The 68,826-nt window shown below is 58.5% G+C and overlaps 2 protein-coding genes and 1 long non-coding RNA gene across 3 annotated transcripts; all 3 read left to right on the top strand.

Moving 5' to 3' along the window:
* Positions 1-6,493: 6,493 nt before the first annotated feature.
* Positions 6,494-42,549, top strand: FAM20C (FAM20C golgi associated secretory pathway kinase). The gene is made up of 10 exons (XM_033841304.2): positions 6,494-8,170; positions 9,925-10,100; positions 14,393-14,471; positions 33,535-33,627; positions 34,037-34,152; positions 39,419-39,599; positions 40,138-40,247; positions 40,406-40,487; positions 41,082-41,141; positions 41,681-42,549. Exons 1-10 carry the CDS (start codon positions 7,548-7,550, stop codon positions 41,928-41,930), a joined length of 1,770 nt encoding a protein of 589 aa, XP_033697195.1. The 5' UTR covers positions 6,494-7,547; the 3' UTR covers positions 41,931-42,549.
* Positions 14,478-25,211, top strand: LOC141276436 (uncharacterized). The gene is made up of 2 exons (XR_012325922.1): positions 14,478-23,890; positions 24,505-25,211. It is a non-coding gene; the product is annotated as an uncharacterized lncRNA (long non-coding RNA).
* Positions 42,550-50,448: 7,899 nt separating the features above from the next.
* FOXL3 (forkhead box L3) lies at positions 50,449-52,212 on the top strand. Its single transcript, XM_004328865.3, has 3 exons — positions 50,449-50,555; positions 50,879-51,047; positions 51,302-52,212. Exons 1-3 carry the CDS (start codon positions 50,449-50,451, stop codon positions 51,710-51,712), a joined length of 687 nt encoding a protein of 228 aa, XP_004328913.2. The 3' UTR covers positions 51,713-52,212.
* The last annotated feature ends 16,614 nt before the right edge of the window (positions 52,213-68,826 follow it).

The raw sequence follows: 68,826 nt of genomic DNA on the forward strand, positions 1-68,826 counted from the left end.
GGGTTTTGTCTGGGTTGGACGTGAAACCCTAACTCGGGGGGTCCTCCCTGGCCAGGGCTGTGAGGCGACCCCTCTGGCCATGCCCCTCCAAGGGCAGAGCCTGGGGCTTGCCCCGCGACACCAGAGGAGACGTGGAATCTTCATGGGTTGGCAGAGGAGATGGAGTTCTCAGAAAGGGCTGATTACTGGAAGCCATCACTGTGGCAACAGGGCTGTTGGATGGGGCCACCAGGGTGGACCTGAAGCTGGGGCGCGGTCAATGGACCCCACAGCAGGCTGTTCCCCCGGGGAGAACCTGACATCCCACCATGGGGCTTGTCAGCATGAGGTTTTTGCTCCAGATCCAGAAATTTGGTAGCTCTGAATAAGAATTTCTGCTGTAATTTCTTCTCTCACTTGAATCTTGCATTTGCCTTTAAATATCAAATCTTATTTGTCTGATATCTGCATTTTCATCTCTAATCATTAAACCTGTAAATTACATCCGTGCATAATGTTTGGTGAATGCCTTTTAATTTTACAAAATGCCTCCTTCTAAAATTATTCCCCTACACCCCAGAAAAGACAAAATGGTGTCACTGGTAACTTGGAGACAAAAATATTTAGTAAGTCTTATCAGTTTTGGCTTTTGCTGTTCAGGTTAGCAGTGGACATCTATTATCCCTCAATTACTGAAAGGAAAGAGACAACTAAATTAATAACGTCTCTAATTACTGTGTCCTCATCCTGCCCAGACCCTCCCATCCTGGGGGCCATGGCCCTGGATGATTCAGGCGGTCTCAAAGCAGCACCCCAAATACTCCTGCATGCCTTTCCGTTTGGATCTGAAGGCGCCTGCGTTGTGATATTTGTGTGTTCAGAGGACAGAGTGCACTATGGTGCCAGCTGGACACCACAGCTGGGCCAATACAGCAAACAGTGCCCAGCCAGCACCCAGACCCCCAAGACCTGCACCAGGGCGCCCTCACGAGGTCCATTTCTGCCCCAGGCGCTCTGGACGCTCTGCCCGGTAACTGTCCCCTTCTTCTCAATCTGCCAGACCCCCCACCCTATGGGGCCCTCGTGGAGCTCCTCCGCCCCACCCCACCATGCTCCCCGGGCAGAGAGATCTTACACCACCAGATTCTTACCACTCCGCCTTCTCCCCTGCTTTTCCTGAGGCCAGAGACTTGCAGGACCAGAACTCACTCCTCTAGCCACACCGCCCCTTAGCTTAGAGGCCTCGTTCTCTTCTCTTTTCTCTCCATCAGCTTTCACAGCGTTTTGACTCTTCCACTGGTCTTTTCAAGGAAATGCCTTCTTGTTTTGTTTGCCGTCTCCACGGTTGTTTGTTTTCTATGGAATTTGTTTTTGGTTTCTTCTGTAGGAATCCATTCCTTCTTTATTTGGGCTTATTTTACTGTTCTTTTCCTAGTTTCTCTAACTGAAAGCTTAGTTCGCTTACTTTTAGTCATTATCATTTTTTAACAACTGCGGTTATCACTCCAAGTTTCCTCTGAGTACCCCTTTGGTGGCATCCTACAGGTTTTAATAGGTGCTGTTCTCATTTGTGTTCTTTTTTTTTTCTTTTTTTGCGGTACACGGGCCTCTCACTGTTGTGGCCTGTCTCGTTGTAGAGCAGAGGCTCAGCGGCCATGGATCACGCTTCCCGGACCGGGGCACGAACCCGCGTCCCCTGCATCGGCAGGCGGACTCTCAACCACTGCGCCACCAGGGAAGCCCTGCGTTCATTTTTAAATGGTCTAATTTGCCTTTTGGTTTCCTTCATAACCCCCAAATTATATAGAGCAGTGCTTTTATTTGTGGTATTAATTTCCAGGTAGAAATATTTTTAAAGCTTAGCTCTTTTTTATTAAACTGCACTGTGCTCAGTGAACAGACCGTAGATGATGTATGCGTAAGTATCTGTATATATGCATATGGTATATATACGTACATACTCCATGAACCCACTGTAGATTATATATGCTGATGTATCCGTATGTACATGTGTCTGTGCGCGTACACACAAGACACACACACATACTCAGTGAACAGACTGTAGATTTTCTTCCTTTGGAATTTCTTGACAATTTTCCTTGTAGTCAGTGGATGGTCAGTTTTTGGTGGCTATTCCATATATGATAGAAAATAACATATTATGTATTTGAGTGATACAAAATGCAAAGTAAAGTCAAGCTTTTTTATTGTTTAATTTGCTCATTTTTTTGGCATCTTGATCTGTCATTTTTAATTAGAACAAAGGGGCTCTATTTTCCAAAGACCCCTCAGGCTCTGTCTGTGAGGAAGAGGACAGGAGAATGAATGGGCCACAGCCTCAGCAGGAGGCACTCAGTGGGCTGGCTGGCGGGGCCAGTGGGGCCGGGTTCGTCCACAGGATGCTAACCCCACTGCGCCGCCCCTCAGAGTCCCCCCCAAGCCCAGCACAGATAACACTGGTCTTATTGTCCCGCTCTCCTACGGAGGCGTCCCGCCTGCTAGTGGTCAGTGTAAATCCCTCTCTCCAGGCCCATTACCCCAACGGCCCCAAGTCCCAGGCAGGCGGGGGAGGGCAAGAATCTTTCCATGTTTTCTAGTTCCCCCTGACAAGGGTTAAAACCCCAAACCCCGTGACACCTGAGCACACGTGGATGCCCGCACCACCCCACCCCCCCCACCCCCGCCCACTGCCCAGAGACAAACCTCCTCCACCAGCCCAGCTAGCCCAACCCCCAGCTCCCAGAATAGCCTGCGGCCAGGGCTGGCCTGTGGTAAACAGCCCAGGAGCCTCCCTGGTGGGTCTGGGATGAGTCATCCTTAGGAAAACACAGGGGTGGGACTGGGACCTGAGCTGGTGGGCGGGTCCCTCCAGGTCTCCTTCCTCCACTCCAGGCTGGACACGGGCCGGCCCGGTACAGAGGGGCTGCAGTGGGGAAGGCAGGCTTGGTGTCCCAGAAGGAGGAGGTATGGCAGCTTGCAGGCTATGCTGCTCCCCTTTCTACCCCCCCAACTCAGGAAGGAGGGTCCTGGGCCCTCCTGGAATGTTGCCCAGCCCTGCAGGACAACTGTCACCCTGCAGCTGTCGGCCCACAGGTCCTGGGACGGTCGTCCCCCTCCCGCCCCAACGCACGCTCGAACTTCACGGCGCAAGTCTCTTCCCAGCCTGTCCCAGGTTTCCAGGTGCCACTTCACAGGTGACACTGGATTAGGCTTCAGTGTGGTCCCTCACCCCTCCCATGACTCCCACAAGCGAGTGTGTACACTTCTCCCCTTCTGCACAAAGGCAGCCACTGCCCTGTTCTCCTGTCTCCAGTTGCCACCGGCAGCCCTTTCTGCTTGAAAAGACTAACAGAGCCCCCTGAGCCAGGCCCACTGGTGGCTTCCCAAACCCTGGGGAGATTGTGGGTGGAAGGAGCCCCTGGCACGTGGGAGAACCAGGGGCCCTAGACGGGGAAGAGGCAGGTGGCGTGTCCCCTGTGTCTGTCCCCAGGGACCTCACCTCTCTCTGCCTGGAACACTCCTCACTGGGAACCCCCATTTGTCCTCTGGCCCAGTCCCAGCACCTCCTGTGAGGTGCACCCACCCCTGCAGCCCCAGTGTCCACCTCCTGTCCTTGCAGGGCAGCTGCTGAGCCTCGAGCCGGGGCCTCACGTCGGATTTCCTTGCATAAGCCCAGGTGAGGTCACACAGTGGAGAAAGTGGCTCCTGTCCAGGATCCTCAACAAACACCAGGCTCGGCATCCAGGTGACCCCACTCAGGACCAGGGCCGGTCCTGCCGAGGACTCCAGCCCCACAGGCCTCCAAGTTGCTTGTTCCCTCCCATGCAGCTTTCTCGTCAAATGTCCTTTTCGCAGGGGCCGTCCCGTGTAAGTAGCAGTCCCCTCACCCAGAACATGCATTATTCCCTCTCTGTGGTACCAACTTTATTTTTCTACGTAATTCCTGGCAGCACCTGACATATTTAACACTGGTTTACTGGAGCGCCAGCCTTTGGGAGGAAAAAGCTCCCATTGCTACTACTCCTCAGCCTTGGATGCGGCCGCATCTAACCTCCTGGTGCCCTTCCGGGAGTAACCCACCTGTCCTGGCCTCTGCCCAGGGACAGTACAGCAGAGGCCTAAGGGAGCCTCGGACCCTGTGCATTTGCGGGCATGTGTGTGTACCTGTGTGTGTGTCTCTGAGTGTGTGTGTGTGTATCTGTCTGTGGCTGTGCCTCTCTGTGTGTGCATGTGTATGTGTGTGTCTGTGCACGTCTGTGTGTGTGTGTGCGTATTTCCTTGGATGAGTCCATTAAGTCAAATCAAATTACTTCTCAGAGCAAAATATAAGGAACCGTTAGGCAGAAAGACCTGGCCAAGAGTTTTCCATACTCTGACCTCCTGTGGGGAGTGCTCTGTTTTCAAAGGCTTTTTCACGTCACCTTCGCCTGTTGACACCTGACCCCAAGTTGGATGGTGGCTTGTGGTCCCTTCTTTGACACACGCACTACGTCTGAGCAGGGCACGGGTGTGAACAAGGCACTGATCTTTGTGGAGCATGTGCATTTTAGGGGATACGAACCGTAAATGAGAACAGAAGACGGTACAGTATCTTCACACGGTGATGGCGTTGCTGGGAAAATAATTAGAGTGGCGGGATGAGAGGAAGTGGGGTGAGGCTAGTGAGACAATGATTTTCCAAGGTGATAGTTGAGATAAAGCAAGAACTGTGCACGGGAGCCACTTAGGGGTGGGGTCCAAATAATATATTTCCCAAGAGAATGATGGGGGTGGGGGAGAGGTAAGCTAAGTGCACAGGGGGCCCCAGTGAGGCCCCCACTCTTAATGTCCACGGTCCATGGGATCCGCCCACCCCATGGACACTGAACATGGGAGGCCTGGGTGGGTGGGTGGGGCGCTGGAGCCCATAGAACCCCCAGGCCGAGGCAGACGCCGTGGTGACCACAGACCTAAGCTCCTTCCTGCCGGGTTCCCCCTCCCCCAGATGGGGGTTGGTGCTTCTCGACCTCCATCTCAGTTTGCACAGCATCTCCTTGGCCTCTCTGAGTAACCCTTGTCCAAAGTTACCTCTTCTGCACACAAATGGTGCTGTCAGTGTGAGAGGGAGGGAGGGAGGAGCTCTATCTCCAGGGGATGAAAATGCCCCCAAATGCTCCATTTCCAGTCAAGTCCACCTTCATTCTCTCGTCCCCCCCCCCCCCCCAGCCCTGGCCCCAACACATCCTCCAGATCCAGTTCCGGGAGGGCCCAGCCCTTCACTTACTTCAGATGGCCTCAGAAACATCTATTTCACTGACTTGCTGGCTGGGACTCCCCTCCTTCACCCCAAGTATCTAATGGGCGCCTTCTGAATGTCAGGCACTGGGCCAGGCACTGAGATTCGATGGTGAGTCTCAGGGAAAATGGACCCTGAATCCATGCAAGAGAAAACTGCAGTCCTGAGAAGGCGGTACAGTGAGTCAATGGGAGACTAGGGGTCCCACCCCGGGGCTCCCACCATAGACTGGCTCCCCTCAGTCCTGCCAGAGAGGCTTCGTCCTTGGAAACTTCAGCCCCTGAAGGGCAGGGGGCAGTGAGCCTGGTGGTAGGTGTGTTTGTGACGTCTCCTTTGGCCAGGTTCACTTACCTTCCCAACTATGACTTTAGGCCGAAATGCACATTAGTATTCCCTACTGGGGGGCTTCCCTGGTGGCACAGTGGTTAAGAATCCGCCTGCCAATGCAGGGGACACGGGTTCCAGCCCTGGTCTGCGAAGACCTCACATGCCACGGAGCAACTAAGCCCGTGAGCCACAACTCCTGAAGCACGTGCGCCTAGAGCCCGAACTCGGCAACAAAAGAAGCCACCGCAATGAGAAGCCCACGCACCACAACGAAGAGTAGCCCCCGCTCTCCGTAACTGGAGAAAGCCCGCGCGCAGCAACAAAGACCTAACGCAGTCAAAAATAAATAAATAAAATTAATTAATTTTTTTAAAAATTCCCTATTGCGGGCTGGGGGTCCAGAAGCTGTGTGGGCACAGAAGTACCACGCCCCTGGCTGTAGGTGGCCAATTCTGCGCATCTGGCGAGGCCAATTGATACACACACACACACACACACACACACACACACACACACACACACGTCCCGCCCAAAGCGAGGGAGGTGCCGCCTCCCGCACACACCGGGCACCTCTCTGTGCCAAGCGAATTCTAACTGGGGCACCGGCGCCGCCGTAGTTAAGGCGCAGGCGTGGTCCCCTCGAGGTGGGATGGGGCTCCAGCGTGCAGGAGCCTCGCCCCGGTGCGGGCCTCCCCTCCGGATTTGGGCCAACACTCCGCTCCTCTCATCGTCTCCCGCGGTGGCGACCCCAACACCCCCTCCTCCTCCCCTTCGCCGGCAGCCTAGGGCGCGGCACCCGCCCAAGGCGGGGGCGTGGGGCATAAGGTCGCCGCCCAGAGGGAGCTCATCCGGCGGCGCAGACGCCCAGCGCCTCCGGGGAGGGACTTGGCCTGGGTTCTGGCCCTCGGCTTATCGGGGAGGAGCCGAGAGGTTGCAGCTGGCGGAGGCCTGCCCCGAGTGGGCCGAGGTCCTGGGCGCGGCAGCCAGGCCGGGGAGCCCTTCTCGGCAGAACCCGCAGCGCGGGATCAGCGCCGTCTGCTTTGCTGTCTGTCTTCTCTGGGCAAACCGCGGGAAGAAAGCGCCCTCTCTTTAGCGGGCCGGGAGCTGCAGAGCATCGCGGGGCGCGGCCGAGGGGAGGAGAAAACAGAGGGAGCAGCGTAGGCCCGGGCTCGCGGGGCTGCGGCTCCGCCAATCTGCGGGCGCTGACGCGGGGGGCGGCTCCGCGGCGCTCGGATATCTGACCGCCCGGGGAGAGGCTCGGCTGTGCGGGGGCTGCGCTCCGGAGACGGCCGGTGCACCTGCCCGGGGACTTCGCCGGACGCTCCGTGCGCCACCCCCCCCCCCCGCTCCCGCCCCCTCCTCGGTCCCCGCGGCCCTGCGCCCTCATTCCCCGCCAGGTCCCCGCCTGCGGGCCGCAGCGTGAGAGAACCGAGCCCTGCCCGAAGGAGCCGCCCCTTCTCCGCCCGGCCGGCTCGGCGCCTAGCGCGGCCCACGGAGCAGCGCAAGAGACTTCGCCGAGCCTCGGATCGGATTGCGCCGCGCGGTCGCCTCCACCCCTCACCCCAGGCCGCCGCGCCTTGGCCGAGATGGGCCTAAGTGTCCGGCCCCTGCGCGCCTGATGAGCGCGGCCGCGGTCCCGGAGACCCAAGCGGGCCGCTACGTGCGCGGGGCCTCCCCGAGCTGCGCCCCCAGCTTCGCGGACGAGGGCCGCTGGGCCCGGCCGGCTGAGGGCGCGGCCGCTCCGGAGAGGCGAGAGGGAGCGGCCCCGAAATGGCCCGGCGAGCGGGCGCTTTGGCGGTGGGCGCCCTACGCGTGGGACAGCCCCGGGACGAGTAGCTGGCCGACGCCAGATGGACCTTGATCCGCGCCGCGGCACCGCGTTCGTGCCAAGCCAAGACTAGAAGGGCACGGGCGGAGAGCGCTCTGGGGGCGCCCGGAGTTCCAGGCCCCGCTCGCCCGCCGGGCCATGAAGATGATCCTGGTGCGCAGATTCCGCGTGCTCATCCTGATGGCGTTCCTGGTGGCCTGCGCGCTGCACATCGTGCTGGATCTGCTGCCCAAGCTGGAGCGGAGCGGAGCGCAGCCCTCGGGGGAACCCGGCTGCTCCTGCGCGCAGCCCGCGGCCGAGGCGGCGGCACCCGGCTGGGCCCAGGCGCGCGGACGCCCGGGGGAGCCCCCGGCAGCAGCCTCCGCCGCCGGCGACGCGGGCTGGCCCAACAAGCACACACTGCGCATCCTGCAGGACTTCAGCTCCGACCCTTCCTCCAACCTCACGTCCCACTCGCTTGAGAAACTGCCACCCGCAGCCGAACCGGTCGAGGGCGCCTTGCCGGGGCAGGATCCCGGCGCCCTGCGACCCTTAGACCCCGGTCACCGGCCGCTGCTCAGAGGCCACGGGACGCGTGGACCTGTGCCGCCCCCCGGCCCGAGCGGGGACGGCTCCCTCCTGGCCAGGCTGTTCCAGCACCCACTGTACCAGGCAGCCATTCCGCCGCTAACGGAGGACGATGTCCTCTTCAACGTGAACAGCGACATCAGGTTCAACCCCAAGGCGGCGGCGGCGGCGGCGGCGGCGGAGAACCCAGACTGGTGAGTGGGGCTGCAGCTGCTGAGGTGGGTGCTGGCAGGCCCGACACCCAAGGCAGCCAAGCGCCCCTTGAGAATAAAGATCCTTGCACATCCAAGGCGCTGTGTAAAGAGGCTCAGGGTCAGAGACTCGCAGAGGGCGTGGACCCCAAGGCAGAGGCCCCAGGAAGGGGAGCTTTGTGGGGCGGGCAGCGTGCAGGCTCTGGGCACTGCCTTTGTCTCCAGAATGACTGCCTCCCTGAGAAGGGCTGCTGGGTGCTTTGGGAGCTGTTTCCTGTGGCCACTGACCTGGAAGGCAGACATGGCAGGCAGGAGCCAGGAAGAGTGAGTTCTGCATTTACAGGAAAGCAGTGCTGGCCCGCAAGGCCCTGGTCACTGGCTCACACAGGGACTCAGGCGGTGAGTGAAGGCGCTTCCTTGGGAAGCCGCTGCCTGCAGGTGCTTTTGGCAACGCCGCTCTGCTGGGCGTGTCGGGGAGGTCTGGAGAGGCCTCATGAGTCCCTCAAGTCCTCAGGGACTTGTAAACCAGTCCCTGAGAAAACATTAGCAGAGGGGCACGCTGGCCCCCACGAGGCATAACCAAGGGGTTCTCCCCCTGCCCGGGCTGCAAGGGGGTGACAGCTTCCTAAAGGGCGAGTAGCATCCCCCAGGAGCATCTCTTTAAACTGCTTTAACCCCTCCCCGCAAGGCCCTCCTCAGCCACACAGATCAAAATAAGCAGATGCTGCTGCCCTGGGCGGTGAAACATTAACCAACAGCAAGGTCACGATAAATAAGTACCTGCAAAGGTTACACAGGCAACAGAGGGGAAAGGCCAGGTTTCCAAAACATCTCATAAAATCCTTTCTCCTTTGCAGTTGGACCAGACCCAGTGTTGTCTGTCTAAACACACCAAGGTGTTTAGTGGCCTCTGAGCTTTGTCTGCTGGCCAGGTTCACGGAAACGCTCAGAAATTTGAGAGGCAGAGCAGTGTGCTAGGCCTGGGCCTCTTTGTAGGAGAGACAGAGCCCAGAGCCAGTGGTCAGTGATGGGGCCCTTGGGCAGCTTCTCGTAACCCATCGTGTCCATTGTGGGGCAGAACTTGGGGCTGAAAAGGCCTCACTTGCAGGTGAATTAGCGCTTAGACAAGTTCCGCTTTTCCCTCCAGCGGCAAACAGGGCCTGTCCTCCCCCAGACTGGCCCTTTGGCTCAAGAGACAAGGATGGGCCACGTTGGCAGCAGGTCCTCGATTTGGGCCTCGGCTGGAGTGAGTGCCACTTTCCTCTCTCCCCACCCACGGCTGCTTCCTGAAAATCAAATTTAGCCTCTTGAGTCATTGCTGTCCCAAGGCAGAGCACCCAGCGAAGGCTTCCGCCAGACTGGGCTCATCTGCCCCCAGGAAGCCGGCAGCCCCTCGCACCCCAGGCTGACATCATGCTTGTCAGGTGTTTCAGTGACCCTGGGCCAGACGCGGCGGCGGCGGGGCTTCGCGCTGACGGTCTGGGTTTGGTCTGCTTTAGTTAGAGCTGTCTGTGGCGTCTCCCAGGGGTAAGTGAGAATTACAGGCCTTCAAATATATTATTAGCTGGTGGAACAACGGCCACAGAGAAAGTGCGGACGTCGCAGGGCCCTGTTTGAGTAGAGGCACCTCTGAGTAAATCCATGTTTGCTTGGCTCCAAAGTGAAAACCTTGGCATCGATGCCAACTCCCCCATCCATCTCGAGACCTTGCTGTTCTGTTCTTTCCCTGTTGACCTGGGTCACCTTCATTTGTGCAGGCCACACGAAGGTCCTGAGGATGAATTCCTACCCACAGGGGACACGGCCGTGGACTCCTATCCCAACTGGCTCAAATTCCACATCGGCATCAACCGCTATGAGTTGTACTCTCGACACAACCCAGCTGTGGAGGCCCTGCTGCGTGACCTCGGCGCCCAGAAGATCACCAGTGTCGGTAGGTGACCTCCCTGCCCGGCCAGCTCTCCTTGCTGGAGCCTCACCTCGCGGGCGAGTTATACTGGCAGCCTTCCCAGAGGAGGCGCCTGCAGGCCTTCGATGCTCTCAGTATTTGGGGGCAGCAGGAGGCCGTCTTCTGCTGTTGCAAGATGAGCATGGCGGGGCAATACGCCGCCCCCAGTCCTGTTGTTCTGCTGCGGGGGGTGCCCCACGGGTCCCCCCCGCGGGTTAAGAAGAGGCCCCCCTGGCAGCTGCAGGGAGACACCTTGGAGAGCTCGGCATCTTCTGGTTGTCTGGGAAGGCTCTGCCTCAGAGCCCACCTGGTGCTCCTGGGGTTCGTGTGGGCGGGGAGTGACTAGGGCTCAGCTCTACCCAGGGCAGAGCCCCATACGCGGAGTAGTTTGGAGGAGACGCCTCTGAGTTCTTTGGGATCTGCTGAATCAGAAGTTTCAGGGCATCCAGTTACTGGTTCCAGGAAAGTGTGCCGGCAGTGGTTTCTGAGCGTGGAGGTTTGACGCCATTGTTCTCAGGCCTGTAGGCGACTGTTTGTGAAGGTCCCGATGAGTCACTAATAGCTCCAAGGGCAGAGCGGGTGGGCAGAGGCCCTGGGTGGGAGGGACAGTCCCGGGAGGCGCGAAGGGTGGAGGGAGGCCCCAGGAGCATGCGTGCTGGGGGCAGGGGGTTCCAGGCACTGTCTTACTGGTGTCTGGGCCACCCTGAGGCTGAAGGGGCTCTGCCAACCTGGGCTGATGCCGGGGAGCCGGGAGTCGCCTGTGGGGCTGGCGCCCGGGTCTCCAGAGCGCTTGAGAGGCTGTGGTGCTCCGCCCGGTGCTGAGCTGCTTGGCAGCACCCTTCTCCCCGGCACATGGTCGTTCACCCTGAGAGAGAACTCGCCGGGGCACGACGGTGGTCTCCCCTCCTTCCTGCTGCCCAGGAGGAATCTGAGTGCCTCCCGGCCCCCAGCCCCGCCCAGCCCCCCTCCTGTGCTGGAAGGCAATCTGTGCGGACGAAGAGGACTGCAAGGGAGGGGCCACAGCCGGGGTGTCCCCTTCTCTCCTGAGCAGACGAGGTTGTTCGAGAAACATCCAATGCGATGACCGTTTGTCATCGTTCAGTGGATTCTCTTGAGCACCTCCTGCATCCCAGGGCCCCTTTCTGGGCCATGGGAGTTGGGGGTGAATCCAGCCTCAACAAGCTTCTGCTGCGTCCTGACCTGCACATGCCGATGGACAGATAAAGTCGAGAGTGATTACGAGGCGGCGACCTCCACCTGGGAGGACCAGGTCTTGAATGGGGCGAAGGCTTCCATGATGGAAGGCGGCAGGGAGCGTGGGCCTTTCGGGAAAATGACAACAGCATTTTAAAGTTGGGGTTTAGGGAAGTGCAGCATTCATGCTTGCAGGCTGCAGTCCGCCCCAGTCTCCCATCTGTCAAGTGGGCTCGGGCACGTTGCATCTTATTTCAAGAAGATGGACAGTGCACCCAGGCTTGTACAGTATTAACTCAGGCTTTGTGCAGGGTCTTGGTTAGAGACAGGGCTGCAAGGATCCCACATGCCAGCCAGGCTCGCCATAGCCCTCAGGGGACAGACAGCCTCCCAGCTCTCAGTGGACGTTGCCCTGTGCAGAGAGCAGAGCCCAGGAGCCCAGGGAGCCGCCGGAGGCTGAGGACAGCCCTCGGGGGCTCACAGGCAGCTTTGCCCGCCCTGGGCACCAGGAGGAGCCCCCATTCTCCCGGGGGCCTGGCCTTGGGGCACCCCCACCCCCTTTGGTCCGACTGTCCTGGGCGGTGGCGCCTAGGCTGCCTGACGTCCCGGAGTTCTGGCTTGCTCTGCGCCTGGCAGGGTGGCCTGGGGTGAGTGCCTGCCCATCTGTGTCCTGTGGGCTGTTTGAGCTGATCTCACCCGCTGGACTACCCTGGCCTAGGTGGTCCTAACCCAGCATGTTCCTTGGGGCCGTGGGCCGGTCAGAGCCCAGGCTGGCATTCACAGGTGCCTGACGAGTATGGGAAGGTTGACTTGGTGGGACCCCGGGTATCATCACCCACAGCGAACAGCAGGCCTGGTGTGTCCCGGCTCCCCCAGTCACGAGTCAGCGTGACTCTGGGCAGATGGGTTAACTTCTGTGGGCCTCCCCGTGTCTCCTGTGGGTCACAGACGTGGTCATATCCTCGACCCTGTAATCTCCAGCTTGCAAATCTGAAATCATAACCCATTTGACAGCAAAACCCGACCCAACGTGAACGGACATGGAGGCAAAGCCTAAAATGAGAGACTGTTAAACCCTTGTTTTTCTCACTTGGAGTGAATGTACCCATGGAGTGCATTTAATTCCGGGGTTCTCCCCCGACCCGCTCAGGGCTACAGGATCTGTGGGATGGATACACCACCTGCAACTCTTGTCATCTGAAGTCTTCAAAACCCTGAACACTTCTGCCCCAGAGATTTTGAAGACGAGTGTGGACCCGTGAAACCTGCCTCCCAGGGCTGTTGAGAGGTGTTGGAGAGGAAGAGGTGGGAGCAGAGGCTAGGCAGCGTCCCCGCTCGTTACCTCCGCGCGGGGCGGCCAGCACTGGGCAAGCTGGAGCCTGCTGAAGGCCTCCGCCGGACGCTCAGCCCCACTGTGTGCGGCTTTGTGCCTGGAGGTGCTCCCAGCAAGTTCACACTTGAGAGGAGGCCCCTCTTCCTGAGGAAGCAGGACATCTTCTCACCTGGAGCCCAGTGGAGCCCCCGGGAGCATGGCTGCAAGTGTCCAGGCCCAGGCTTCTGCTGGGCGGGGAGCAGGGGAGGGCTGGCCCGGCCAGGCTGCAGGCGTCCCCAGGGGTGTCTGCCCCCACATCCAGCTGGTCGTTTTTGTTGGACACCCAGCTGCTGAGACAGCAGCCTCTGACTGGGCCCTTAGCTTAGCAGAGCCACTGGGTGGGCTTGCAGACCGGGGTCCCTGGACAAGAGCTGTCTGCTGCTGGAGGCCCTGCCCCTGGCACTGCTGTGGCCTGGGGGGATGCAGCCCTCGGAGGCCCCATGGGAGCCGGGAACCTGCCTTGGGAGTCAGGGTTCAACAGCGCCGTCCGTCCTTTTGAGCTTAAAGTGGAAGAAGAGCTAGAAATCCAGCCCGTCTCCTGACCCCACCCTGCAAATCGGGGGACAGGCCTCCGGGAGGGCAGCCTTGCCCATGGTCAGCACATCTCCGCCCCCAGCTCTGGGCTGTGTCTTGACCCAGATGGTCACTTCAGTCTTGGAACGTGAGCCCAGAAGTGGTGTGGCGATGAGAACAGGTCCTGCGAGGCCCCCAATGCTTTCCCTCAGAACAGCTCCGTCAAGGCTCCCCGTTCAGAACTGCCCCATAAGGGTGAGCTGGAGGGTAGCAAATCACGGCGTCAGGCATAGTCCAGGCCGGAAGCTGTTGCTTCTCAAACATCCTGGGGCCTGTGTCATGGCCTGAAGTCTGGGCTGCACCCCCAAGTTGGGCCGAGGACCCAGGCCGGGGCACAGGCTTACATGGGGCAGGTGCCCATGGGGCTGGCCCCTCAGTGCCTGTAAATGGACACGCTCTTGCCTTTCTCCATGGCTCTGGGGTGGGCGGGGAGAACAGAGAACCCAGCGGCTCCTGGTGTCACATTCTCCAAACTTGAGCCGTCCTTGGGCCAGGCCTCACTTCTTCTGACCCTTAAATCAAGGCAGGGGCTGTGAAAACAGCTGGACCAGCGTCCTGACCGTGACCCCTAAGGACAGACATTGGTCCTACTTCACAGATGAACTGGCCGAGGCCAAGGGCACAACGTCAGTGGCCCTGCTGGCGTCCCCGTGCTCACCTGAGTCCCCTGAGGCACCGACGAGTGGGTCTCAGCCCTGCCCCCAGCCCCATGGGGGAGGCTGGGTGGGTGTGGTGAGCCCCCTTCAACAGAGGGGGCCGAGGTCGGGGCAAGCGGAGACACCGTCTAGGGCGCCAGCTGGGGCCACCGCACACCCAACCCTCCAGTGTGGCAACCTCCCGCCACCTCTGCCGTCGGCCCATTTTCCCAGGCCCCGTCCACCCTCCTCAGCACGGCTCCTCCAGCCCCTGGTTGGTGCTTCCTGACCCTGAAACATCTGCCTGCCCCGGGCCTTGGTCCCGGACCCTCCCCACTCCACCGCCACGACCCTCACATTTGCACCCATACCCTGACCTAACCCCACAGCCTCAGGCCACCGCTACCCGGGGGTCCCCCCAGAGCCTGGAGCAGTGCATCATCAAGCTCACGGGCCTGCCCCAAGGCAGCAGGTGACCCTGTATTCTTTCCCTCCTGTTGCAGCCATGAAGTCGGGGGGCACACAACTCAAGCTCATCATGACCTTCCAGAACTACGGGCAAGCACTGTTCAAACCCATGAAGTAAGTGCCGGGCCGGTGGGGGTCAGGCGCGAGGGGCTGTGGTCGGGAGTGCGCAGGCCGTGTGATCTGTGTCTCAGCCTCTCAGCTCTGCTCTCCTCGCCCGAGAGCAGCCAGACTCTATGTCTGTGAATGCGCACAGCCATGCCCGTGAAACTTTGTTTCTAAAACTAGTGGGTCAGCTGATTTGACCCCGATCCCTATTCTAGATGAAACAGAAACTGCTACCAAAATCAAAACGAACCCCTCAGTGGCCCCTGAAAACTGTGGGGCTGGTGGAGAAGGGACTACCCCGGAAATGAGCAGCTGTGGTCTGTGATGTCCACTCTGATGGTCCTGGGGCTTGCTTGTCCCGCATGGGCCCAGTTGTTTGCCATCTTTGGCTAGTTTCAAACAGGGCCTTTTTTTTTTTTTTTAACATCTTTATTGGCGTATAATTGCTTTACAATGGTGTGTTAGTTTCTGCTTTATAACAAAGTGAATCAGTTATACGTATACATATGTTCCCGTCTCTCTTCCCTCTTGCGTCTCCCTCCCTCCCACCCCTCCAGGCGATCACACAGCACCGAGCTGATCTCCCTGTGCTATGCGGCTGCTTCCCACTAGCTATCTACCTTACCAAACAGGGCCTTTTTTGCACTGTTGAGACGGTTCATTGTTTTTAAAGCATGGGTTGCACCCCCAAAAGCCCGTGAGGCCATTCAGGTCATGTGGGGCTGCTGGGCTGGGTGGGGACTGCGGCAAAGCTCCAGGGCATGGGCCCCCCCAGAAGGAGCAGCTATCCGTGACCAGGGCGAACGGCCAGCCTGGTTCACACAGGACAGAACCCCAACGTTCATGAGGGGTGATGTGGGCGAGGTGAGGCCTAGGCTGCATGTGGGCTCCTTGGGGAAGGTTCTGGAGGGGAGGGGGCTCGTCATAGAACTTTCTGGCCACCATGGGCTCCTCTGTGCCCTCTCAGATTGGAGCTTGAGTAGAGGGGCCCCTTCCAGGCCTCTTGATGTCGCAACAGTGAGTATGGAACTGTGCGGGGAGGAGGGTGTGCCAGGCGGGGTCGAGCTCAGATGTTGCATTGACGGCCAGGTGACAGGTGGGCCTGGACCCCTCCCTGGCAGGAAGCCAGGACGATAGCTGAAAACCACAATGTCTTTGTCGCCCCGTCGGCCACACAGGCCCCCCCGTCTCGGTGGTGTATTGTCCACAGTCCAGTAAGTCGTCTCCAGATGCGCCCAGAGCTATGTAAGTTGAAGATTCTGAATTAATTAGGTGGTAGTATTTTTCCTCTGAGATCTTAAAGGATGTATGCTGAGAGGGTCTAGAGAGGAACAGCCCTGAGGTGGAGGTAGAGCCTGGGGGGCCCGCAAAGTGTAATTTACGTGGTTTGTGCACGACCATTTAAAGTTGTGGGTTTTTTAAATTTATTTATTTTATTTATTTTTATTTTTGGCTGCGTTGGGTCTTCGTTGCTGTGCGCGGGCTCTAGGCGCGTGCGGGCTTCAGTAGTTGTGGCTCACGGGCTCTAGGGTGCGGGCTTCGGTAGTTGTGGTGCGCGGGCCTAGTTGTTCCGCGGCATGTGGGATCTTCCCGGGCCAGGGTTCGAACCTGTGTCCCCTGCATTGGCAGGCGGATTCTTAACCAGGGAAGCCCCACCATTTAAAGTTTAATGGGTATATATTTTTAATAGACATTGAAAAATATTTAAATAGGGCATTAGCCCATGAGTTGCTGAGTATTCTTGCTTTAGTGTTAAAGTAAGATTTTTTAACACCTTTATCAAGATGTAATTTACATATTTCATAATTCAGCCACTTAAAGTCTACAGTTCAGTAGCTTTCCGTATATTCACGGAACTGTGCATCCGTCACCACAATTCTAGAACCTTTTCGTTACTCCAGAAAAAGCCTGTCCGATGCTGCCCTCCCTCCAGGCCGGGACAGCCGCTGGGCTACCCTCTGCCTCTGTGGACTTGGCCAGCTTGGAGTTTCATGTAAACAGAATCACACACTATCTGATTCTTTGTGTCTGCGTCTCTCACTGAGCATCATGTGTTCAAGGTTCATCCACGTTGTGGCCGGTGTCAGAGCTTCCTTCCTTTCTGTGGCCGAACAACACTCCCCAGTGTGGATGGGCCACATTTTGCTTGTACTTTCATCGGTTAATGGGCGTTGGAGTTATTTCCACTTATTGGCTGTATGAATAACGCTGTATGAACATTCACGTGCAGGTTTTGGGGTGGACATGTTTTCATTTCTCCCGGCTGCATGCCTGGGAGTGGAATTGCTGGGTCACATAATAACTAAGTGTGACGGTTTGAAGAGCTGCAGACACTTTTCCTCGGCGGCTACGCATCGTGTGGTCCCACCAGCCACCTCCACATGCTGCTCGTCAGTACTTGTCTTTATCCGCCTTTTCGGTCCTCGCCATCTTGGTGGGTGTGTGACGTGGTGTCTCCTTGAGGTTCTGATTCATAGTTGTCTACTGACGAGTGGTGTCGAGTGTCTTTTCATGTCCTTGTTTGTCATTTAGATCTTCTTTGGAGAAATGTCTGTTCATATCTTTTGCTGTTGTTTAGTTCGTTGCCTTTCCATTAGTAAATTGTAAGAATTCTTTATATATTTTGGATATAAGACCCTTATCACATACGTGGTGTCCTTTGAGGCACAAGTTTCTCATTTTGAGGATGTTGGGTTTAACTGTTATGTTGTTGTAGCTCGTGCTTTTGGTGTAGTATTTAAATTGTAATATCGAAAAATGTACATGCTAGGTAATAGTGGTGCAGGTGATTGTGTGTGGCTGAAGTTCAGAAGCATTGGTGTATCCACAGAGACAACAGGCCTGGCAAGGCCGTTGTTGTGTGACCTCCAGTAAATTCATTCCCCCTTACTGGGACTCAGTTTATCCATCTGTCAACAAAGGCATTGCAGGAAGAGGTTTGAGGTCTAAACTCTGTTGGATTGGCTTAGGAGACAGGGCACCAAGTTTATAGAAGGAAGCCAGGAGGAGCTGGTATTTGGCAAGTTGGGGTGGGGCTGGGCAGATGCACCAGAGTGTACGGGCTTTGCAACAGGATTCAACCTGCTTCTTGGAAAGGAAGCGTCCAGGTGTGCCCGTAACACTAGCTGTGACCACCTGCTGGCAGAGGTACGCGTTCAGTCACCCCACGAGCACTGAGCCCGGCCTGGCCTCCTGCCAGGTGCAGGGAATGCGGGCGTGACTCAGGCCCGGCACTGCTGCTGCTTAGGGTGGGATGGAGAGCGGTGTGTCTGCTCCACTGCGCAGGGCCTGGTCCTCGGTGGGTGCCACACGTACGTCTGCAGAACGAACAAGAGAACGAGCCACTGACGGCAGACGGGAGACTGAGGGCTGGTGAGCACTTGGGAGGCAGCTGGAAGTTTCTCAGAAGTGACCTCCAGCTGAGGCCTGAGTACAAGTGCGACGCTCAGGAGGACAGCCTGGAGGAGGCAGCACAGTCCAGGACCGGGCGGCTTCTACAGTCTGGAGGACCAGTGCCGTTGTGCAGAGGAGTACATCACGGGGCCGTTTATACTGAGGTTCATTTAAGTGAGATGAAGTTACAACCTAGTCCCTCGGCACACCAGCCACACCTGAGGCGCCAGTGGCTGCACATAACTGGTGGTGCCGTGTTGGACACGCCCAGCATCACAGGAAGTTCTGTGGGACGGTTCTGTGTTTGAGCACAGAACTCGAGGGGAGACGGGTCCAGGCAGCTGGAGAGGGGCAGCGGCCAGACTCTGCAGGGCATCTGGGCCTGGATGTTGGGATTTTTTCCAGGAGTGTCAGTCAGCCACGTTATACGGGGAGGGTGGGAGGGCTAATCGGGTGTCGGATGGGAGGTGCTGGCATCTGCGCCTGAGGAGGCGTGAGGATGGGGGATGAGCGTGGCTCTTAGAGACACTTGGGAGAGGAAGACCCCCTGGGCACAGTGACGGACGTGGTCGGGGCTGAGAGAGTGAAGCCTTCCAACCTAGGTGCCAGTGGCCTGCGGGGCCGTGCGGGGTGGGGGGTGGGGGTCCAGGCAGGGAGCAGGTGCACGTGGAGGCACCTAGAAGGTGAGGCCTAGCCGCAGAGAGTATCCTTGCTGTGCGACCTTGCAACACTCCCTCCCCTCTCTGGGCCTTGGTTGCCTAACGCTGCATGAGGCTGGATTACAGGAGGCTTCGGGCCCCTGCCCTATGGGACCTCTGTATCTCCAGTAAGGAAGACGGTAAACTCAGCACCGGTGGGGCTCCCGGAGCCACTGCGGTCCCCTCCCCGAGTCAGCCCTTGCTCTCGATTGTCTGGTGTGCTGGAGTTTGCAGTTGTGACTTGCAGACGTTCGAGGGATGATGACTATTCGGTGCGCTTGAGCAGTGGCTATTTAGGGCACAGCAGCTGAATGCAGGCTGGAAACGGAGCTGCAGCCGCGCTTCTGCTCAGGTCACTTGCCAGCAGGCGACCCGACGCTCCCCGCGGCCCGGCGAGGCTGCTCTAACGGTCCGTTTTCACCAAAACAGCCGGGCCGCCTCCTGAGCGTTTGGAATCCGGAGCTACAGCGCCCTCTGTGCCGTGTGTGTTTTGGGATCCAAAGCGTGTTCAGACGCAGGGAGGGAAGGAAAGCACACCTGCCCCCGTGGTAGCTTTGAGGGGAAAATAGCTCCAACAGCAAGACGACACCTCCAGTACAGACGAGCCGGTCGCTGGTGTTCCACAGACCCGGCATCACTTGCAAAGCAGAAGAGAAAAACCCCACGGGCCAGGCTCAGTGAGTCTGAAATGGGTCGAGTCTGGCTCACTGAGCACTTGTCATGCAGGGCTGAGGAGCTGGGGCGACAGTGGAAGGCGCCCCCAAAGAAGGCACCACCCCCACAGCCTGCAGGCAGATGGGACTGAGGTCGTGGGTGCAGGAAAGGGCGCCACGCCAGACACAGTGCCTCACGGACCCAGACAGGGAGGCCACTGTTACCCCCAGACCTTGTGGACAAGGAGACCGAGGCTCAGAGTGCCCGAGGGCACCCAAGGGCACTGGCCAGCAGTAGATGTGGCTGGAGTGACCACTGCACTGTCCCTACTCAGATCTCAGAGCAGTGGTCATCATCGTCTTTGATGTCGTTAACGTGTGGGTTCATTTCTGGTTCCTTAATTTATAACAACAGCTGAGCTCTAACCCTGTGCGTCCACACCGTGTGAGTGTCCCAGGCTGCCGTCGGGCAGCATCATGACCCGGGCAGCTTAGAGAGTCAGGAAGCTCTTCTTCCTCAGTCCCGGAGGCCAGAGGCAGAAACCACAGTGTCGCAGGACCGCCTCCCCGAAGGCTTCTGGAGGGTCCTTCCTGCCTCTTCCGGCTTCTGGGCGTGGCTGTCGATCCTTGGCGTTCTGTGGCTTGTGGCCAGATCACTCCCTTTTCTGCCTCTGTTGTCGCATGGCCTCTCCTGCGGGTCTGTGTCCAAATTCCCTCTTCTTATAAGGACACCAGTCACTGGACTCAGGGCCAGCCTGATCCACTATGACCTTTTCTTAAGGAACCCCACCTGCCAAGTCCCTATTTCCACATAAGGCCACAGTCACAGGTCCCCAGGGTTAGGACTTAAACATCCCATTTTGGGGAACACAATTCAACCCTGTCCAACATCCAGGTAAGACTATATTCCGTGTATACCCGCACCTCTTCCCAGTGCCTGGGTGACGACAGGTAGGAAAGAGTTTTCATCTTCACGGCTGATGGATTCACCCGCCGCCCCGCCTGCCTGGGTCTCTTCTGTGTGTTGTATGAGGAGGGTCAGTTAGATCAAGGGCAAATATTATCAGTGCTGGTAAAATCCAATACAATTTTAGCTTTACCGACACTTGTAATTCCCCACTTTCCCACCTTCTTAAAATGCACGTTTCTGTTGAGTTGGAACGTTCATATGGAAATGCACACAGATGGTAAGCGGGTGTTTACAACACGCGCCAGTAACCAGGTGACCAGGTAACCAGCAAACCAGCACCAGGTCAGGACCAACTGACAGCGCCCAGACCCCTGTGGCCGCTGCAGTTTCCTCCTCCCAGGGTGGCTCCTGCCCGCCCCCCCCACCCCCGCAGGTTCCCAGCGAGTGAATCCCCGCCCCCCTGCCCCCACCCATGCAGCCCGCGCGTCTGAGAGATGCCTCTCCCGTGGCTCGTTCTCGTGGCCAAGTCACGTTCCATTGTGTGAAAACCTCCGGTTTCTTCATCCCTCTCCTGTTGATGGACTTGTGGGCGGTTTCAGTTAAAGAATGTTGTTAGTGGAGCTGCCCTGACCGCTCTCGTACTTCTGAGGGCTCATCTGGGGGCAGGGCGGTGCCGGGAGCGCAGTGCTGGGTGGCAGGGTCGGGCTCTGTTCAGCTTGGCTTCAGTAGAGCCGCCGTCCAGGGCAGCCATCCTGTGGTCTACACTCCAGCAGCTCATTCCAGGGCAGGGTGTGGCACCCAGGCTTGATGCCAGTGTCTGTGATGGCCGTACACGGAGCCTGGACAGGTCGCAGGCCGTGAATGCCCTGTGCCTCTGGACCAGGCCAGGCCTAACCCCACTTCTGGCCCCTGGGGCCTCACTCCCTTTGTTTGCGGGCAGCAGCTCCCCTCTGTCCTGCTCTGGGAGCCTTGGTCTGGAGGGACAGCCGCGTGTGTGGCTTTGCAGGCGGAGGGGCCTGTGTCTGCACGTCCGTCCGGGGGCTGCTGCCCGCCCTGCAGGGACACATGGCCGCCTGTGCCCACCACGCGCTCCTTGTTCGTGCCACGGCTGGTCTCCCTGAGGCTACCACGCTCGGCCACGCTGTCCACGCCAGTGAGACCCGTTCCCTCACCTTCTCAGGTCTGTTAGGGTTTGACAGCCTCCACTCTGGCCGGCGAAGCCAGTGCCCCTGTAGCTGACACGTCATGTTTAATTTTATCACCAGCCCTCCTTCAAGGAGGAGGAAATTGAGGCTCAGGGGGTTTAAACGTGAATCGGGCGTGGGAGGCCGGCCAGGGCTTGGTTCCAGTGTCTTGGACGTCAGGTCCCAGGCCTCTCAGGCACTGTCAGGCCGAGGTTCGGCCGTCCGGGGACCCTGGACCCGGGATCTCTGCTGGGGAGGCGCCCATGCTGCCCACTCCTCCCAGAGGCATCGCATGTGAAGAGGCTCTAAGTACCTGCATTACTTTTGCAAAGAACAGGGGTGTGTGTGTGTGTGTGTGTGTGTGTGTGTGTGTGTGTGTGTGTGTGCCTGCGCGCATCTCCCGGAGAAACCATCCCTGAGCAGCTCTTTGAGGCCCAAGAGCTCCTTGTAGCCGAGGTGCACACACAGAGGCAGCTGCAGAAACCCCTTCTGGCCAGCCAGCCCTTCTCACCGCAGAAACGCGAGCCGCCCCCCACCCCCAGCCTGGCCCGCGGGGGGCAGCGCGGGCCTGAGAACAGGAAGTGCTGGAGGGCAGGGCCTCCCCTGGTGACTTGCACCTCAGCCTGCTGAGCCCTGCTCAGGCCCGCGCTGGGGCCCAGGGGCGCGAGCGGGCAGCCTCACTGAACCGCCTGCCCTCCAGGCCCCGCCAGGGCCTCCCGATGACCAGCGCGTCCAGCGGGGTGCGGCGCTCAGACGGGCGCCCTCTTGGCTGTCTTCCCAGTGCTTGCACTGCCTCTGGGTTAGTGACACGGTGGTCCAGACCCACCGCCTGGCCCTGAGCAGGCCCTGCCCCTCGCTGGGGCGCCTCCTCACTAGGACCGCATCCAGCTGTCGTGAGCACAGGCCCGGGGGAGCCCACTTGCTACAACCTCGTGGGGCGAGCTTCTCTGGGGCAACACAGGGCAGGAGTCGCAAGGGGCTTGACTCTGTGAGGTCATCTGTCCCTGGAACAGTTATGTGGGAGGCGACTGGAGGGGCTGGCTCTCCCCTGACACCTCCTCCCTCCCCCCTCCCTCCGGGGCTGGCAGGCAGAGGGTCTACGGTGGCGTTCTCCGTGGTCCCCCGTGGCCACCGCGTCCGTGGACCTGGGGCTCGGTGCCTCGTTATCAAAGCATGAAACCATTGCACGCTATTTCCACTCATCACTTTTACAAGGAGAGGATTTAAAGAGGCTCCTGGCCGCCAGAGCGGGAGCCGTGGCCACGTTGTTGCTGCAGCACAGGTGCCGCTGCGGCCTTGCATGCTCGGCGGCTCTCCCAGATTAACGTGTAAAATGCAGTTTTGTTGTCCATGACCCTGCACTGCGTGTTGGTCTCTGGGACCGATTTATATATGAGTCAGACAGCGCCTCTCCTATATTTAATCTCTTGATGCTCCCGTCAGACATGCCGTATGGATCCTGTACAGCGGGGGCTGGGCTGTGAGCCACAGAGCTGCCTCCTTGGCTGAGAGAGGCAGGTGCCACCTCCTGTGGGCCCTGAGCTCCCCTGGGCCTCGGCGTCCTTGCCGGTGACAGGGGCCACGCTAGGAACACAGCAGGGCAGCCGGGCTGGCCGTTCCCTCTCTGAGCCACTGTGGGATTTAAGTACAGATGGCGTCGCCGGGTCGCTCTGGAGCTCTGCACCCCGCTGGCCTGGTCTCATCACCTCAGCTGGTTGCTGGCGCCCAGAGTCCCCTTCCTGCACTTACCTTGGGGGAGGGCCCCACCTGCGCTCCATATCCGGGGCTGCCCAGTGCCCTGCAGTTTGTCCACAACCTCAGTTGACTCCCCACTGAGCCCTGGGTGTGACCCATCTATGTCTCCAGTACGCACAGGGCCTAGTGGACTCAGGGGAGCTTCGGGCTCCAAACTCCTGCAGTTAACGTGTACAGCCCGTGTACAGGGACGCTGTGCGGGGCTCCCGCGGGCTCAGAGCAGCACCTGGTGTCCCCACGTGGCCCCTGCAGGAAGGAGCGGGACCTCTGAGGGCCATCCTGGCCTCTGCGGGTGGTGCAAACAGAAAACGTCCAGAGCTGCAGAGCCCAGTGCACCAGGCCCAGGGGGGCCTCCTCGGCCAGCACAGGCCCTGTGACGGGGGTGGGTGGACGGGTCCTGCGGTTGGCCTGTGAGGGTCTGAGCGTGCAGGGGGCTCTCCAGCAGCTATTCCAGGTCCAGTCCTTGGTCTTTGGTGCGTCTCCACGGCGCCCTCCCCGTGCCACTGGGAGTGATGAACAGACACCATGTCTCACGTGGTTGATCGCCTTACAGGCCCCCAGTTGTAGGGCACTTAGGTTGTCTCCAATTTCATGGGTTATTTTTATAGTCAGAAAGCCGTGGACTTTATTAATTGAAAAACGAGTAACAACCCATTACAGGCTTTTGAGAGACTCTCCCGAGCTTGTCAGCAGCAGAGCAGAGCTGTTGGCCCAGTGGAGGCTCGGGGCAGAGCAGCCAGGACCCCAGCTGAGCCTGCACGGCCACCCTGGGCTCTCTGCCCGACAGCACATTGGGGAGTCAGCTGTCCACCTTCGAGATCCACCATCACTGAGAGTGAGTGTCTTGAGGAAACGAGAGGGCAGGAGAAGACTCTGGGGGACAGAGGGGCTCACCTGAGACGTGGGGGGTTGTTGCCTGAGGAGCATGGTGCCGGGCCTCGGGGAAGGGTCTCTGGAGAAGGGGCTTCTCCCGCTCCAATCTTTGCTTCGCTTCCAGGGTCCACTGCAAGCCTTCTCCCCGGGGTCCAAGCGTCCCCGTGTCCCCATGTGGAGGACATGGTTGCCCCGACCAACTGAGCTCCTAGGCCCCCAGGCAGGGCTGGCCTGATGCTGCCCAGTCAGAGGCTCCCAAGGGTCCGAGGCAGCGCAGCACCACCGCCTCTCACGTGCCCTGGGCGCTGGCATGCTTGAGCGCCGGGAGGATTCATTGAGTTGGTCCCCACTGCAGCCCCGGGGGCTCGTCATCCTAGCCCGTTCAGACAGGACCCAGAGGCCCAGGGAGGGAATGGCTGCCCGCAGAGCTGCGTGGCCAAGGGGACCGCCCGCCCCAGCTTCCCGGGTGGCTCCCTGCGGCTGGCCTGGCCGTTATGCTGGGCCGCCACTGTGCATGGGCTCGAGTGGCCAGGGCACAGCCACTGAGGCTCCCCAAACACCCTGCTGTTTCACCAGCGGCCACAGCTCCCTGACTCGGGCGACCATGGCTGTTCCTGCAGCTGGGATTCCTTTGCTTGACGAAAGAAAAGAAAAAGGAAACTACTGGAGGCAGGCAGGGAAGTGGGTAAAGGTAAGAAGTTAGTACAACCTGCAGAGGGCGCAGTTCTGGCCGCTGTCGAGCAGGTGGGGGGCTGTGCCGTCTCCCGGTCCCCCCAGCCTCGTCAGGACGCCCGCCCCAGCTGACCATGACAAATGTTTCCTTGGAAGCTTCTGGAAAAGATTATCCCCTTTGCTCAAATCAATGCAAGCGAGTCATTTTTTCCGAAAACATCCTCCTGAGCGGCAGCGTGGAGATTCTCCCTGGTGTTAGGGTCTCTGGGGGCCGTCACTGGGCTATCGTGAACGGGGCAGAAGGTGAGAAGAAGGAAAGAAACTCTGGTCTTCATTCCCACGTGCCAGAGAAGAAACCGAGTCGGGCATCTCAAGAGCACTTTGGTCAGCTGGTTGTTTTCTACACCGTAAGAGGAAATTTTGCAGACCTGACATCTCCTTAAAAAGCCTCGAAAATAAGCTGGAATCGACCCTACGCTCGGGATTGACTTTGTTTTTCCTTCAGCGGGAAAAACAACATCACAGCAGTAGCCTTGGTGCTAAATATTTAATACACGGTTTAGTAGCTTTGAGCATCTTTCTTTACCTTGAATAAAAAGATGAGCAACGGAGGCTTAAGTACGGAAAGAAGAACTAGGGGCCTGTGTTCATGGTTGCCAGGGACAGAGCATATTCATTTGCACTCTAATGTCATTCCTTAGTCACGTCCCCAAATTCCAGATGAGCAGACAGAAAAGTATTTAAAACACAATAGATCTTAAACTTTCAAGCAAATCTCTTCCCCCCCCACCCCCCACCCCTCCCCGACCCTTTGCTTTGGAACGCAAGCCTGAGTCACTGCAATTATTTTTAAATGGAAACGACTTCAGACTTTCTTTGCAGTTACAGATCTTTGAATTGTTTTTTAATTGGTTTTCATGAAATTGACCATAAGAGGTTTGAGTCTCTTCTGAGTTAATTTTTCCACCCAACCATAAGTGAGCAACTTGTCCCCTGTGTCCTACTTTGAAGAGCTGTCGCCATGTCTCTTGGAGACCCAAGGGGAGGGTGTCAGCGGGTGTGAAGGCCCCTCGTGATCACCTGATCGTGGCAAATCGCTGATTGGTCCTGATGCTCTGGCTGTGGCTCACGGCGTGGCCGGTCGAGGCATGGGCAGGTCTGGGGGCGAGTAACAAGATGCTGGGGGAACCCGTCCCTGGGTGTGGTCATTATGAGGCCCATAGCCTTCAGGGAAATCCTCCCCCCAAAGAAAATAGGTTGGTAGGAGCGGACAACAGGTGCTGGAGGTTCTCAGTAGGAAGAGCGTGTTTTACCAAACAGATCCCCACCCCCGCAGGGGCCAGGACAAGCGTTGCCACAACTGGCAGGAGATACTGACGGAAAGGTCTCGCCGAGGTAACTGCCAGGGGGCGGCCTCCTCTCCCTTCCAGAATGTCTACCAGCCGAAAACCTGATACTAAACAGCTTAGTATATCTCCTTAATGACAAGGTGCTCGCTTGCTGCTGTGTGAGTGATGGGAAGATTGTCTGAGAAAGAAAGGCTGATTTCTGCCTCCTCGCCTGCACCGGGTGAGTCCGGATCCACTGCGCGTTTTGGAGGAACGAGCAAGCGTCTGTCTCGTTGGCTGTTTTGCCCCTGAGGTTGGCCCGGGGACGGGAGCCAGAGCCTCGTCCCTGCGGTGGCCTCTGCCCCCAGGACATCAGGCCACCTGGTTAGGACAAGGGTCTTTGCAGAAGTGATGGAGTCAGGACCTTGGGGCGAGGTGGTCACCTTGGACCCCTGGATGGGCCCGAAATGCAGTCACGTGTGTCCTTGGTTTGGACACAGAGAAACCAGAGGAGGGATACGGTGATGGAGGCAGAGCTGAGGCTGAGGAAGCTGGAAGAGGCTGGAGGGACCCGCCACCCCCAGAGCCCCTGGGGGGAGTGTGACCCGCCCACGCCCTGATTTTGGACCCCGGTCCTCAGAACCGTGAGGGGTGAACTCCTGTTGTGTGAAGCACGTCTGTGGGCATCTGTTGCAGCAGCTGCAGGACACCCATCCACGCGCCTCCTGGGCCCCCAGCTCCTGGAACTAGGAGGAGGCAGTGGGGATACAGACGCCGCCAGGATCTCCGGTCCACGTGCCTCGCCCGGCTTTGCCGCTTCCCAGCACGTGACCTGGCTACAGTGCCTCACCTGTGAGGTGGGTCTAGTCACACTGCCTGCCCCCCAGAGTCCTGACCTGCGTGCGTCAGTGTGAGTGGAGCGTTGACAGCAGAGCCAGGTGCTAGAAAGTTCTACAGGAGGGTTTGCTGTCATCAGTAGCTTACTGAATAATGGATAGAAGAGGGTCAGAGGAGGCTGGGTGCACGGGGACCCAGGGGAGGACCCCCGGGAGCACCGCCGTCCGTCTGTGAGCATCTCCGGGGCCGAGCGGGTACCTGCAGTGACACCTGAAGGGGTACCTTTCGCGATTCTCACGTGGCCTTGGAGACGCTCTCGTTCGTTCTGCCTCTCTTGCTGGGCCTGGGATGCCGGTCCTTCTGCACGACACACAAGAGGTGTATGTGTGGCCCACCTCTCTCTGGGCCTGTTTCCCATCTGGGCTCAGGGATCTCGGGGGCCCTTAGCTCTGACAAGGACACGGAAAGCCTTGTGACAGCTGTGTGTGCCCTGGGCAAATTGCACCGTTGCCCTTTTTCCAAAGTTTCACCCAACGGTTTGCCGTTCTCTCTCCTGGCTCCCGCATCCCCGTTCAACTGGCCTTGGCTCGCCGTGTGCAACTCGGCACGGGTTGGTGGGGCAGCCAGCAGCAGGGGCACGGCGGGGCTCTGCTCCCCCTGGCGGCGTCACCCCTGAGCCGTCTTACCTGCCCCACTTCACAGAGGCACCAAGGGCGCACCTGCTCCGTCAGCCTGGAGCGGGTGGCAGCCCGGGCAGGCCTGTGTGAGCAGACCCTTCCCCACCAGTTGTCCTCCCCAGGTGTCCAGTGAAGAGAATATGGTCCAGCCCACTCCCCACCCCAGTCCCCCCATCTCAATCCGGGGGTCCCCTAGGACTAACGCAGAGCATTGGACCTCAGCGCTGGGCCCTGTATCGGGACCCCTCTGTTGGTGAGCTGAAACCTCTCCCTGGCTGTGTCCTTGTCTGTAGGACGGGGACACTTCACAGGGGTCGTGAGGACGCAGAGAGTGAACGCGCGGAAAGCGCTTAGCAGGGCGCTCAGCTCAGAGTAAGAGCTGGATAAATGTTGGCTTTTATCCCTTCGTGGGTTTGGTCATAAGCTGCCAACTTACTCTGCTTTCAATCAGAGCAAAAGTTTTCTGTTTTCCCACAAGTGAAAGAATGCTGAGATGTTGGCAGTAGCAGTGAGGTCAGCAGGGGGGCTGTTGGTCTGTGGGAGGGACAAGGGGTCTGACAGCTGTTAAGAGGGGTGCAGCGGTGCAGACCTGCTGGGAGCTGGGCCAAGCGTCTGGCAGGAACTGGACGCACTGGTGGGCCCTTCCTCCCACCAGGAACCAGGACCTTTCTTGGGGACATGGGGACGGTTCTTGCAGCCGAACCTCTGGGGCTGCAGCCCCTTGTCTCCTGTGAGCCTAGGCACCTGACCTGGCGGCTGGCAGCCAGCGTCTTCCGGCCTCGCTGTGCCCAGAGGCGGTTCTGATCCCAGAGGAAACGCAGGCTTTCGAGACCCACACCCGGAGCCATGTCTGACTTTGGGGCCTAAAGAAAGAGCCTAGGACTGGGTCAGACACCCGGGTCCTGACCCAGGGCCGGCCATTTCCAGCCATGTGACTCTGCAGACGTCACTCGCCCTTTCCCAACCTCAGACGTCTGTGTCATCAAAACAGGGGCAAAGATCAGAGCCTTGAGGGGCGCCCCAAGCACAAATCGTGCAGCCCAGGGAGGGCCCACGATGCACGTCGGATTCTGCCCCCTCAGCTTATGTGAAAACAGAGGTGCTTCTCTCAAAACGTTCTGCGTCACTTCTTAAAAGTGTAATGCATTTCAGCGTGACCAGATCTGGAGGAAACAGACGGAATTTCACAACCTCTCCAAGGTTGCTAAATCACTGTGTCCTTTGTGCTGCTTTCGTGTTGCCAAAGATTCCATACGCCTTCCCTGCTCCTGTGGTAAAAAATTACCACAAATTTAGTGGCTTAAAGCAACACAAGCTTGGTCTCTTACGGTCCTGGAGGTCCGAAATGTAAAATGGATCTGGGGGCTGCGGGCTTCTGGAGGCTCTGGAGTTGGCTTTCTGCCGAGGAATGCAGGCGCCTCTAGAAGCTAGAGAAGGAAACAGATTCCCCCCCAGCCCCAAGCCTCCATCTTCAGGGCCGCCAGTGTAGCCTCTTCTGGCTTCAGATCTCCCTGTGCTTCCCTCTGATAAGGACCCTTTTGATGACATAGGCCCATGCAGATAATCCAGGCCATCTCCTCATCTCAAGGTCCTGAACTAAATCACATCTGCAAAGTCCCTCTTGCCATTTAAGGCAGCCTATTCACAGGTTCTGGGGATTCAGAGCACAGACTTCCTGGGAGAGGCCAACATAGCAGTCCTTCTCACTTTAGTGTGAATAACCACCATCACGTAGTATTGTGCTTCCTTCCGAGCTAAGGGAAGTCCCTCTAAAGGAAGGGGGTTTGGGTGTGGTCAGCTCTGGAGAGGAAGGAGAGAGGGACATGCAGGAGGCCCTGAGAACTGGTCCCAAGCAGCCTCTCACTAGGGTTTAGCGGGTCTGGGCTTTGAGGGTATCAGGGACCGCCCTCCAGGGCCTGCTTTCTGGTGGCCTTGGGGCTCCATCTGACTGTCTGAGCCAGGTGGAGTGTGAAGTTCCAGGGCCTTCCTGACAGGAGGAGCGGACCCGAACCTTCCTCGGACCCTGGCCTTCCCACTTCCACCAGTTTCTGCCTTTCTTCCCTTTTCAACCCCAGTCGCCGTTGCCAAGGCCATCTTTCACTTCAACAGACACCTGAATCCGTGGTTTGCCTCGTTCCTCAGCTGCTGTTTGACCAGGAAGTCATCAGCCTTAACACCTTTTCATTTCCCTGCCTTGCAGTCCCGAGGCCAGGGTGGGGGAGGGCCGTGACTCCTGGGCTGCAGGTGCCCTTCCAGGAAGTGCTGGTCCCTGGCCCCTGGGCTCTCCGCCCCTCGTCAGGGTGAGCCCTGGGTACTCAGCCAGCTCCAGAGGGTCCGATAGCCTCTCCTTTTCACATCTCCATGCCCCCCTCCCAGGAAGAAGCCTGGGGCGGGCCGCACCCCACACCTGCCCTCCTGTACCTGAGCACACCTTCCGCCGGGACACCTGGAGGAAGGAGAGGCTGCCAGGTGACCCAGCTCAGCCAAGTCCAGTCTCCTGCCTGGTGCTTTGGGTTCAGTAGTTTTCCAAAGTACCTGCTGTTTCCCAGTGCAGCCCAGGAAGTGGCAGGAAGGTGGCCGGCCCCCCATGGAGGGGACCATGGTCCACCTTCTCCCTACTCAGTGCAAGGAAAGAATCCCAGTCTCTACAGTGGGACCGGTGCCGCTGGCCCCTGGCATCCCACAGACGCTCCCAGGTTATCCCTTGCTCAGCACCTGCGCCCTGAGATGGGCCAGCATCCTCCCCACGGCAGATAAATGGAAACTCCAAGACTCCCTGAGTTCTCCCAGCCGTGAACTGGCTGGTAAGGACGCCAGGAGGTGAGCAGAGCTGCCTTCCTGTGAATGGCCCGGGGACAGAGGTCACCGGAAAACCCCAAGGCGGGAGATGGGAAGGTACCAGGAACTGTTCTGGAGCCTGGTCACAGTGCCTTCAGGAAGTGGCTGGGCTTTTCCCAGAGCAGCAGGGCTCAGAGCCACCTGCATTCCACGTGTGTGACCTGCTCAGAGGGGTGGGCCAGGGTGAGGGAGAGGGAACAAAGGCTGAAGCACTGGTGATGGTGATGATGGCCTGGCCGAGAGAGTGGAAGAAGGAAGGTCCACTGGGGGGCAGACAGAGAGCCCCGTTGGGTCAGGGGAGCCATGAGCTGAGTGGAGAGGCAGAGCCTGGGAGACAGAGGGCAGAGGAGGACCCAGGCGTGAGGGTATACGGGCAGAGGGACAGTCGGAGGGAGCAGAGAGGCCTCAGAAAGGCCGTCCTCTAGCTCTGCACTGTCCAGGACAGTAGCCACCAGCCACATGTGCCTGTTTATGTGTAAGTTAATTAAAATAAAATGTGAAAGTCGGGTCCTGTGTCCAACATCTGGGTGTGCCTGTGAGGTGTAGGGCATGTCCATCACCGAGGAGAGTCCTGCTGGGCTGGGGAGGGCAGTGCAGGCCACGCTGAGAAGCAGAGTCGGTGACCCGGAGCCCCTGGGTGGGGCGAGAGTGGCCGATCCTCCGGCAGCACAGGCGAGAGCTGCGCCGCCAGCCCCGGGCATGGCCCGGGGACTCTGAGGGCCCACAGCTTCACACATTTTTGTAGGGCTCTCTTTGAGGGGCTCTGCCCCAGGAGCTGGTGGTGAGTTCTGATGTATTTTACAACGAAAATAATTCTTAATTCCACGACAGACTGAAAAAATAAAAGGCCGGGGATGTATCGGGTGGGGTTTGCAGGCTGTGCAATTGGGAGACGCTGCCTTGCGGGGAGGGCTGTTCTGGGGTCTGCAGGGAAGAAATCTGACTTAAACCTGCACCAGCTCTTTTCCAGTTTAAACGTCAAAGTCCGTAGAACCAGTGTTGTGTAGACAGTGCTAGGCTCAGCCAGGGATTCTCAGTTAAGTCAGCCACCACCTTCAGTCTCAGAAATACGCAGTCCTCCAGCCGCTGCAGACCAGGGCAGGGGTGGCTTCCAGTGAGGGAGGCGCACATATTTAATTCGACCCACAGTGTTTTTTAAAAAAGGAAATTTACTTGCCAGCATTTAGAAGTCAGGAGATCCCACCAGGAAGCCTGAACTTGGTTTCCTTATGTCTCAGGAGCCCTGGCCAGCGTGGCCTTCCCTTCTCCCAGGTGCCGAGCAGTCCCCGCCCTGGGTGCCAGCCCCCTGCAGGGTCTGTGACTGGGAAAGGCACGCCAGCCACCTCCAGCTCCGCCGGGTGACTAGGTGGCCTGTGCCTCGGTCACCAGCAGCCGTCTGCAGGGTGTCCCTAAGTGGCTCACAAAGGGACTGGTGCAAGGCCAGGGTGGTCCCCAGTCAGAGTCCTGCCCAGGCCAGAGTTACACCAGCTGGAATCGTGAGCACTGGTCTGTTCCCAGAGTCACAGGCTGGTTCTGGAAAGGCTGATTCAGGTGACATTTGGGGAAGCACGGGGAAAGGGGCGAGTCCCGTCAGGAGCTCTGAGAGCACAGGGGGCGAGGGAACCTCCAGTGGATGTGCAGCCCGCTGGACTGAGGCCTGGGTCTGGTCCTCCCCGCGTGGCCTCTGTTTCCTGAGGGTGGCTCTCCAGTACTCAATACCTGTGCGTGTGCCTGTGTGCTTAGCAGTGATGTCGGCTGGCGGTTGGGTCCAGATGCTCGGGGTCAGGCAGTCTCTGGCCAACTCGAGCTGCCTTTTGGGGAGTGAGGACTCAGGGAAGCCAGGCTGGGAGAGTTACCTGGGGAAATGCGGTGAGTCTCCTGTCCCTGGCGCATTCACGCCTGTACTGGACAGCCTCCGCCTAGAGTGGGAGGTGTGGGCCAGACCATGGGAGGCCCTCGACTCTCACCCGACCTGTTTCCCAGCTCAGAGAAGATCGCTGGCATTTGGTAAATTCTTATTAAGCTGAAGGTTGGGTTTCCTCCCTGGGTGCCGCCAGGTGGCCTCCTGGGGAAATTGTCCCCAGCGGTGGAGGCAGGGCATGGAACGGACCTGGATCTCATGCAGGGAGTGTGTCTGCTCCCACATGACTTTGGACAGTGGGCAAACGCCCCAAAATGTGAGGTCAAAGCCTGGCCCTCACCGTGTTTGCCCCCAGCCGCCTGCTAAGCACTGATGTCTGCAGGGTGACGTCCACCCTTCAGCAGAGTCCTGCACGTGGCCTCCTGCACACCCCCGGGGAGCCCTCTGTGCAGGCAGTGGCCGGGCAGCGACAGCAGGCTGGGGTCAGTTTGCACAACCTGACCCGGGCCCCGGCTCACACCCGGGGAAGTCGCTTGCTCAGGACGGGTCCTCTGCTGCCTGGCCATCCTCACCAGCAGCCTCTCACGAGAATCTGCATATGGTGGGCGGTGGTGGGGGGTGTTGCTCATCGTTTAATAACCAGCCCCTGTGGTTATTACAGCCTGATGGGCAGAGTCTGCCGATTTCCGCAGTGCAGACACTTCCAGGCTGCAGGCTCCCAGCACGAGGTCGCAGAGGTGGGCTGGGAACAGGTGTCCCAGCACGGGTTTCCACCTGCAGACAAGAGGAGCAGCCTCAGCTCAGGAAATAGCTGGGACATCGTGAGATCTAAGTGGTTATTTTATTTATTTTTTTTTTTGCGGTAAGCGGGCCTCTCACTGCTGCGGCCTCTCCCGTTGCGGAGCACAGGCTCCGGACGCACAGGCTCAGCGGCCATGGCTCACGGGCCCAGCCGCTCCGCGGCACGTGGGATCTTCCCGGACCGGGGCACGAACCCGCGTCCCCTGCATCGGCAGGCGGACTCTCAACCACTGCACCACCAGGGAAGCCCTAAGTGGTTATTCTTAAATGCAACTTATTTAGCTGTAGGTTTATATAATTTTATTTATTTTTTATTTTTTTTTGGCCGTGCCACACACCTTGTGGGATCTTACTTCCCCAACCAGAGATTGAACCCGCACCCTCGGCAGTGAAAGCTTGGAGTCCTAACCATTGGACCACCGGGGAATTCCCTATATAATTTAATTTTTAACAATGACTACATTTAATGACTTGTTCCCAGAATCCTTGGGAATTCGACAGTCAGCTCCCCGGAGTTGGTACGAGCCACACGCCCCCTTCCACTGGGACGACTTCTCTTTGATAAACTTCTGTTTTGCTCCATTTTCTCCAGGCAAATGAGGGAGCAGGAGACACCCCCTGACTTCTTCTATTTCTCCGATTACGAGAGGCACAATGCAGAGATCGCTGCCTTCCACCTGGACAGGTGAGCCCTCCCGCCGGCACCCTCGTGGCATTGTCACCCCATGGCCATGCCCTGCTGTGTGCCTGGCCGACAGGAGTTGCCCAGGTGACCCAGGGTAGAGAGCCGGCCGTCGGGAATAAAGGGGAGAAAAGAGGACACTCACAGGGCATCAGCCTCTCTGGCGAGACCAAAGGTCATGAGTCTCGCAAAACGGGGCCCCTTCCCTCCGTGATCACCTGTTTCAGGGCAGCTCTGCCAGCAGAACGCAAATTCTTTGTGGCCTCACAGGCCCCTTGCTGCTGGGGAGGAGGGTGGGCAGCCGACGTGAGGGGTCTGGGCCTAACGGAGGAGAGTGAGGTGTCCACTCAGCTCCGGTGGGAGCGGCTGGAGGGTACGGAGGTGAGGACTCCTTTCCCTGTCCTTCTGCCAGGATCCTGGACTTCCGCCGGGTCCCTCCCGTGGCTGGTAGGATGGTCAACATGACCAAGGAGATCCGGGACGTCACGCGGGACAAGAAGCTGTGGAGAACCTTCTTCATTTCCCCAGGTAACCTCATTCCCCAGGTAACCTGCCCCTGCACCGCGTGCCACACACCCTAAGTCTAAACGTCTTGATCGTTCCTGACTCCGCCCCCCGGGCTGGCATAGATGTTGTTTCTACCAAAGGCAAAAGGAAATTCGTCACCTCTTCAGGGTTCTCCTCCAGGTGGTCCGGCCAGAGGGGAACTCCGTCCTTTGGACTCCCCCAGATTTAAAACACCCCAGCAAGACCCTCCCATGGTGGCAGGGGCCGTGCTGCGCCCCACTCCTCCACCAAGTGCCGGCGGGGAGCAGCGACTTCACCTGGTCCCCTGGAGGGTTGACCCTGGTTCCCCTTGCACTCGGGTACCCTGCACGCTCCATGTACCAGGAGGTGCTGACATTTATGAAAACCTTCCAGACTTCATATTATAAACCTTAAGTGCACACATAAACGTAAGTCACGCTCTGCTGAGTTACCTGCCCCAGCCTGTTTCAGTTGTGGTACTTGGGCCTCCACGATCCGCCCATCCCTCTCCCAAGCACTTCCTTTGCGCCAGGCCCTGCGCTGAGCTGTTCCAGGCGCCCACGCTCACTAGGCTTGAGCCATGGAGAACTCTCTTGTATTTCATCTTGGAACATTTTGAGTTGTCCCAATGATGCTGGCAAAGCAGAGTGGGGTGACCCAGCTGGGACACCGAGATCCACAGAGAGTGGACCTCGCCCCCCGCTCCCCTGCAGGAATGCCTCCGCCATGCCTGGCACCCACCCCAGTTAGTTCATGCCGACAGAAGCCACATAAGCCCTGGATTGTCTGTGTCTGAAGACCTGCTGGCGAATAAAAGCCCAGCCTAGAAACTCCTTTCTTGTAGACTGACGTTCGGATTGACATACTCGGCACGCTTCTCAGCTGCATTCACAAATTCATCAGAACTGAGGCCACACGTCCTTAGTTTCATGAAGCTCCATGTTTGTCATCCGTTGCTCACCGAGAGCCTCGTCTGGCTCCTCCTCTCAGAGCCCGTAAAGAGAGGAAAGTAGGGCAGAAACCCACCCACCCGCCCGAGGCAGGAGGGTTCTCATTCCATTTTGTGTCAGTGTCTCACCCATGTGACCAGAAACCAAAGGGCAAAGTGAGAGCCTGTGCGTCGGGAGGGGTCTCTGAGGGCTTTCCGGGTCGCCTTGCCTGTGCCCGAGCCGCGTGGATGGGTGGGACAGGCCCGTCCGGGGGCGTGTGCCCCTGCCTCTGTCATGGCACAGGTGGGAAGGTTCAGGTGACGCAGCCACAGCGGCAGGCGCCCCAGCCTCGCCGAGCACCTGCGTGGGATTCCTCGCTCAGGCCCTGGGGTGGCCCATCGTTTCCACATCCCCATTTTTAAATGGTTTAACTGACGTTTGGAGTCTGAACTATCCCCACGGTCGAGATGGTGACCGTGTCCGTCCCCCAGAGTGCCCTCCCGCCCCTGCGTCCCCCCAGACGGCCTGGGGCCACCTTCCATCTGTGCCTTGGGTTGCTTCTGACAGTGGAGGCTGGGCGGCCTTGGGCCTGTTCTTTGTCTTTCCCTCGACGTGGTTATTTTGAGAGTCACCCACACTGTTGCCTGTCCCCGCATTTTCTCTTTCATTTCTGAGCTCTGCCCCGACAGTTGAGGGCCCTGAGCGGAAGGGATGATGTAACCTGCCACAAGGAAAGGGAGGGATTGAAGTTTGAAATCTTGAGAAAGGGGCACAAATCAAGGGATTTCTGCGCTGGATTCCACTTCCTCTGGGGCAGAGGGGCCTCCGAGTTGATGCCCGCTCCGTGTTCTCCTGGCGAAAGGCAGCCTTAGCCTGGGCTTTGGGTGGGGAGTCCTTTCTACAACCAGAAGATGGAGTCAGCTGTTAGCCTAAGCAGGTGAGCTGAGATGCTGGCGTCCCATCCTGTCCTCCACACGAATCATGACTGTCGGTCTCCCTGGTTGTCCCCGAGTACGCAGCCTCATGCCGACACCCGTCCTCACCCCGAGCAGAGCCGTCACTCTGACTGTGGTCGGTCCCGACAGCTGGACCCACTCGGGTTCCCAGCTCCCAGCTGCTCTCCCAGGCCCCGCGGGTTTCTCCGAGAATCCTGCTTGGCGCCCGAGCTCCCCACCTGGGTCGCACTCCTGAACGCTGTCCTCGGAGCAGCTGGCCGCAGGCTCAGCTTGGTCTGCCGCTCCTGACGCCCACCTCTCTGACCAGACTGTCTGTGTCCCCACCGCCCTGCTCTGCCAGCCAGACCTCCTCCTGAAAGCCCTGGGGGAGGGGCGCTTTTCTCTTAAGCAGCCAGCTTTGACCTCGTCTTGGAAAATGAAATCTGTCGGGATTCATTTGGACCACTCTGGCTCTGCTTGTACCTCTGCACCCATCGGAGGCCAAACTCACCGTAGATGCCGAGCTTCCCTGTAGACTTTAATCCACGCCAGCTCCCTTCCGCCTCCAGGGGCCTGAGTGGGGGCAGGGAGCCCGCGGGGTGAGAGGTGGAGGCGGCCCTCCTGCCGGCAGGCCCGGGGCAGCAGTGTGCGGCCGGAGGTGCAGGGCTACGTTGGACTGTGGGACAGCCGAGTGCCTGCCACCGTGGGGCTGCGCGGAGGCCAGCGGCTGGAGCCCACGTCTTCTACGGAACACGTTCCTCGTGCTTTCCTGGCAGATTCCTATGGACGTGCCTCATATCCTGAGATCAGCCCGCGTCCTCCTGTGCAAGTTCTGTGGGCTTCTACAGGGGCCCCGTGTGAACCCCCCAGGAGCCTCTCCTGCCCCCTTCCAGCCACTCAGCCCCACTTTTAAATCGGCACTTTCCCTGCCATGCCGGCTGCGGTCTGGCTGGGTGGTCACTGGGCCTCTGTCCACACACTGTGGTCAGTGCCCACTCAGAGTCCCACTGAGGGCCAGAGGGGTTCCCAGAACTGCACCCGGGCATCCTCAGCGCCCCCCCCCCCACCCAGAAGCCCTGCCCCACGTGACATCTTGGCAGCCTCCAGCCGGCAAACCCCTGAAACATTCAGAGAACGGCGCACCTGGACCGTCCGGGACCCTCAGGCTGGCGGGTGTTGGTCCTCCGATCGACACTGATCCTCGCAGAGACGAGGCTCCCTGCACAGGCAGTGCATCTCATCCAAGTCCTCTGGGGCTGGAGCAGGCAGGCCCTCCTGGCTATCTGGCCCCGGCCACCCCCAGCTGTCTGTCTGGAGTGTCATTATAAGATGAGCCAGGACTGCCTCCTCGAGCGCCCTCCTCTCCACACACAGGGCACTGCCATGACCGGCCCCTCACTCCTCCCTCGGGTCACAAGCTTAACACTCAGCCTCAAAACTGCTGCAGCCCCCGTTCAGGGGAGACCGAGGCACAGAGAGGTGAAGGGCCTCCCCCGAGGCTGCACAGCTGAGAAGCTAGAGGCTACGGGCTATCGGAGCCCCACCCTGCACGTCCCTTTAGAGACTGGATTTGGGTCTCTGATGAAGAAGAGGCCGTGGGCCCAAGGGACTGCCTGTCTTTTCACATGAGTCCATCTAAAGCCAGTCTAGGCTGTTAGAGGGACCGATTCCAGGGCTCAGAAAAGTATTTTCCTCCTGACAATGGGCTGAGATTGAACTGTGTCTCCACAGACGAGATCTCAGGCTGATCTTTCTCTGATCGCCTGACAGTCATGACTCAGCAGCAGCTGCGAGATCCTGGGGGGTGGGAAGCAGGGGGTGTGTGGGAGCTGTCTCCCATCCCCGTGTCCCGACCTGCCTGGGACTCTGCGTGTTCGGAGGAGCCGCCGAGCCTGCGCTTCCATTCCAGGGGGTGTGACTGCTGTCTGTAGCCAGAGAAGGTCACAAGTGTCACTCGGGCAGGCTGTGCAGCAGAAGGGGGACCCCTGGCCCTGGAGGGAAGGGGGCCTGCAGTGGTGCCTGGGGCCCTGGCCCTGTATGTCTGCACTCCCCAGGCTCAGGGTTTGTTTCCCCAGCAAAGGAAGGAAGTGGTTGACCCTGAGGACATGGTTCGGTTGGTAACTGCACGGACAGACCCACCGCGCCCAGCACTGAGGAGTGGCTGCAGCCTGCTCCCCGCCCAATGCTTCTCAAATCACTCTTCTCTATGGGGGTATAATCCACACGTCGTCAAGCCAGCATTTGAAGTGTGCCGCTCAGTGGTTTTTAGTACCGTTCTCAGTGCTGTGCAAGTCACTACTATCTGATTCCAGGACATTCGCTCACCCCGCAGAAACCCCGTCCCTATTCAAAGTCACCCCCGCTCTGCCCGACAGCTGCCAGTGTCTCCCCGTGGGTTTGCCTGTTCCCGGCGTTTCACGTGAGCGGTGTCTGGCTTCATCCACTGGGCGTAACGCTCACGGTTCACCCACGTGGCAGCGGGTGTTGCACTTCATTCCTTCTGTGGCTCGATACTGTTCCACTTCATGGATGAACCGCGCTGTGTTTATCCGCCCATCCCTTGACGAGCACGTGGCTTGGTTCCGCTCTGACTGCCGGAGTGGCCTGCTGTGAACATCTGTGTGCAAGTGTGTGTGTGGATGTGTCTTCATTCCTCTCGGGCGTGTGCCTGGGAGTGGGATGGCCGGGTCATGCGGTAGTTCTGGGTCCAACTTTCTGACTGTTTCTCGCAGCAGCTGCACCATTTGACATTCCCACCAGCACTGTGTTAGGGATCCAGCTTCTCCACACCCTCAGCACGCTAGTTATTATCTGTTCTTTTGATCAAAACTATCCTCCTGGTTGAGAAACTGTGGACTTGGTTTGCATTTCCCTGGTGACTAACGCTGTCGAGCATCTTTTCGTGTCCTTGTTGGCCATTTCTATATTTTCTTTGGCGAAATACCCTTCGAACTCCTTTGCCCATTTATTGATGGGGCTGTTCATCTTCTCATTACTGAGACGTAAGAACTCTTCTGTGTGCAAATACTGGATGCTTACTAGCTTACGGTTTGCAAGCCTCTCCCCGCCGGCTGAGTCTCACTTTTTTTTTCTTGGTATGAGGGCCTTTTTCAAGCCACTGGACAGAATCCCCACAGACTCCAGACTTAGTTTCGAGGGTAACGAGGAAGAGCTCGGGTTCAGGTCCGAGCTCTGAGTCCCGAGCTGTGTGGCCCCAGGGTCTGTGATGCGGGGTTGGAGCAGGCGGCTGAGGTCAGGTGTGAGAGTGTGGGTGAGCCCTGCCCAGGGGAGGGACGAGTCGGATGTGGCGCAGACACGCTGGCCCAGGGTGGATGTCCGGGAGGGGCCGGCACGGGCACGCTGCCCGAGTGGCCCCACTGCCTGCGTGTCCCCCACCCACAGCCAACAACATCTGCTTCTACGGGGAGTGCTCTTACTACTGCTCCACGGAGCACGCCCTGTGCGGGCGGCCAGACCAGATCGAGGGCTCGCTGGCCGCCTTTCTGCCTGACCTGGCCCTGGCCAAGAGGAAGACCTGGCGGAACCCCTGGCGACGCTCATACCACAAGCGCAAGAAGGCAGAGTGAGTCGGGGGCACGTTGGGCGGGGGCTCCAGGATCCTGACTCCCCGGGGTCTCCAGAGGGCTGGCTTCCGCCCGACCTGCAGCAGGGAACAAGCTCGGTGTGAGGAATGGCAGGGCCAAGTGTGTGGGAGCAGATGATCAGAAAGGGCCCCTCACTTGGGAACTGGGTGCTCACTGGCCGCTGGGATCTGTCCGTGTTAAGACGAGGCTTCAGACCTCTGCTCTTCTTGCAAGAGAGACACAGTCCCTACAGCCACGGAGACGTCCTTGCAAGTGTGCTGTCCAGGCCCCCCCAATACGTGGCATCCGCGTGCTATAGCTCCATCACCTCCCAGCCCCATGCTCCTGTTAATGCAGCCTCAGCCCGCCGCTGGTCGGTATCATCTGCCCACACTCTGTTCTGCGGTGACACCTTTTCTCACCCGGTGCCTGTTGCTGCCCCGTGAACCCGGTGTACTGAGCTGGACAGCCCCAGAGGTTGGTTGGGTCCTCCTGTCTACTGGGGAGCCCGCCCTTCTCATGCCGGCTCCCCTGCAGGTGGGAAGTAGACCCTGACTACTGCGAGGAGGTGAAGCAGACGCCCCCCTACGACAGTAGCCACCGCATCCTGGACGTCATGGACATGACCATCTTCGACTTCCTCATGGGTATGTCCGGGGCCACCGGCCTGCCCTGGGAACGCCTGACACAGATCCAGCCACCGTGGTCCTGCTTGTACTCGGTTCTGCCAGCTTGGAGGCCAGACGGGGGAGGGAGGGGACGCCTCTGAGCTGCACACAGGCTCCCAGCAGGCTTGTCCCTACAGGAAACATGGACCGCCATCACTACGAGACCTTCGAGAAGTTTGGGAACAAAACGTTTATCATCCACTTGGACAATGGGAGAGGGTGAGTCCTTCCAGACGCAGCGAAGGGCTGGCCGTGTCCCCACCCAGACCTGGGGGAGCAGGCGCTCTGTGGGGAGGGACGGCCTAGCCCCCAAAGGCCCCCCTATGTGACACAGGGTTCTGGCCAGGACTCCCGTGAGCCTGTGAGCTGGGGAGACTGAGGCCTGCAGTGGGTGTGTGTGCAGGGGACAGACCACTCCAGCGGTCAGAGCTGCAAGTTCTCAGACGCCTCAGGGAATCAGCTCTGGGCACCTGGGCAGTTACGTCTGTGGGTCACGCGTTCCCAGCTGTAGAAGACGCCCCTGCAGCTAGACTCTGGCTGACCCGCCCTCGAGCCTTCTCCGCTCAGCCTGCCCGGACTCACCCCTTCGAACCTCTGCTCAGTCCAGTGGCCAGAAGGTCAGGCCGCTTTCAGGCACCTGCCTCGTCCCAGGCCCTGCACCCGGGGCTGGACAGCAGGGGCCAGGCCCCCGCAACACCAGGCAGGGCCCACGCGGGCACCGCCTGCTCTGATGCTCCCGTCCCAGTGCCTGGGCTCTGCGCACGGTGTCCCCCTGCGAGTGGCCTCTCCACAGCTCTGTTCTTCTTCCCGCAGGTTTGGAAAATACTCCCACGACGAGCTTTCCATCCTGGTGCCGTTACAGCAGTGCTGCAGGTGCGGCTCTGCCCCTCCCCGAGGGCCCCACCCCTGGGCTGGCCCTGTCACTGCACAGGAGGCCGGATGCTGCCGCAGCCGTGGCCGCAGATCAGGCCGAGCCTTCCTGTCCCCACCCCGGCAGTTCCCAGAGCTCCTCCCGGGACCCAGCTCCGTGTCACCGTAATAGCCCACCTTGCAGCGGAAGACACCGAAGCCCCGGGCTCCCACTCTGCCACCTTTCTCGGGGCTCCCAGCCCGGCCCCTCCTTTAGCAGATGGGGAAACAGGCTGTGGGGCTAAACACCTGCTCGGCCCAGACAACGAGCAGGCCAAGCCGGGGCTGCCTCCCTCCCCGCTACCGTCTGCCGGGAGTAACGGGGCCCGTTGGACACCGCTGGGCCCACCCGGGCCCCTCCTGGAGGCAGGACCCTCACCACGTGCTTCTGAGAGGCCGGGGCTGGAGTGGGCCAGGGGCTGGGCCGGCACCGCGCTCGGGGCGGCTGCAGCGATGGCCAGGCTCTTCCTCCCGGTGCCGGCCTGACGTCATTCTCCCCGCAGGATCAGGAGGTCCACGTACCTGCGGCTGCAGCTCCTGGCTAAGGAGGAGTACAAGCTGAGTCTGCTGATGGCCGAGTCCCTGCGTAGGGACCGCGTGGCCCCCGTCCTGTACCGGCCGCACCTGGAGGCTCTGGACCGGCGGCTGCGCGTCGTGCTGCAGGCGGTCAGGGACTGCGTGGAGAAGAACGGGCTGCCCGGTGTCGTGGAGGACGACCTCAGCCGCGAGCACAGAGCCTCTGCCGGGAGGTAGTGACCGCGAGCCGTGGCCAGGCCAGCTGCCGGGGCGCACGGGCCAACGCAGGAGCGGACGGGCTGCCCGGGGACGCGTGTCCTCACTTTCCAGACCAGGGCGGGCCGGCGGGAGCGCACTCCGCCCCCGTGGACAGAGGCGGCCTGGCGGCGGCCCACCACCCTTTTGTATGGAAAGGAAGCCTTTACTTACTATTTTGTATTTATACCTGGTGTAAATGTACATAAATAGAGACATCTATGCAGACCCCGCCCACCCAGCAAGTCACACGGAGGGCCACCCGGCAGGGCCAAGCGCCCCTGCGAAGGGCTCCCCCTCTGGACCGAACGCACAGTAAAAACTCTCCTCCCTGCCCGGGGCTGAGGTGTCTGGGGCTACAGGAGGCTCCTGAGGCTGTCACGGACTCCCGTCGACAGATGAACACCGCGTAGCTTTCGGGCGACGTGAAGGACCAATCGTTACCTGGCTGCCCAGGCTGCCTCGGGGCCCCTTCTGACTTGCTTCGGAAGCCTGTGCACGTGTGTGACACAGTCATGTGGCCGGGCAGCTGGTTACTTTCACGGCATCTTCGTGGAAGAGTTTGCAATGTGGTAAAGGTGCAATAAAGATTCAGCAAGTGTGTGCTGGGGCCTCGCTGGGGTCTGGGTCCCTCACTCCGTGGTGCTTAGCTGCTTGCCCACCCGCCCTCCAAAAGAGTGAGTCCCAGAACCAGGCGTGGCCCGGCGTCCGGGCTGGAAGGAGGGGCTTGACGCAAGGCCTGAGGTGGGCCTTGGTGTGGCCTGTCCCGCTGTTGCTGCAGCTGCTCCCGGGGAGCTGAGTGGAGATCCCTGAAGGTGCGCCCCAGAGTCTCTACAGGCCTGGCATCACGTGGGCACCGTGTTTACCCAGCAGGAGCCAGGACAGTGGTGGCTGGACTGGCCACAGGGACGGCGAGGGAGGGGCTGAGCCAGGGGTGGCCTGGGAGAGCCAGCCCCCCAACGCCCTGCTGGAGGGAGGGGACACTGGCCTCCTCCTGGCCCGGAGGCTGGGGCTTGTGGGCGGGGCCCGACCCTGGAGGACTCACGTGAGGACTCGCGTGAACCCCGGTTCATGAAGCAGAGAAATCACAGCCCCTGTGCCTTTTACTGGGGGTTCCCTCAGCTGTCACCCCACAGATCTCCCCGTGCGCACAGGAGGGGAGACCACGTGCGGATGCAGGGAGGACACGGCCGTCTGCAAGCCGGGAGAGAGGCCTCACCAGATACAACCCCAGAACAGAGAGAAGAGTCTGTGTTTCAGCTGCGCCGTCTGTGGCGTCCTGGTGCGGCACCCAGGGCACGATCAGAAACACACATGTGGTCTTTGCCCCGCGTTGCTGACACAGAGCTTCTCAGTCCCTCCGAATTCCCTGAGCTAAAGACAAAAGAAGAAGGATGTGGGGGAAGCCAGTTATGGGGGTGACGAAGAAGAGCAGAAAGCGGGGTGTGGTGGTTACGTGGATTTCAATCTGGGCTTCTCCCCAGTAAGAGTCTCTCCTGATCCAGAGCCACCCCCGTTCAGGTACAGAGAGAGAGACACGCACAGGGGGAGATTTCCTTAACAGTGCGAACGTCCCTCCCAAAAGGGCAATTTCTGCTCTATTTTTTCTCAAAATAATCGTTACGCCAAAGAGGCACACGTTAGGTGACATCGGCTTCCCCTCAAAGGCCAAGCAGTGTCACAAAGGAGGTTCCGAGCTCTGCAGAGCTGCCCAAGAGGCCCAGAGCTGGACAGCAGTTAAAGCCATGGAGACAGGTTCGTTCAGCACCATTGCAATGGGGACAAAAAAAGGCCTCAGTACAGAACTGGCCGAATTCCCAATGCAGCCTGGAAGGTAGGGATTGACAGCCAAGGAGCAGGTGAGGTGGGGGATGGGAAATCACTGCATCGGGGTTCTGGCTAAACCAGGGTTCTCGGTGATGGCGGGCCAGGGGTCTCTCGTCCAACTGAGTTAACAGGATTCTTGCTAAAATTGGGTGATGCAAAGCCAGACACGGGCGTCGAGGCCTCGCTGGGAGGGGCTTCGGAGGAGCCTGACTGACACCTCTCGGGTAGCACAGGGTCTCGTCCCCCTAGCACACAGCAAGCAGTGCTCTCAGAGGCTCCAGAGCTGGGGCAGCGGCTGAGACACCAGTGGGAAGCCGGGAGGTGAGCCTGGGAGAGACAGACAGACATGAAGCAAACAGACTGTGCACGCACACCTCGAGGCCCCAAGGACGCTGCCGCGGGGTGTGGGACCAGGAATGAGTCCAGAAAAGGGAAAATGGGAGCGGGGGGTGGGACCCCTGGCGTGATGATGAAAGTTGCCAAACGGCGCGGAGTACAGAGTCCCCAGGGAAACGGAAGCCAAGAGGAGCCGGTCCTTCTGTGGGGAAGGCCGTGGCCTCGTCAGGGTGAGGACAGGCCTAGGGCGGCAGCTGTGAGACAGGCTACCTCCGGGAGACAGTCACACAAGGAAGGAAGCGCAGTCCAGCACAGTCTGGCTCGGCCGGGATGAGGTTCACAGACATGGCCGTCAGCAGTCAGCGTGTTTCCCCAAAGGAAAATGTGATGCAGCTGAATTGGGAGGGGCTGGTCCTCTCTCAGGTAGGAAGTTGGCAGGGATTTTGTAAAACTGAAAAAGCCTGTCATTTAGAAACATGGAGGTGATGCGCAAACGAGACAAGAGACAGCACAGCCAGGGAGACTTACAGAAGTGATTTCTCTGGGTCTTTGCTTCGGGAGCAGGGGTGAGGTGGGCAGGGGTCTGCTCTTGTCCATGATCTGACCTGTTGTTTGACTTTTAAAACTGTGTTTATCTATTACTTTGATACAAACTCAAACAGCAGGTAAAGGGGCTGGATGGGAGGAGAGATGGGGGCAGGGCCTGAGCTGTGAGCCCCGCGAGACCGCACGCCACCAGCCCAGGGCCCTCCTGCCTTGTCCCGTGTGCTGCTCACGACAGCTGTGCCGTAAAATCCGAATTCCATTGTGCCCGTTTTCACCATCTAAACCGAGGCCCAGACAGGGAAAGGGACTTTCCTGAATGAACGTAGGAGCGTGTGGTGTTCGGGACCCGGATCTGCAGAGGGAGGGGCTGAGGGGGCGAGGGTGGTGGAGGAAGCCTGGAACAGGACGAAAGAAAAGGTTTTCGGTTAAATTCCTCCAGGTGAAAGGCTGCTTCCCCACAAGAGTTAGGCAGCCTGCTTGGTCCACAGTAGGACAGCACCTGCCACAGGGCTGAGGAGAAAGGGTTAAGAATTCAAACATGATTAAAAAGACAAACTGGGGGGAAATCAAAACAAAAATCCTCCTTCAGTCGGCCTGGGGCCTGGTTGTGGAGAATCAAGAGGCAGGAGGCAGCCCCTCTGAGGGCAGAGACCACTTCCTGAATTCAAACAAGTAAATGAACAAATAAATCACTATATAGATGGGGGCGCGTGCACGACCCCTGCCCTGTGGGCCCGAGGGACGGAGTGTGTCAGTGGGGCTCTGGGGATTCAGGTGGTGGGCTCACCCTCACTCCGGGCCCCACCCACAAGCCTGAGACGGATGGAGGGCAGGGAGGCCCGAGGAGGGGGCTGGCAGAGGGCCCTGGCCCTCCCCGCCGCCTCCCCACCTGGGAGCAAATCAGATGTGCACATTCCTGGGGCCAGTCCCCCAGACGCCACGCCCAGAGGCGCAGGCTCCCTAGGAGGCCGACGCAGCGGCCCCCAGGCCACCCTCCGAGGTCCTGCTCAGCCCTCGCAGGAAACTCTCCCTCAAGTCAATGTCCTCCCCACCCAGAGGGACCATGACAAAAGCAGGTGAGCAGAGACGCCTCAGGAGCCTTGGCCTGGGGGACCGGAGGGGGCTTGAAGGAACCTCACCTTCATCAGGAGAGCAGAGCTCCAAAGCCCCTGTGGGAGGGGTCCCCACCCGCACAGAGGGGTCTTTCTTACTCTTCTCGGAGCTGGCTTTCGGGAACCGGGGTGTGGGCTGGCCGGGGCCTGGGAACAGTGTCCATCCCGTCCCCAAGGGGAGGGGCAGCTCCTGGCCTCTCGGCTTTGATGGGATAAGCGGGGAGAGGACACCGGCTGGGGGGGCCTCGGGGCCGGCTGCAGTGCAGCGTCTGTGGGGTGCACACCAGGCCCAGGGCAGCCCCGCTGGGCTGCTGTGGCGGCTCCAGGCAGCCAGCCCTGCCCAAGGCCTGTGCTCGGTCCCGTCCCTGCTGTAGGTCGCAGCACCCCAGCTACACCCAGCTGCATGGATTCCTGTGGTCACTGCCGTCCTGGGGGCCCCTGGGAGGCCTGCGCTGGGGACACAGCCCATGTCTGGTCCCCTTGCACCATCTAGAGGAGAACCTGAGAAAAGCAAGACCAGCCTCCCCAGGGCAGAGATGACCAGAGTGTGGCCTCAGAAGCCCCCTAGGTCCTCAGGATCGGAGTCCAACACCTCAGAAGCAGAGGGGGTACGAAGACCCTCAGCTGCCTGGCAGATGGGTCCCTCAGCCAGCGAGAGCAGCAGCAAGGCCTGCCAGTGGCTACCCGGGCCCCAACCACGCCAGCCTGTCCTTTCAGGGTCCAGGGGCTCAGGGTGGCCCCACCAGCCCCCCCAGGCCAGGCTCGGAGCCCGGGTGAGGGGGCTGTCGACCTTGGTCCCCTGTTTTCCAGGACCTAGCACAGTGCCTGGGCCCCAAAATACCTATAGAGTCAGTGGGTCGTTCTTCAGTGAGTGCTGAATACAAGTTCTGTACACTGATACATACTTCCAACACCAGAGAAGAAGAAGAATATGGAATTCATGTGGAGGGTTGAAGTGCTCTGGCCTTCCGGAAGCTTCTAGAAGCACCATCTCCATGGTGCCCCTGGGTCTTGGCGCAGCCTTCCACCCTGGAGCTGTCTGCCCCCGCTCCACCCTTATTTCACTCATTCTTATTCCAAGTGCTGCAGAAACATCTCATCCTGGAAGGTTTCCTAGCCTTTAGCCTGGGTGACTGAAGTGCATTCTCCCATGGACGCCCCCCCCCATGTCAGATCATGTGTTTCTGAGGTCATCTGGCCAGTGTCCACTTCTCACTAGACTGGGAGCCACGTGAGGACACAAAGGAGCACAGCTCCAGCACGTACGGGCCGGCAGCTCTGCCTGGGTCGGCCCCCTCCGCCCTGGCCTGCTCCCCTGACACGGAAACGGCCAGCTTCCACAGAGGCACAGCCCTCCCGGCCCTGCATCCAGGCTGGCCCGGTCCATCGTTCCAGCCTTTCTGAACCTCTGCAGACCCCACGCAGTCCCGCCGTTGGGGTCGAGGGTTCCCAATTCCCCGTGTGTGGTAGCAGCCCCCAGGCAGGCCCCCAGGGGTCCACACCTCCTGCTATTCACGCCGGGTGAGCCCCGGCCGCCTGGTGCCCAAATTCTCTTTGAGGCCAATAGGATACGTGAGTGGTAGCCGGTCACGGCCAAACCTGGTCTACAGGACACCCTGGGCTCCTGCCCCTCTCTCTGGACCTATTATGAAGGGGGAGAGCTGCCACGTGTGAGGATTTTTATTTTTTCACCTTTCTCTACTTTATAAACTTTCTCTAACAAACACAGCTTTTAACTACAAAACACAAAAGCGTATGAGTTGGGAGGGAGGGAGACGCAAGAGGCAAGAGACATGGGAACATACGTATATGTGTAACTGATTCACTTTGCTATAAAGCAGAAACTAACACACCATTGTAAAGCAATTATACGCCAATAAAGATGTAACCCAAAAAAAGCGTATGAGTAACTTATAAGACACTATAGCGATCACGTGAGTCCCGTCTGCCCCCACACCCTCCTCTTGTACCGCCGTTTGTGATGTTTCTGCATCAGACATGCTGGGTGAGGGCTGCTGGGGTCCAGGACTGTCCCCAAAGAGGCTGCAGCCCCCTCTGGCTGGTCTCCCACGTTTGCGTATAGGCCTCCCGGTGGACAGGCGTGCGAGCTCCCGCAGGCCACCTCCCGAGCCCTGGAACTGCGGTCACATCCTTTCCTGAAGGGCCTGGGTTCAAATCCTGCTCTACCCCACACGAGTGCTGTGATTTCGGGTGAGCTGTTTGCCCTCTCCGTCTGGGTAAAGGGGACTAAACAAAAGGCCTGACTCACAGGATGGCCCTGAGAAGTGAGTGAGCATAAAAAGCGAAAAGAACCTTAGAACACTGCTGGCCTATGACTGCAGCTGGTGCCGCCAGTATTAGTGGTATTGGGAGGGAATTTTTGGCTTAAAGACCAGAGAAACCTTCCTTCTCACTGCCGGGCCCCAAATTAATGTTATTTTCAGAAGTAAGTCAAGCAGGCTTCAGAAGCCTGAGAAACCAAAACATGTTCGGAAGGTTTTCTAACCAACCAGACTTCATTTTCTATTCAATAAAACCAGTGAACAAATGGAGCTGTTTCCTCCACCATCCGCTCCTCAATGCTTCAGAGGCCCCTCCCTGTCTCAGGACCTGCAGCACCTCTGGGACAGGGCGACAGCTGGCTGCCACCTTCCCTGGGCAGACTCTGTTTTGTTCCGGGAGGGAGCTGTGCGATTCCACACCCCCAGGCCTGGCCCGCAGGAGACCTTTCCAGACGGTCCCCTGCTCGCTCTCTTCCTCCCGTGCATCCAGTGAGGTCCGCGAGAGAGCCGGTCCACGAGAGAGCAGAACGTGCTTCCACCTGTCCTGTCCAGGGCTCTGGGCTCTCCCGCCAGCACTCGCATGGCTTCAGCAACTCACCATCCTGTCCCCCCACCTGCTGCAGGTAAGTGGGCGTTCAGACCCGCTCTCCTCTGCCGGGCCTGTTCCCCTGGGCTTGAGCCGGTTGCCCTGAAACCTTAGTTCTCTGACAGATTCAAGTAGTGTCATGATTGTGCAGAGCGCTGGTTTTACTGCTGTGAGGGTAGGAGTCCTGCTACTTTCACTGTGCAGACCTGCCTCTGTCAGAGCTTCACCCAGGTCTCAGCTATATCAGCCGCTGGTCCCTCTGTGCTGCTGGCGGTGTCCGTGTTGTGGCTGGACCGCAGCTTGTCCAATGCTTCCCTGTTGAAGGACATCTGGGCTGATTCCAGTTTGGGGAAAAGAGGAATAAAGCCACTATGAACACGTGTCACAAGTGCTTGTGTGAAGTTGAGTCTTCACTTGGGATAAACGCCCAAGAGTGCAACTGCTGGGTCACATGGTAGTTGCAAGTTTAGTTTTTAAAGAAACAACCAAAATGTTTTCCCAAAGGCTGTACCGGTTTACGTTCCCACGTTCCAGCATTTTAAATTTTGACACCTGGCAGAGAGGAAGCTGGAGCCAATGAATGCATCTGAGCCCGAGTGCACCTCAGATCCCACCCGGACAGGAGCCAGAGCAGGAAGGGCGCTGGTGTAGCTGCCCCGGTGGCCCCAGGTCCTGGACACGCCCCACCCCAGCAGGCGACCACTCTTCTTCAGCAAGGTGGGCAGCAGCAGGCCCTCCTGGGCCAATGGGCTGGACTGAGCACAGGTCATTTCAGAGCTACAGGTGCAGCTTTGAAGGCGAAATCTTCTGGAAGACGATCCAGGTGTCCTGGCCTTGGGCAGACTCACAGACAGGGCTCATGGCCGGAATTTTGCAGATTATTCACGGAAATGCCTTTGGGTGGCACGTCCAACTTGAAACAAAGGGGCCCCCTTAAGATCCCACCTCACTTCTTCCTAAAGCGTCCTCCCCGTCTTCTCTCCCACGTGCGCCCACCAGCGGCCCACTCCCCCCAGAAGGGGCCGGTGACGCAGAGGCTTGGCTGATGAGAAGAGCAAGCTCTTCACCCCAGGCCGCAGGTGCCGGGTACAGGGCAGGTGGTCACTGGGCTCAGAGCCCCGCACCGGGCCCCTGGAGGAGGGGACAGTGAGAGACAGTGCGTCGGGGACACAGGGCGCTGGAGGATGTGTTGGACCCTGTGTCTCTGGCCTGGCTCTGATCCAGTGTCCAGGCAGGACACACCCTGGACCACTGCTGCTCTGGGGCTGCAGGCCGGAGGTGCAGAGCCTGGTGGGGAGGGGCGATAGCCCCCGCCCTCTCTGTGGCCTGGCTCCTGGCAGCGCAGGAGCCCACCCACTATGGGGATCCAGGAGCCAGGGAAGAACCTACATGCCTCGGGGTGCGCCCAGGCTTGGGGGACCCAGCGAGCTCTGCCCTGAAGTCTGGGGCCAGCGCGGGAAGCGCGAGGTGCATCAGGCCAGAGTGGTGACGGTGGGCGCCCCGCCCGTCGGTCCACCCAGCGCGCGGCTCCCTCCTCCTGCCGCCGGTCAGAGGCCCACCGCGAGCCCGCTCCGCTCCCCTCGGACGCTCTACCGGTGACTGGGGCCTCCCCCGCTCCGGGATTGGATGCGAGAGGACGGGGTGGGGGCGGGCGGGGGGACCCCAGAAACCCGGGCTCCCAGCTCAGGAGGAGAGCAGCCGGCAGTTCAGACGCTGCTGCGCCGCGCCAGCGAGAACCTCCGCGCAGACCTGGAGCGCGGCGCGGAGGAGGCGGCAGCAGCGGCGGCCCCGCAGGCGTCCGGCGCACCACGATGTTTGACAGCTCGCAGTATCCCTACAATTGCTTCAATTACGACGCCGACGACTACCCCGCGGGCAGCTCGGACGAGGAGAAGCGGCTCACGAGGCCGGCGTACAGGTGACCGCGGAGCCGGGGCGGGGCCGCAGGGGACATCGGCCTTCCTCCGCGAGGGGGCCAAGACCCGCCTGGGATGAGGGAGGGGTCTCTTCTCCTCCGCACGTCTGGAGGTAGACGGGAAGGTTCTCCACCCTCCCCGGGGAACCCCCAGGTGTGAGGCAGAGCTTCTGGGGTCTGCGCAGAGCGGCGCTGGGAGTTCTCAGCGCCCTGGGGGAAGGCAGAGCAGAGCGGGTCCGGCCGGGAAGGGCAGGCGGGGGAGGCTCCAGACTCGCTCCGGGGTCCCCCCTCCGGCGCCCGCCTGGCCTGAGCGCCCCTGTTTGCAGCTACATCGCGCTGATCGCCATGGCCATTCAGCAGAGCCCGACAGGCAAGGTGGCCCTGTCGGGCATCTACGACTTCATCATGCGCAAGTTCCCCTATTACCGCGCCAACCAGCGCGCCTGGCAGAACTCCATCCGCCACAACCTGTCCCTCAACAGCTGCTTCGTCAAGGTGAGCCCCTTCCCTCCCCCGCGCCCGAGCGGCCCCTGAGGGTCCCAGGTCTTGCGACACCTGGACCAAGTCATCCCTGATTGGCGGGGGGAGCGGGGGTGTACCGGCTCACCGGGCGACACCCCCAAGCCCCAGGTCCGGGCGCGTCGTTCCAGGGCTGCCCAGGGCTCACCCTAAGCGGCCCTAAGTGAGCGCTCGCGGCGGGCGGGTCGCATCTGGGAGCCAGCCGGGCGCTGAGCCCCTCGCTCGCACAGGTGCCGCGGACCCATGGCCACGAGAAGGGCAAAGGCAACTACTGGACCTTCGCCGGCGGCTGCGAGTCGCTACTGGACCTTTTCGAGAACGGCAACTACAGGCGGAGGCGGCGGCGGCGCGGCCCCAAACTCGAGGAGGCGAGGGGGACGCGCGCGGCAGAAGCGGAAGCGCCCCGGGGTCCCCCTGAGCCGGCCACTGCGAGGGGGAACCCCGTCCCCCGCCGCGAGGCCCCAACCCCAGCCAGCCCCGCCGCCCTGGGGAGGGAGGCACACAGGGACATCAAGTTCAGCATCGACTACATCCTCTCCATCCCCGACCCCTTTCCCGGGCTCACGTCGCCCTACGCTCAGGAGGGCAGATACCCTCGGCTGGAGGCCCAGCAAATGAACCTTCACCTTTGGACGATGTGAGAGGGGCTGAGGCTGCTCCGCCTCCGGGGCTGGCAGCCAATCAGTCTGGGGTCTTCTGAGTGGTTTGGGCCCACCTCAAGTGGAGAAGTGAGGGTCTGCCACATCCCACAAACTTCCACAGACTCAGGCTCAACGCTGAAACCAGCCTAGGTTGGAGGGAAAGAAGGCGATCTGATGAAAGGCACTCATTTCCATATTGTGGCTTTATCCCTTCAGATGAAACCCATCGGGTTCCCGTTTGTCGACTTAAGGGTTTGCTCTAGACTCACCCGGTGATCCTGCTTGAGGACGAAGAACGTGGGTTCAGGGTCACATTCACTTAGAGTCAAGGTAACGTTGGAGCGTTTGCTTCATAGACGGATGCGCACGAAGCTGCCGATGAGCTAAGTGTCCAGTCAGTGAAGCTGGTGGGCATCTTCCTTCAGAGCTGAAAGCAATAATAATACAGTGCAGATGGTCGAGTCAGCTATTAATCAATCCCGTGAATGTTGCCCAAGGCTTTTGACTGCGTCCCTGTTATGGGTAATGTGATTGGAAGTGACAAATGCATCTCGTGTTGTGGGCAGAATATTTGATGATTGTTTTAAAACTTCTGTGTACTTTTTTTATAAACGAAAGAAGGAAGGAAGGAAGGGCGGGAGGGCGAAGGGAGGGAGGTCCAAATCTGGGACAGCATGGGGGCAAAGCGCACCTTTCTTGATCCTTCTGAGCACGGAGTAAGCCCTGTTCTGGCATGTTCCATCCAGCTGGTTTCCCGAGAAAGCAGACATTCCGAGGCAGGCGGCTGGTAAATTCCTGCTGCACTGTGAGGTGTATGGTTAGGGGCTGCACGATTACAAGCAATGGAGGTGGGTGCACCCATCTGAAATGTAAATGATTTAATTACCGTGTAGAGATGGGCATTTAAAAAGCACAATTATGCGCAGTGCAACTATTTGACCAACCTTATCATTTTTCACCAGCCCTTTTCTGCAGAGTTAATTGCTTTCCATGACTTAATTTGAACATTAGTATGGATTACACCCAATCCGATTCACTAGGTGACAATGATTGGCTAATTTTGTAAACGGCAAAAACACACCCAAGGAGGCCGGCTGTCTCGACCGGGAACGAAAGTCTTGCTTTATTGGACTCGGAGAAACTGGGGCTGGGGGTAGATGAAGGTAGGCAGCAGCTAGACAGGCCGAATCACGCAAAATACACGCTGATTCAGAGAAGGCTGGGCATTTCATTAAATCACAGAATTCCTTCCTTCACCGGCCCTGTGAATAGAAACCCCACGTGTTCCTTCTGGGTGGTTTTGAGAAGAGGGGGGTTACTCGTGTGAGGTGCCGAGCCCTGACTCCAGAGATGGGCACTGGCGGTGATGTGCTCCCTCGCTCCGCCAGCGTCCTCTCGGCCTGGCCAGGCCGCCAAAGGCAGCCTCTGTCAGTGGGAGAGGACCAGGGTCTGTAACGTGGAGATCACTGCGCCTTCGCAAACACCCACGGCCAGAACTCTGCTGGGGAAGCAGCCAGTGTCTGTGGGCTCTCAGGGCTGGCCAGGCACAGTGCTGAGCCCCCAGTGCCAACTGTCCACTGGCCAGCACCCCAGCCCTGTTCCCCTCATCCCATTTACAAGTCGGGGACCTGCGGCACAGCAGGCCCAGGTCCAGGACGCAGGCGTGTGACTCCGGGGTCAGGCTGCTAACATACGGCTTCCTCCATGCCGTGGTCACATGCATGTGTGCATGCATGTGCCTCGTGGGCATGTGTTATGTCTGTCTCATTCCTCTTACTTATACCCCCTTGTCAGTTGTGCCGAAAGCATCATTTTAAATTATACCAGGTGTAATTCAGATGGTGACAGGATACAGGTGGTTCTATACACAAGTATACGGCATATAGAGTATCTGAAGATACATTTTTCTGCTACCAACTGAGCAAATAACGTTTCACTTTATCTTTCGAGTTCTCTTCCTGAGTTTCGTTCCGGTGATCAAGCCTCACGGAGATGGAAAGACCCTTTGCCCTGAGCAGGACGCACCAGCCTTGGAGAGGAAGGAGGCCTCGGGTCGGCCTCCCTGCACACGTTCCTGGGCAAAGGCCCACGGCGGCCGCAGCCACGGGGCGGCAGCGGGCCGCGAGACCTGTGTACTGTGAGGTGTAGCATTGGTTTTGCAAAGGATATCAATCACGTTTTTAGAAGCAAAGGGACATTTTCAATTTGCCAGCGTGTGACACCTTGCGACTTCAGAAAGCCTCCCAGCCCTCAGAGTGAATGGCATTTAATCCCCAACAACACAGCGGGGCGAGGGCTGGCCTGACCTATTCAAATGTCGCCTCCACCAGCCACACCTGCCCAACGCAATGATAATTAAACACTTTATGCCTCTCTTGCAAATCCGCTGATTGACCACCGATACGTACATCACCAGCACATTACCCCAAGCAGATGTCTGCCACACGCGTCATGGATCACCAGGTTTCCATTAGCGAAGTCGGGGGCCCGCGTGTGGGCAACGCGTGCGAACTGCCACTGTGCAGAGCAGGTACCCGGGCTGTGCGGCCTCCCGCCCACAGACCGTGGGGTGTCCCTGTTCAGAGCAGCCGGCCGAGCGAGGGGCCTCCACCCAAGCTGGGTGCTGCAGGGGTGAGGGGAGGACAGGGTAATGACAACCAAGGGGAGGGTGGATGCCCCCTCTGGCAGCATCCCCTCACCCCCACAGGGCCACCCCACAGGGGTGGCTCCCCTCTCCAGGGCCCTCGACTGCCAAGCCTACATGTAAACACGAGTGGCCTTGTCCTGCCAGCTCCAGCAGCCCTGTGAGCAGGGACAGGCAGACACACAGCTCTATTTCACAGATGGGAAACTGAGGTTCAGGGGGGCAGGTCCTGGGACCCCCTCCCCACTCCAAGTGCCCAGGATGCCTGGCTGAGGAGGAGGTAACGCCCTCTGGCCAGGAGGTTAGAGGTAACCACACTCCGGGCCCCCTCCAGCCACTCACTGCGTCCACTAGCGTTCGAGCCCTGAGCAAGTGCCAGGGACCCGAATCTGGGACTTCGAGGGCGTGGCCTCGAGCAGACCAACCTTCCGCCCCCCGCCAGGAGGCGTCAGCACTGCCCGCCCCGAGCAGACTAACCTCCCCCACCCCCGTCGGGGGCGTCAGCACTGCCCACCCCGAGCCGACCAACCTTCCGCCCCCCGCCAGGGGGCGTCAGCACTGCTCTCGCCCCCACCACGGGGCCAGCCTGGTGTGAGGCGCCCAGGCGTGGCTTCAGGAGGAACCCAGGAAGGACAAATTAACAGTCCATAAACATTTGCAAAACTGCTGTTTTCATCCCGTTAAAAATACCAAGCGCATCTTATGTAAATGGGCCTTGCCTTTCTGGAGAAGCCGGTTCCCCAGAACCGAAGACACAGCTCGTCAGGCTGCCGCTGAGGACAAATTAACTGTCCTCACGTGCGGCTGTGCAATTACGTTTCCCCAGCTTTAGGTGACTTCAGGCCCAGAGTCCAAACGAGACGTGAGTTCACTCAGCTGAAACTCACAGTATTAGATTTATAATAAACTGAGAGAGGTTGCGCGGCTGTGCCGTTTTCAAAAAGCGGAAATGGGGTGGGAACTTTGGAGCTCCCCGTCCGACTTTGCTTGGCTCTGTGTGGGATGCGAGTGGGGAGGTGGGAGGACGGGCGCTCCCTTCCCGGGCTCCTGCCCGGCCCTCACCCTGTTGCCCATCAGGTGGTGGTTTTCCGTCCACACTTCTCGCCCAGGAGCCCGCCGTCCACTGGGGCAGCCGACGTGTGCCCCCCGCCCTGCCAAGCCCAGGGGCCCACGATCCAAGAGACCACACTGTTCGTCCCTGAACTGGGGGCAAGAAGAGAGAGTTCAGACCAACTGTCTCTTCAGACGCTCACGAAAAGCACTGGGCTCCAGAGGGTGAGGGGATCCGTAACCACTCCTGCCATTAATTGCTTCACACCCGTCTCCATCCCTTCAAATGTAGATGGGGAGCCACAGACCGCAAGTCCCGGGGCCTCTCGGTGCGGAGACGTGGCGGGCACAGCAAAGCCCGAGGCACGAGAGGCCAGGCTCCTGACGGTGACACCGCCTGCCCCCGCCCCACCCACTACGGGCATCCTGGATTACAGAGCCTCACTCAGGTGACGGGGACAGGAGGGCCTGCTCCCCGCGAGAAGCCTGAGGAGGCCACGCCACTGGTTCTGGGGCACTGGAGCCTGGACTCCATCCACACGCAGGGAGCCTGGCATTTCAGCCAGAGGAGGGACACGGGAGGAAGGCCTGGTGCAATTTGCGGGGGCAGGTCAGGGGCTCAGCACGTCGCCTCCCTCAGATACTGGTCCAGGCCAAGGGCACCGTCAGTGGGATCGCTGCGTCCACCAGGTGTGATGGGAAGTCCTGTCTGCCCTGGGCCCTGGCCACTGGGAGCAGAGAGGGTTCCCCACCTGGGGTGCTCTGTGTGTGTCTGAACGCTGGGCGTGCACGGGCCATGTGTGTGTGTTTCTCAGCTGCGCTTCTGTGAGCCCTGGTGAGTGTGCACGTGTGGGTGTGAACGAGTGTACACTGTGTGTGCACATACCAGTGTACACTCGTGAGTGTGTGTCACATCAACATCTTTTCCGGTCCTTTTTGTGCCAGGAAACGTGTATGCAAAGCAAAGGTGCCTGGGAGCTCCCCAGGTCTTGCAGGACCAGCTCCTCTGTGGGGTGGCTGGTGGGGGTCCCACTGGGGTCTCCGTGGTGAGCCCCATTTGCTGGAGCCGCTCAGCGGGACGAGGTGAGACGTGCTCTCAGAGGAGGGGCAGCCACAGCTGATGAACATGATCAGAGCTGATGGTTGTAAAGGTTAGTGCATAAATCAAAAGGAAATGTCAAATGCCTTCTAACACTGGTGGAGGCATAACTTGGAGCAGGACCAAGCACTGGGCACTTGCTCACGGAACCTCAGGAAAATCATGTCCGTAACATCCCCAGACTGATGGCCCCTCACTCCAGACGCAAGTCTCTGCTGCCTCCCAGGTGGGAGCGTGTGCCCAGCGCTCAGGCGCAGGTCTGCTGGTGCTGAGGACATCCAGGACGCGTCACAAACACGGGGTCAGGCCACGAGAACTTTCCAAATGGCCCGAGAGCACGTGCATCCTGGGATCGTCCCTGAGGAGCCTGACAGAAAGCTCAGCAGACGCCTTCCTCCCCAAGACCTCCCCACGCAGCCTGTTTCCTGCCCCGCTCGGTCGAGGCCCCAGTGCCTTCTGTCTGCCTGTGGCTGCCAGCCTCACGCAGGACGCTCCAAATGGGGCCAAGACCCTCCCCAGGGCTTCCAGGCAGCCTCTGACAGGCAGGATCGAGCGCAGGGCCTGAGCCATGGCGGGATGTGGGGGCTTCAGGCCTTACATCTGCAAAGGGCTGCAGGTACACTTTCTATATTATCTCCAAATGAGATGATGCTTTGCAGTCGGTATTTAACATTGTTAAATGTAAGCATTAAAACTACTCTTAAAACTCACAGCCCTGTTTGGCCAGTTACTCCATTTTAAAAAAATAATTCTTCATTTTTTAGCATTTCTACAACTGCAGTAAATAAAAGAGGCCCCTTCCCCTCTCTCTGCCTCAAGAGACCATGACCGCGTCCTGCCCGCCCACCCAGAGCCGAGGGCCAGCTTCCGAGCTGAGTGCGCCTGGCTGCCCGGCTCTCCGCTCCCCGTGAAGGGCCAAACGTCAGGCCCTCCCCTTGGGCGCCTTTGCTCTCAGCCTTGCTAACTCATGCTTGTGCCCAGGCTGCCTCATCCAGGAACCTTCCCCACTGCCCATCCTGTAACCCCAGGTTATAAACGTCTTATATTACACTTTGGTCTGGAAGCTCACAGTATTATACTTTACACATAGTTATACGCTCCATCTTGAATAAAGCTTTGGGTATGGCATCAGGAATGTGTTGAAGTTTATTTTCCCCATAGGGTCATTTCAGCACCATTAATTCCCTCTCCCTGTGGGATTATTTTGATGTCTCTGTTGGAAATCAGTTGTCCGTGTATGGGTCTATTTCTAAACTCTCGTTCTGTTCCATTGATCTGCTCGTCTATTCGGCACAAATACCACACTGTATCTATGGCTATAGCTTTAAAAGACATATGGAAGGTGTGGAGTGTTAGTCTCACAACTTTGCTTTTCTTTTTCAAAGTTGGTTGGGCTATTCTAGAGCCTTTGAAATGCCAAATAAATTTTAGAATCAGTTTGTGAATTGCTACGAGAAACCTGCTGGGAGGGATTAGTATAGTGTTGAAGCCATAGATCAATTGCGGGAAAATCGACATCTTCAGTAGTTCATATTTTTGATACTACTACGAATTGTATTTTTAAATTTGAAAGGTCTGATTGCTTGTCGGTAGTCTACAGAAATACAATTAATTCTCGTATATTGATCTTGAATTCCAAAACCTTGCTAAACTCACTTACTAGCTTTTTGTAGTTTCCATCAGATCTTCTGCGTGGATGGCCATGCCTTCGGTGAAGAAATTACGAGTTTTGTCTCGTGGCTTGCAATCTGGATGTGCCTTATTTCCTTGCTCTTTTGCACTGGGTAGAACCTCCAGTGCAACGTTGAATGGAAGTGGCACGAGTGGGTATCCTTGAGGGGAAAGAATTCCACCTTCCACTGTGATGTGTGAACCCAGCTGTAAATTTATTTACATTTATTTTGTAAATAGATATTGTTTATCAGGTTGAGAAGTTCCTTTTTTTTCCTAGTTTGCTGAAAGGTCTTACTGGGAATGGATATTGGATTTCGTCAAATTTATGTTGTTAATATGGTTGATTGCATTGACTGCAAATGTTAAATCTTCCCTGCATTCCTGGGATGAACTCCACTGGTCATTATACATCTTTCTTTTTATATGTATTGGATTCAATTTGATTTTTTTGTTTAGACTTTTAATCTCTATGTTCATAAGAGAAATTGGGCTGCACTTTTCCTCTAAGGACATGGTCTGGCTTTGGTTTCAAGGTAATGCTGATCTGATCTTGTAGGATGAGTTTGAAAATATTCCCACCTCCTCAATTGCATGGAGAATTGGTGTAGAATTGAAATTTTAGTAGAATTCACCAGTGAAGCCACATGAGTTTTCTGTGAGGGAAGGGTTTTAACTACTAACTTGATTTATTTAACAGATGTAGGGCTATTCAGGTTACCTATTCTTTAATAAGCTGTGGCGGTTTCCGATTTTTAAGGGATTTGTCCACTTCATATATGTTGTCTAATTTATAAAAATGGTTCCTAATATTCCTTTTTGTATCCTCTTAGTAATCATAGACTCTGCAAGGAGGTCGCCTCTCATTCCTGACATTGTTCCTTTTTTCCTGGTCAGTCTACTTAGAGGTAGCAGAGAAGCACCAACGCCCCCAGCCGACCTTGGACTCCAGGTGTGACTTCTCACCTGGAGGCGCATCCTTCTCTCAGCATCGAGGAGAAACCCAAAGGAACCCCAGTAACTTCCCACATATAACTAATTAAAGCCAAGGACTATTTGCCAAAACAGATCCACCAGTTGGGAAAACCCTGAACCCCCCGTCCAGACCCATCACTTCTAAAGCAGCGCCTCAGGCGTCCTACCCAGTGACCAAGCCGTGGTGGCCGGGCTCAGCTGGGGCTGCTGCCAGGAAGGACGGGAGGTGCCCTGAGCAGCTCACAGACTAGTGAGCTAGGGGCATGGGGGCCTGCTGGGTGTAACCCCACGCCCCACCACCCTGGGCGTCTCTATATGACTCCTCTTTTCATTGTAAACTATAACATATTTGCTTAAACTACTTTGATGTAAAGTAAAAAGGGAGCCCCCTGCTCACTCTCCCCTTGTATCATCAGCTCCTGCCCTAATAAAGCTGAGAGAGCCACGCCGACACTCAGTAGCGGAGCAGTCAGCGCGGAGCGGAGCTGGACGTGCCAGCGGCTACGCTCCACAGCTGAACTGCGCGCGTGTCGCCCCACCCCCGGGCAGGCTGGGCTCAGGCTGCCATCTGCATTTTTTCTGGGGTTCAGGCCGCCTGGAGGAAGCTTGTTCCGTGATGTGATGGCAGCAGAGGTACGAGAGGGCAGCCCAGCTGCAAGTCCTCCGCAGGCACCAGGTCCGCAGACATCCTGTGTCCAAAGCAAGTCACGTGGTCAGACCCCAAGTCCAGGGCCAGGAAGGACCCCTCCCATGGAAGAAGGGGGTGGGTGCCTCTGGATAATTTATCCACCTCACGCACTTGGCCACAATCCCAAACCCCAGAGGCAGCCGCCCTGAGCACTTCATGTGCCGCGCCACACGCTGCTTTCTCTGCAGACACAGACCTATAATTGTACCCCACGTCTGCTGCACAAGTCGGGTCCTGCTCTGTGCACCCCAGGGAGCCATCGGCAGTATCGGCCGGGCTCTGCGAGATCGTGGCAGTCAGACACGCAGCCTTAGACCTCGCGTTCGCCTGTTTGTTTGTGTGGCCTGGCGTCCTCCAAAGAGGACTTGAGAACTTCGTGATGCAGGACCATCCATACTGAGTTCTCACTGTGTCCCAGTCCTGCTACTAGCCTGATCTCAGGGGCGCTTCACGCCAGCCTGGGCGTCAGCCCCCTGCTCCCTGCCCCAGGTGAGGGCTCACGGTCATGGGGCGGGTGAGAGGCTGTGCAGCTGCAGGGCCCTTGTCCCCAGCCTCTCCCGTGCGTGTCACGTGACGGGGGGCTGACGCCCTCCCTGATTCCAGGACATCTGAGGAGGAAGAGGAGTAGCTGTGAGCAGGGAAGCTCTGCGGGGAGAAGGCCGAGGCCTCAGAGGCCCCAGTTACAAAGGTCGGGGGAACCCAGCCAGCAGCTCACGTCACAGGTCCTGGGGGAGGGGACGATGGTGGGGCAGGACTGGGGGCCAGGGCCCGTGCTAAGGGTGCAGGAGTCAAAAGGGAAGGAGTGGGGGCTGTCAGCCACTGGCTCCCCCTGGTCCCCCTCACCTGGCTCTGAGGTGCCACCAGCTGCCACACTGCAGCCCAGACCACTCCACTCTGCTGGAGACCACCGTGTGCCGAGCAATCTGGAATTTTATGCAAGCCCAGCTAATTTCAACCAGGACGTAGAGGCAGTGGGATTTAAAACCTGATCTAGGATTCAACGATAAAAAGACAGATAATTCAATTCAAAAACAGGCCAAGGATCTGGACAGATATTTCTCCCAAGAAGATGTACAAATGGCCAAGAAGCTCATGAAAAGATGCTCAGCTCCTAGGAATACACCCAAAGTATGGAAAACAGGGACTCAAACAGATACCTGTACACAAATGCTCATGGCAGCTTGACTCACACGAGCCAAAAAGTGGAAATCACCCACATGTCCACCAGTGGGTGAACTGGATGAACAAAATGTGCTCTATCCATACAATGGAATATTATTCAGCCACGAAAAGTGATGCTACAACATGAGTGAGCCTGGAACACACGCCAAGTTAAAGAAGCTGTCACAACAGGCTGTGTGCTGTGTGATTCCAGAACAGGCAGGTCCATGGACGCAGAGAGTGAATCGGTGGTTGCCATGGAAGGAGGGAGGGGGGATGTGGGGGCCATGGCTGGGGATGCGGCGTTTCTTTTCGAGGTGATGAAGATGTTCTGGAATTAGATAGTGGTGATGGTTGTCCAACATTGTGAATGTGCTAAAAACCACTGAACTGTACACTTTAAAACAGTGAATTTTGGGGCTTCCCTGGTGGCACAGTGGTTGAGAGTCCGCCTGCCGATGCAGGGGATGTGGGTTCGTGCCCCAGTCCGGGAGGATCCCACATGCCGTGGAACGGCTGGGCCCGTGAGCCATGGCCGCTGAGCCTGCACGTCCCGAGCCTGTGCTCCGCAACGGGAGAGGCCACAACAGTGAGAGGCCTGAGTACAGGAAAAAAAAAAAAACAGTGAATTTTGTGTTATGTGGATTATATCTTAATTTTAGAATTGCACACACACAACCTAAGATGGGTGAGAGCCCTTCTCAGCACCTCTGGTCACAGAAACCGCACGTGTGTCACTGTCTGAGCGTTAGTTTCCTTGTGCCAAGATTGGGGCCATAGTCCTGACTCACAGGGTTGTCGTGCCAACCAAGGGCGATAAGGCACAGAACGCCCGGTTATTGCACCAACTGGATGAGATAATGCACGAGATGTGACACGAGGCTCACAAACTGGGGCCATGCACAGTACGTCACCTGGCCCTGTGCCCATCACACCTGTGGGTGATCGAGCCTGACACCTGGGAGGTGGCCTTGACCCTACCTGCCTCCGCCCACAGCAGCACCTTCAGCCTTTGAGCAGAACGCGGCTCCTCTGTACAGCCTTCTCCCCACGCCCCTCACCTCGCCCCACCTCGCTTACTTGAGGCAGCAAGTGTCCTACCTGCTGCCGGCCCCCTCCAGCCATCCTCCAACCTGCCGCCAGAGTGGGCCCGCCGGAAACACGCCAGGCCCACCCCTTTCCCTGCCGCCCCCCTTGCCCCAGCCAGGCTCTCTTGCCCCCAGAGCAAAGCTCGGCTCCAGCCCTCACCCCCACCAGGCAAGGGCCGCTCCGCTCATCCCCCGCCCCTGCCTCGCCCACTGGGCTCCAGCCACGCGGCGCCCTTGGAGAGCTGTGCCCAGGCCTGGAATGATCCCCAGTCCTCGTCCTCACTCAGTCTCCACTCAGTGCCGCGGCCAGTCCAGTGGCCTTCCTGCCCGCGACCGAGCCAGCAACCGCGCAGCGCTGTCTTCTCCCTCCGCTTGGTTTTTAACGGCACTCCCAGCATGCTTTATGATGTTGTGTTGTATTCACGATCTTAACATATTTTGGCGTTCACGCGTAACCCCCACTAGAATACAGGCTCCGCCCACAGACCAGCCCTTCCCCCGTGGCTGTCCCCAGACGCCAGGACGGCTACGGGCCCGTAGCAGCAGCCCGTGGGAGGCGCTACGGTGGCCTCCCGAGCTCGTTTCCCCAGCTGTAAAACGAGGGGAGCGGGTGGTGGTGCACAGCCCTCCTCAGCTCTCCAGGTGCAGCGCAGGTGGCTCCACACCGCAGGTAGCGATGCCCTTGGCAAGGACCCCTCCGGGCACGAAAGCTGAGCCAGGCTGGCCTTTGTGGAGCGGGCCGCTTCCGCTTCACCCCCACCATCTCCCCACCTGCGATCCTGCGAATCGGCCTCAGGGTGCCTGAAAGCTCGGCATCCGCATCTCTCACAGGCGAGGCCCAGAGGGTGCACGCCCGCGCCTGGCCACCAGGTGGCAGCAGAGAGCCAGAGATGGGCCGGTCCACAGAGGCGGCAGCCTGGGGTGAGGGTGTTGGGTGGGAGGGTAGCGATCTGGGCCCCGCCCTCCCCAGATCCAAGCCCCGCCCCGTGGCCCAGGCCCCGCTGAAAGGTGCCCAGGTTTGGGGTCCACGGTCTTCCAGGACCACCTCCTGAAAAGAAATTGGTGCGGTGGATGATGCGGGAGGCAGGTGCGGGAGGCAGGGTGGGGGCAGGTGGGCTCTACCAGTCAAGCGAGCTTATCAACGGCCAGGCCTCTCTAAGCACCTGACACTCCTGTTCTCCTGACATCTTTATGGAGAAGACCCCGTTTACACCAACACTCAGAGAAACGTCTCACTGGGACACCTGGGGCACAAGCAGAGAAACCGAGGGGAGGGTGGGCTGTGATCCAGGCCCACGTGGGCTCTCCCCCTGAGCCAAGCTCCTCCCCGTCCCTCCCAGCCCCCCTCACCGTGATCTGATGGGGGTCCTATGGGACAGCTGCCCATGAGACGCACAGGAGGCCGACCCTGAGAAGCGGGCACAGATTCAGATCCAGGTGTCCAGCTCCTGTTTGCCCTCCTGTCACCCTGCTCCCAGCTGTCCCCAAATACCTTTTCAGGGTCTCTGAGTGAACTTGAGGCCCAGTCCCTCCCATCCTGTCTGGGGAGGGGTCTTGCTCAGACCTCAGGCCAGGGCTCTTAGCCGACGCGAGGAGGGACCCCTGCACTGCTGCCTTGAGGGAGACCTTGGAAGGTGGTACCCAGGTGCCCCTTTGAGGGAGCCATGGAGTTTGGAAATCAGACTGACTCTAACCTGTCCCCCTAGTTTTTTGTACTAAAACAAACACAGATGCCCTCTGGAATAGAATGCAGCACTTCCATGAAATCCTAGTTAACAAAACAGGAATGCTGGAGAAATTTTGAAAATGGGCGGGGCTGTTTGGGGATGTGCCCCCAGATCCTGGTCAGGGGCACACTTTTAGTGCCCTCTGGTTGTTTGTTTTTGTTTTTGTTTTTTGCGGTACGCGGGCCTCTCACTGTTGTGGCCTCTCCCATTGCGGAGCACAGGCTCCGGACGCGCAGGCTCAGCGGCCATGGCTCACGGGCCCAGCCGCTCCGCGGCATGTGGGATCTTCCCGGACCGGGGCACGAACCCGCGTCCCCTGCATCGGCAGGCGGACTCTCAACCACTGCACCACCAGGGAAGCCCCTCAAAGGATCATTTTTAAATGGTGAAATCATGACTATCATACAAATGTAAAAATGCATCAAAGATTTTATTCAGCTCATTAATTAATGAGGAAAGCAGTAACATGTTAGAACCAGCTCTCAGAAGAATTCAAAACACCACATTTATGGGAAATAAGGAATACTGAGGGAATTCACAAATGATGCAAAGCAGGTCCACCCACAGGGCTGTCAGCAATTACATTCGGCCAGACAAAATAAACTTGATTTCTATGGGCAGAAATCACTTGCATAATTGTCAGTTTTCTGTAAAATAGCTCACACAGAAGGCAGAGATAACCCAGACAGGACCCATTTCCGTCTTTCAGGAAGGCTCCCGTGTGGGCCAGGCCACTGGTTTGCTCCCACTGCCTCAAAAGCGAAGGCCCTGGAAGCCAAGCTGGTCCACTCCCTGGTCCAGGGCCTCTCTCCCAGCCCTCCGTCCTCCATGTGTAACCTCAGTCTGGTCTTCAACCCTCCTCCCTGGGAGAAGCTGCCTGCCTGTACTGAGTGGCAGGTTGGGAAGAGCCTGGCAGATTTGGGTTCGAATTCTGAGTGCAATTTAGTAGCTGGGCGATCTCGAAAACCACCCGTTCCACGGCTGGGTCTCCACGTCTGCTAAATGGGAACGGCAGATTCGCCCACCCTGCCAAGCGACTGTCCACGTCTGCTAAATGGGAACGGCAGATTCGCCCACCCTGCCAAGCGACTGTCCACGTCTGCTAAATGGGAACGGCAGATTCGCCCACCCTGCCAAGCGACTGTCCACGTCTGCTAAATGGGAACGGCAGATTCGCCCACCCTGCCAAGCGACTGTCCACGTCTGCTAAATGGGAACGGCAGATTCGCCCACCCTGCCAAGCGACTGTCCACGTCTGCTAAATGGGAACGGCAGATTCGCCCACCCTGCCAAGCGACTGTGAGGACAAAACGTGTAGAGAGGATGCACCAGAGCTGGCTGGGTGTCTGGTTAGTAGTAGGAATGCCAGCCCCCCCACCCACCCAGCCCTCTTCCTGTGCCCCCCACCTCCTCCCACACACACCAAGCCCGGCCTCTGGGGCCTCGTGGCTCAGCTCTGGCAGGAGCCCCTCCTTGCCAGGTGAGCACGGGGACACTGGCCTGCATGGGCCTCCCTCCCTCCCCCAAGGCACTTCTAGCTCTCAGGTTTCTTGGAAATAAAACCTAAATGCCGGGACTTTGCTGGTGGTCCAGTGGTAAAGAATCCGCCTTCCAATGCAGGGGACGCAGGTTTGATCCCTGGTCAGGGAACTAAGATCCCACATGGCACGGGGCAAATAAGCCTACGCACTGCAACTACTGAGCTCGCGCGCCTCACCTAGAGAGACTGAGTGCCGCAAAGTACAGAGCCCACGTGCCCTGGAGCCAGCACGCCACAACTAGAGAAGAGAAAACCCGCACGCCACAACTAGAGAGAAACCTGTGCGCCGCAATGAAAGGTCGAGCAGGCCTCAACGAATCCCGCGTGCCGCAACTAAGACCCAACACAGCCAAAAATAAATAAAATAAAATAAATAAATCTTAAAAAAATTTTCAGGAAACCCAAATGCCTTGCCCTGGCATGCAGGCTCCCCTCGTCTGGCCCTGCGATGGTATAGATCCAGCTCCACCTGTGCTGTCTTGAGCGTTCGAGGTTGCCCACCCAGCATCCATCCTCCCTCCGTGCCCCCAGTGCCCATAGCCCACTTGCTTGGGACCAAGCTGCCCACACCCCCTCTTCCGAAGGGGCCATGGTTCATTTGTATCCATCACACATTCCCGCCACGTGCGCCTGTTGAAGGATGGACATGTAACCTAAGGGGTCCAGTCAGGGTGATTCCCTGTGTGGACTGCTGCCACAGACACATTTTCTCTCCTTCTGGGCAGGGTGGTGTTTGGATGTGAAGTCTGGAACTGGAGCAGCTATTTTGTGCTCATGAGGCAGAACTGGATTTGGAATGAGGCTGACTATGCAGAAAACAGAGATGGAAAGAAATTGGGGCCCTGACAGCATTGTTGAGCCACTGGATCAGACCAGCCCTGAAAGCTGACCTGCTCAGGGACCTCTAGTACCGTGAGCCAGTCGACCCTCTCAGTTAAGGCAGTCCCAGCTGGCTTTTCTGTTACTTGAGGCCCAATGCATCCTAACTGACGTACTTCCCCTTGGCTGCAGCTGCAGCTGGCTTCCGTCTTTGTACTTGCTCTCCTGGGTGCTCCAGGCATTGGGAGACTATCTGTCCGGTGTGCTTTCTACCACCAGTCTGGCCAGCCCTCTGCTCTGCCTACAAGCTAGCAGGCACGTATGGCCAAGCCTCCAAAGGCCCCTGGAAGTGGCCACTGCCCACAAACCAGGCTTGCTCCAGGCGCAGTTCAGACAGAGGCTCACGCTTGTTCCTGTGTGAGACCGGGGCAGGTAGGAACTGCCGTCACAGCCCCTGGGCCCAGCACCCAGTCTAGCTGCCTGGCTGTCATCACAGCCTCTTTGTAAGGATGGAGCAGCATGGCGCAGACGGCAGGAGCACGCGGGTGTCCCCTGGCTTTAGAGCCTCTGGAATTTTCTCTGTTTTGTCTTCCCCTTTTCAATCCTCTAGAATACACAGGCTAAAACCTCCACCTCTTGGTGGGAGGCAAAGAAGTATCTGGGCTGGAGACTGATGGAGCAGACAGAGGCCCTAATGGATCTCTAATCCCATGTTGTTAGTTCACAGGAGCCCCAGGTTTCCCTTCCACAGCCGTCTCGTCACCAGCCCAGGAGTGCTGGGCAGGCCGGCCGTGCCCTGTGTTTTTTAAAATACCCTGAAATGCACTTCATGATTCTGGAAGCTTCGGTTGGTCTGCAGTCACAAGCGGTGCTTGTTAAAAATCCGTGCAGCCTCCCACATCAAACAAAATTAATCAGTAACAAGCGAGATGCTATTAAGTCATTTCCCAACACGGTAACTCAGGGGCAGCCCTATCTCATTGGCCAGCCTGGGCAGCCTCCGGAATTCTCCCCGTTTGTCTGTGTGAGGTGAGCTGGACACGAGGTGTTTGTCTGTGGTTGAGTCATGTGCGGGTCTCGTTCTGTTGGACGTACCCCCGTTGACCCGGCAGGTGTGCTGTGGGCCCCAGACCCCCCCACCCCGCAACCAGCGGTTCGTTTGCGGCGTCCTCTTCTCGCTTCGATGTCGCCTTCCTGAAGGTGACATCTCTTGGTCCAGCAGGCCTAACCTCCCCCATATCCGTGCCTGCACAGCTGAGGTGGCTTCTGTACAGTTATTCACTGCACCATTATTTATAATGACCAAAAGCCCATTCATAGGGAATTGCTCAATAAATCATAATAAGCCCATAAAATGAAAGACAGTTTGTAAAAAGAATGAAGAGTCTGGGTTTGGCTTTAATCAACCAGAAGCGTCACAGCTGCCTTCGTGGCCGGGACAAGCGTGGCAGAGAAGGGGGGCGTGGGGGCCCGTCTCAGCAGAGCTCTCCTCTGGGGTCCAGGGTCCCCCTGCAGCCAGGCCCTCACCGCAGGACCTCCAGGAGACTCGCTCTGGGCAGGAGTGTTGGCCTGTGGTGTTGGGGGTAAAGACTGGAGAAGGCGCCCCTGGTGCACACCCACTGGGCCCCAAGACATCTCCCCAACCCGGATTCATTGCTCCAGGAGACAACGTGGGCTCCAGGATGTCAGGACGCACCTGGGACAGAACCCCCACCCAGCTCACACCGGCCCGGCCTCTCACCCACAGTTAGTGCAGCTCCGTCCTCCGCAGGCAAGGCCGGGCCTCCGCGGCCAGCCTTCACCTTCAGAAAGCGCCCGGGGTTGGACCACCGCTCCCTGCTGGCCACTCGGCTGGACCTTCTCCTGCCTCTGCATTAGGACAATGGTCTCTGACGCCCCTCGGCCTCGGCCTCCCCCAGAGACGCAGCTAAAGCAGGAGACACAGACCCAGCTGCCCGAGACACTGGCAGGGCCCATATGGCAGCCCCCACCCAACTTTTCTTTAAATAAACCTTTTATTTTGGCATATTTTTAGATTTACAGAAAAGTCGTGAAGACGGTACAGAGTTCCTGAACACCTGGAGGTCTCCCTGTTACCAGCGTCGCAAGAGTGTCTCTGCACAAATAACGAACTGACGCTGACATGCTGTCATTGACGGGCCCACACTTGTTGGATTTCATTCATTTTCCTGCTGGGCTCCTTGCTACTGCCAAACCTGCCTGGAGTTTGGGACCATGTTACTGTACTACCTGTTAATTCAATTATTTAATTTCTTTTTTAGGTGTGTCCCGACCCCACTCTGACCCAGGAGTGGACCCGGGCCCATGACTGTTAGGTCCAAGACTAGGTCAGGCAGCCACAGGTGTGAGTTCTGGGATCAGGGCTGCCATCTGGGGCAAGGGGAGGGCGGCGGGGACACTCTGCTTCGACGCTTGTCCGAGCCCCGGCTCCGCGAGGCCCTCGGCTGGCCTGGCTTCAGTTCTGCCAGCAGATGCGGTGTGGACAAGGTTCAGGCCAAAGCCCCAGGAACAGCCAGATGTTTTCTCTCGACTGCCCGAGAGCCCCTTACGGGGCCAGTGGCTACAGCATTTGCTTCTTGGCCTCTGGGCACAGGCCTGCTGCAGCTCGTGGGGCTGCTCTCCAGGGGAGAC

This window comes from Tursiops truncatus, chromosome 15, assembly GCF_011762595.2.
Source record: "Tursiops truncatus isolate mTurTru1 chromosome 15, mTurTru1.mat.Y, whole genome shotgun sequence".
Classification (NCBI taxonomy): Eukaryota; Metazoa; Chordata; class Mammalia; order Artiodactyla; family Delphinidae; genus Tursiops; species Tursiops truncatus.

Excerpts from the sequence above, each read along its gene's own strand:
- FAM20C (XM_033841304.2), top strand. The coding sequence starts at position 7,548 with ATGAAGATGATCCTGGTGCGCAGATTCCGCGTGCTCATCCTGATGGCG. Across the intron at positions 40,488-41,081 it reads CACTTGGACAATGGGAGAGG|GTTTGGAAAATACTCCCACG; the intron begins GTGAGTCCTTCC and ends TTCTTCCCGCAG. Across the intron at positions 41,142-41,680 it reads CCGTTACAGCAGTGCTGCAG|GATCAGGAGGTCCACGTACC; the intron begins GTGCGGCTCTGC and ends TTCTCCCCGCAG.
- FOXL3 (XM_004328865.3), top strand. The coding sequence starts at position 50,449 with ATGTTTGACAGCTCGCAGTATCCCTACAATTGCTTCAATTACGACGCC. Across the intron at positions 50,556-50,878 it reads CTCACGAGGCCGGCGTACAG|CTACATCGCGCTGATCGCCA; the intron begins GTGACCGCGGAG and ends CCCTGTTTGCAG. Across the intron at positions 51,048-51,301 it reads TCAACAGCTGCTTCGTCAAG|GTGCCGCGGACCCATGGCCA; the intron begins GTGAGCCCCTTC and ends TCGCTCGCACAG.